Source organism: Macrotis lagotis, chromosome 8 (genome assembly GCF_037893015.1).
Source record: "Macrotis lagotis isolate mMagLag1 chromosome 8, bilby.v1.9.chrom.fasta, whole genome shotgun sequence".
NCBI lineage: Eukaryota > Metazoa > Chordata > Mammalia > Peramelemorphia > Peramelidae > Macrotis > Macrotis lagotis.
In genome coordinates, this window is record NC_133665.1 from 49,756,834 (window position 1) to 49,828,922 (window position 72,089).

The following is a 72,089-nucleotide window of genomic DNA, read 5'->3' on the forward strand; positions in this document are numbered from 1 at the left end:
AACCTCCACTGAAGGTGGTACTGGAAGTTGGCTCTTTGATCTGTTTCTACTTTATCTTTAATCATGGTCTAATTATTAATTTTTTTTTTAGGTTTTTGCAAGGCAATGTGGTTAAGTGACTTGCCTAAGGCCACACGGCTAGGTAATTATTAAGTGTCTGAGGCCAGATTTGAACTCAGCTACTCTTGACTCCAAGGCCAGTGCTCTATCCACTGCAACACCTAACCACCCTACTATGTCATATAGCCGCTCCTCTAATTATTAATTGACACACTCTTACCCCTTTAAAGACTATGAATGAATTAGAGGGACTAAAATTATGAAGATACCCTTTGATTTCTCCTCTATAATCACTATCTATAGTTCCACCCCAAATTTGTACATTTACAGTAGCAATATTTGATCTGGTGATTAACTGGCCATAATATCCATTAGGAGGTCAATTTCTTTTCCTTTAAAATGTGACCCATTATCACTCTGTATTTGCATAGGAGAACTATAACACAAAGTCATAATATCTAATGTTTTACAGGTGTTCTTTTGAGTAGCTCTTTTGTAGGGGCAGGCTATGTGTACTCCAGAATAGGTGTCCATGCAGGTGCAGGTATACTGACACCCATGACTAAAAGGCAAAGGTCCAATACAATTTGCCAAATTTGGGAAGGCAGAGTGCCCCTTCCTATTTCTCCAATAATAGTGTTGGGAATTGGTCTTTCTTTAAATAATTGACATTGGACATGGATCAGTAACTTGTCTGAATGTGAAAAGAGAATTGATATGTCCCGAGCAAGGGCCCACCTGTGAGAGGCTTGGGGTCCTAGATGTCCTGCAGTTACATGGAGCCATCTGGTCAAAATCAATAAATCTTTAGGTTCTTCAGTTTCTTTAGGAGCAACTTGTGTGATTCCAATCTTTGCCAAGCCATCAACATATGCATTGTACTCACATTCTGGATTGTCCACACTGGCATGGGCATCTACATGAAAGATTGAGACATTAGTATACTGGACTCAATCCTATAAATCTTTCCACATTTCATGACCCAAAACTTGTTTCCCATGAAGATCCCAATTTTTTTGCATGCTACATGGGCATCCAAGTGGTTAGGCCATTTGCTACTGCCCAGGAGTCTGTAAAAATATGACATTGTCTCCCCTTCTCCTGTTTCAATGCTTGATATACAGCCATCAGTTCTGCCTACTGACTGTTTGCCTGTACTTCTTAAAGTAACCTTAGTCACTGGATTATATGCTACAGCCTTCCAATGCCTAATTTGTCCTAAATATTTAGCAGAGTCATCTGTGAACCAAGTGTGTTTCTTTTGTTCAAGACTCAAGGCATCAAAACCTTGATTCCATTTGACTGCTAACATGGCTTTCTGAGGGGGAATGGTCAGTGGAGACTGCACTGACACTTAATTCAGGTACTTTTGTATGCATGGAAGAGATGCCAGATTTTCTGGTTTAGCTCTGTATGTACCATTTCCATTTAATTATACTGAACTCCTGTGTATGTCCTATCTTATGAGAGGCTGGAGTCCCCTTTTATCCAGCTCATAATAGGTATTTGGTGCCTTAACAGGAATTCATGGTTTAAAGGGAGCTGTTCAGTTCCTACTAATGCCCAATATGCAGCCATTGTTGTTCAAAAGGAGTATAGTTCTTTCCTGCAGGTAGCAGTCTAATGTTAAATTTTTTAAATTGCCCCAATCACTTTTAAGAACACATTTCACTTTAGTACAAATCTGAGTTGCAGAATCCCAGAAGAAATTCCATAACTTATTAGTTGATTCATAGCTCTCTATATTCTTTTCTACTTTATATCGATTTTTAAATCAATTTTCAAAACTTCCCAAACCAATTTTTTTATTTATACAAAGTCATACCTTCTCATACCTTCATTCTATATGCTTTAGCTTCCATAAATTTCATATACTTCAAAAAACCCAACCTTCTCTATGCCTCTTCATTTTTCCTAGCAATTCTTTCATTATTTTCTTCACAGGTCTTAAAATCCAGTATTTAGACTGCACAACTTGCATTTTTTCCTTAATATACTATTAAAGCATATTTCAGACTTTATTCACCCCCCCCTTTATTCTTCTTCTTTTATTATAACACAAACTGTTGTTGACCAGATCCAATAACTTATTTAAAACCTTACTTTTACAGCTAAATAGCATAGTTCTATTTACAAGTCCTTGGGCAAGATTATTCTATGTCCCTGATTCCATTGTATACTTAAAATTTTACAGATTGTGATGGTCCTTGTACTTTAGCAAGAATAATTTCTCATCAGGCAAATTTAGAGTCATCTCCCTTAAAATGTCAATTCCTAATATGTTTTCTGGAGGAAAGGGAACAATCATCACTGAATACTCCTTTTTGGGTAACTGGCCTATCTTCATCATTATTCTAACCTGTTTTACCTCAATTTCTTTTCCTATCAAGCCTGTAATTGTAACAGAAATTCATTTCTAAATATGCTAGGATTGCCATCATATATTAAAGAGGTCTCACTCCAGTATCAAAGAACAATAACAGTTGTACATCCATTTTTCCAATTTATAATTAATTAACCTCATGAGAGGCCAATAATCCCTCTGTCTGATCTCCATTACCGGGGTTTGCTCCTTATCTGCTATTCTCCCTTAAGACGGGTCAAATATGGGTATCGCGGGGTGCCAATGGAGCAGCCCTAATTTTCCCATTTCTACTTTCTTGTCCTTTCTTCTCCTTATTCAACCTGAACAAGTCAGGAATAGGAAGTCCATCAATCTTGTTCCTATCCACTCCTGCTCATAGCCTGGCAATAAACAAATCTTTTCAGGACATTCTATTTTTTTACTTATCTTGAGACTGACCAGTAGCATGTTCACCACTCCTATATCAAGATTTATTGCCATCAGTATACCTGCAGTTGTCTAGATTCTCTAATTGGGATATTTTGTCCAAAACTTCTGCCACAAGCTTGCCTGCTTCACTAAGGAACAATGTCATTATCAAAATTTTGTATCTACGGGGGACCCTCTGGACTAAGGTATCACAGCAGGCTGTTCCAACCAAAGCCAAATCATATATGTCTGTACCACCACCATAGTATGAATTTTCTTTTTATCACTCTCCCCTTTTTTCTTCCTATATTTTCCTTTCCCAAATTCACCTTTTCTTCCACAACCTTATCTCTCTGATCCACCCAACCCCTCCAACAGACACCTACTATTTCCTTGTCTTTTCCCACAGTTATTTGCTTCAAACATTCAGTTACTTGTGTGGGAGACCCTTGTCTCATACGACTTCCTCTATCTTCACATGGGCTGGTGCCATATGCCCAATTGTCTAGCAAGGGATGAATATGGTAAATCTTCCCAACTCGACATATACATATCTCTTTCTTTTTCTACAATTTTCTTTAAAAAACATCATTTTGTAGAGCAAATCCTGTTCATGATGCCAATTTTGTTTGATGAAGGAGTTTTGGTTTCTATTCACTCCTACAAAATGACATGTTCAAACAAACAAAACTAAAAAGTATATTTAATAAAGTGGTTATAAAACAGGTAGAAATAAATCAATTTTACAGCAAAAATAATCAAAATGTACTAATTATAATAACAAGAAAAGCACAGCCCACATAAATGTAAATATTAAGAGAAAACATCACCAAATCAGGGGAGCTTCAACATCTGAATCAACAATGGCTGGGGAGTCCCAGGGTACAGTCTCCAGAATCCTGATCAGGAAGGTCCCAGGTCGAGCATCCTTTCCACGGGTGAGACTCCTATCAGGCTAAGGTCTAATTAGATCTTGTATAGCTTGAGAACAAAGAAGGCTTCTTGCAAATTATTTTGTGGAATAAAATCAAATTTTTCAGGTTGTCAAAGAAGGGAGCCACCCCACCCCGAACTCCAAGAATTATGGTGTTTACATTTAGGAATGGCTAGCTCCTGAAGAGATAGGCAATATTAGTCAAGTACAGCCTTGAGAGTCTGGCCAGGACCGATCAAGGATCTTCAGCAGTTCTTTAAAATACTCAAGGTGTTTTAAATATATGCATAAGATCAGTCCTGCTCATCTCCCCTTCCTGTTCATCAGGGGTGAATTGGGGGTCAGTAATTCTCTGTACACAGGAGGTAAATAGAGGGTCAATAATTCTCTGTAGTTATACTATAAGTCCTTACCATGGAAAATCTTACATCTTATGCATTAACCATACAACAGCATAGAACTTTAATATAATTAAAACTCATTTCCTTTTGATCAGTTATATTATATCTAATTTCTCAAGTTTCTTTTTTGAACCTTTCTCATTGCTTTATATGCCCTCTTGGTCTTCAGCCCTCTTTTCACACCCCCCCCCCAGTTTCTGATTAATTGAATTCTCTTCTATCAAGATGGGATATATGAAAGTCACAGAGAGATGGAAATACTGATCAGTCCATGAATAGTGATTAGATTTTAAAGTAAAGAACCAATTCAGACAGAAAGTAACAAAAGCCAGTGTTGTAACCTGATCAAAATTGTAATTGAACGTTAAGGTTCTAAACAAATTAAATTAATGGAACTGATGGAAATCAATGGAATAATCTGGGATGAAATCACAGGAGGACACATATCACCCTTTTTTCACTGGAGAAATGGGTATAAAATGTTGGACTTATTGTCACTTGTGGTTACCAGACATTCTGTTTGTGCTTAATTATTTTTCTGTTACATGGGAAGATTCATAGGGAGAGGAGAAAGGGAGGGATTGTGAGAAAAAGGGTTATATCTAAGATTAATAAAGCAATTTTTAAGAGGTGAGAGACAAACTAGACTTGTAAAGCAGATTTGCAATTGGAATAACAACTATTATGAGTTATGATGTGATTAAAAGAGTTGGTTGAGAAAACAGGGAATGGGAACAGTGTGGAAATACAGAAAGGGAGAATTTAGGAGAGAGAAATATGTTATTATCCCTCAAACATAATTTGAAGAACAGGATACCTCTGATTAGCTAAATGAAAATGGATCCTTGGAAAATATAAATCTTATAGTAATGATGAGGGAACTTATAAGGCTCAATAACAATATGGAAAAAATTATCCCTAAAATCCCATTGAAAATTCCTTTTTGCTGATTCTGTAGCCACTAAGAAAACTTAATTCTGACTTGAGCTGCCGTTCTGAGGAGAGAGTACATTGGCTAAATTTTCTTTTGCAATTCCAGTTAGATTTGCAAATATGCATATTAGCACTGTGGTTCTCACACTATAGCATACTAAGTTACGTTGTGGCAAATACCGATTTAACAATGAGTTCCAGTAACTACTTAAGAGAAGCTCTAGATGTTGAAGAAGAGGAGAATGAACCCAAGACCTAAAAAAATCAAAACAAAACAACAAAAAAATTTGCTTGCCTGTTCTGTTGTTTGGTTTTTGGTTGTTTGGAAAAATCTCATATAGGTGTGTAGTGACTCATTAGCCAGATCGGGAGATGGAAGCCGATGACAAACTTGATAGCTATAACTTTCAGGTATGAGGACATCGAAAAATATGTGGCAAATTCATCTCTTTACTAAAGGACATTGGTTTCTTTGGAATGGAGGAGTAAACAATCCCTCCATATTTATCTATTGGGGGGGCAATCAGGATTATGTGACTTGTCCAGGGTCACACAGCTAGTAAGTATCCAGTATCTAAATTCACTCAAGCCCTCCTGACTCCAGGAATTATCCACTGTGCCACCTTGCTGCCTCTTCCCTTATTTATCATTTAAAATAACATGGGGGGGCCCTGGAGTCAGGAGTACCTGGGTTCAAATCTGGTCTCAGACACTTAATAATTACCTAGCTGTGTGGCCTTGGGCAAGCCATTAACCCCGTTTCCCTTGCAAAAACCTAAAAAAAAAATTGCATGAGGGGCAGCTAGGTGGCACACTGAATAGAGCATCAGCCTGGCCTCAGGAGGACCTGAGATCAAATCCACCCTCAGACACTTAATAATTAGCTGTATGACTTTGGTGAGTCACTTAATCCTACTGCCTTACAAGAACCAAAAAAGAAAAGTTACATGAGTTTGAAGGAAAGATTTAGTACAAAAGTGAAAGGGAAAAGAAAAAGGGAAGAGAGAGATATGAAGATGGAGCAATAAAGAGATAAGCTGACAAATGAAGAGGCACTGGATATAAGCATCATATAATTTCAGACATATAGGCAAATATTCTACATCTGACCAATAGGAATAATTATACTAATCCTTCATGAATTCCCTATTTTAAAGTCTCATGTGGCAGGGAAATAGGCCTGTGTTGTCAAAAGCTGTGTCAGCAGAACACAAACTATAGCAGGTAGACCCTATCAATCATGTTTGAAAGGCTTCAAGGGCAGGTTTGGTGACAGTCGTCCAGAAAGCAGTCTAGTTAATTGGAGAGAGCTTCATCACCTAAAGACTGGCCACCTGGTGAAAATTTCAGTTTTTAGATACAATACCTCAGGAAGACTGTCTAGCGAAAGACAGGGAAGGGTGATCTGTATATGGAAGGAGGTTTTGACATCTATGAAATCATCTTTTTCAGTACTGAGCCAAATCAAGCAAGATAATGAAAATGAAAGCACTTTGAAATGTAAACAGAAACAAAAAATTTCTGTGTAATATTAGCAAATAGCTAATAGGGCACCTAGGTGGTGCAGTGGCTACAGCACCAGCCCTGGAGTCAGGAGTAACCTGAGTTCAAATCTGACCTCAGATACTTAATTATTGCCTAGCTATATTACATTGGGCAAGTCACTTAATCCAATTCCCTTGCAAAAAAAAAAACCCAAAAAATAAAAAATAGCCAATATAGCACTATAATATTTTCAAAACATTTTATATACAATATCTCATTTCAGATATAAATAATAATAATAAACAATAATATGAGTTGGGATAGAGACAGTAATGGAAATTAGATCTATATCAGATCAATAACTTCTGAGACCTGAAAGTTTTTGTCCTTATAATCTGTACCCAAGTACATGTTTTTGATGATTAAGTGTAAAAATTATCAAATAATAATAATAATAATAATAATAATAATAATAATACCATATTCCCACTGCTTATGATTTTTGCAAAGGTTCTAGCTTGCATAAAGGTACTTTGTAGGCAAAGCAGGGTCAGTTATATTAATGTATAGCTGATGAGGGAGAGAGAGAAAGAGAGATAGAGAGAGAGAGAGAGAGAGAGAGAGAGAGAGAGAGAGAGAGAGAGAGAAAGGGGGAGGAGTAGTGGCTGATTCTCACCTTCCCTCATTGGTCTTCTCTCCCTTTTCCCAACAACCTCCTCAATGCCCCCTTTACCTCCTTGTTCCTCAGAGTGTAGATTAGAGGATTCACCATCGGTGTAACTACTGAGTAAAACAGAGATATGAATTTGCCCCGGTCTTGGGAACTACTCTTGGCTGGCAGCAGGTAGGCATAAATGGCTGAGCCATAGAAGAGGAATACTACTATCAAATGGGAGCCACAAGTGTTGAAGGCTTTACGCCGACCTTCAGCTGATTGAATCTTCAAGACGGCCTGGACAATGTAACCATAGGAGATGAGAATGATGCTAAGGGGGACAGCAGTGAAGAAGGCACAGACACCATTGAGTACAGCCTCATTGAGGCTTGTGTCACCACAGGCTAACTTGATCATTGCTGGCACTTCACAGAGAAAATTGTCAACTTTCTGGTGTCCACACAGTGGGAGCTGCACAGTGAATGTTGACTGAATTAGAGAGTTTCCTAGGCCTCCTAGCCAGGCAATGGCAGCTAGCTGCCAGCAAAGCCGAGGGTGCATGATGGTCATGTAGTGCAGGGGCCGGCAGACAGCTACATAACGATCAAATGCCATCATGACCAATAGGATGCATTCAGTGGCACCCAGCCAGAGGAAGACATATAGCTGGGTTATGCAGCCACTGTAGCTGATGGTTTTGTCTGGGCCCCACAGATTCAACAGCATCTGAGGGACCGAACTTGTAGTAAAAGCAAGGTCAAGGGAGGAGAGGTTACTGAGGAAAAAATACATGGGTGTGTGAAGCCGGGCATCCAGGCGTGATATTAGGATAATGGTCAAGTTGCCCACTAAGGTCATCAGGTAGGAGAACAGGATAACAACAAAAAAGATCTTCTCCAGCTGGGGATGGTCAGAGACACCCATCAGGATGAAACCTTTAAAGGAGTGGTTGTTGGCTCCTCTCATCACTGGCCACCTTCTGGCCCCTAAGGAAGAGAGAAAGGACACTGCACTGAGAAAAATGTCAGGGGAGTCATAAAATGAGAGTGTAAACTGTTGATCAAGATTCATTTCCTCAAAGTGAAATCTTCAAGAAAGAAAAGTTAAGAAAGAAAGAAAAGAAAGATAGGAAGGATCAAAGAAAACCATAGGTCTCCTGGCTCCAGGGCTATCTACTAGTTTGATTCTATCACTTCCAGGTCTATCTTTACAGTTACCAAAACTGTAATTTCCAAGAATTCCCAAATGAACAGGAAACTTTACAAGAAGAGCAATCATGAATTATCAGGTCAATTTGGAGAACAACGAAGATGATGAGGGGACTCAAAACTATGCTGAATGAGGATTGGGTGAAAAAATTGGGAATATATAACCTTAGTTGAGAAGACATGGGTAGAGATTGCTGTGAAAATTGTCTTAAAATTGTGATAGGAGTATCAGGTGGAAAAGGGTTTTGACTTGTTTTACTTGGATCCAAAAGGTTAAAACAAGGAAGCTACAGAGATTTAGATTCAAATTCAACTTACTGAAAAGCTTCCTAATTGGAGTTGTCAATTATCAGAATTGAGGGTCACATTTTAAATCTTGAAGTGAACCCTCACCATATTATTATTAATAACACAAGATGGAAAAGAAATTATAATATGTATGTACATATATCTAAATGTAGAGAGATATTATAGTTTTTCTTTATTCCTGATATTTTATAATTCATAAATACAAAAATTTTAATATTAGCTTGAGCAATATATGATTTGGAAAGGAAATAATATAAAACAAATACATATAGACAATTTATATTAGATTAATATATAGTTACTACACTCCGGATCATTGATGGAATTTTAGATTGTTTTCTCCTTTGGATTACCCTGCTCCTCTGTCTTGGTAGAGTTAATTTAACACTCTACTCCTTACAGTTCAGGTAATTTCTTTGCTCAACTTCTTTACATATATAATCAAATAAGAATTTTTATGTGCCCTAAACAATGGAAAATATGTTCATTAGTTTAGAATTGTATTATACTATTACACACTTACACATGGATTGAGATTGTAAGGGACTTTAGAATATAGACTTTTAGCACTGGAAGACAAGAAACTTATAACCTTCAATGTTAGAACTAGAAAGGACCATTGAGATCATTTGGTCCAACCAAGGTACGCTGGTAAATATTTAACAGCAAACTCTCCAAAAATAAAGGTCAGGTTTAAGTTTAAGCTGCATCACTAATATTTTCCATTACTTTTTAAGTCTAGATGATTATCAGAAAAATACATCAAGCCCTGATTTGTAGTATTATTTATTTCTCAGGTGTAAATATTGCCCTGAAAGTTTAATGATCAACTGTGAGAGCTGATTAGAGCTGACTCCAGCATATCCCCAAAATATTTTATTTTATAGATGATGAAATCTAGGGATCAAAGGTTATATAATTTTGGAATATAGAAACAAAATGAATCTTAGATTGTAAAGCTGAGAAGGAATAAATCTGTACCTTGTAAAAAGTCATAAAGATTTTTAATGCTATATAACAGGAACGTAAACTCTACACTCAGTCTTAGAGTATTTGAATTAAAGATCAGGTTTTGAAATACAAAAGAGGTAAATGGAAGGAAGTGCTATTTTTCTGAGTATTGAAAATTTACAAAAATTAAGAAGATTGGGTAAGAAATACAAATCAGCTCAATAGAAGTTTTTGGTTTCAACAATAATTTCAGAGTCATATTGAATTATTTAGAAAAACTAGACAATATGAAGGATTCATGCACCTTCAGTTATTCTACATCCTTTTGAAAGGCACAAGTAAATAATTATCAAAAAGATAGTGTATATGTACTTTGAGGAAAAGCTAAAGGATGGAAACTGTAGAATAGTAGAATAGAAAAATCACTAGATTTAGAGTGAAAGGCAAAATATCACAGTCTCTCTGACTCTTGATGTCTTCTTCTCTGTAAAATGAAGGAGATGAATTTCATCCCCAATGTCTTATTCCAGCTCCAAATACAAAATCTGGGGTTGCTTAAATTAAAGAAAAAGAATACTAAGATGTTACACATTTAATTCACTGTTGTCACTGAGAAGGACTTTTAAAAGAAGGATACTGAGCCTTTTAAATGGGTTTAAATTAATTGAGGTGTGGCGCCATGGAAAATAAACTGTCTTTAGTCACAGTCAGAGGGATTCAAATCCTGATTTTGCAATTTATTCTGTGTGACCTTGAGCAAGTCACAAATTCTCTTAGTCTCAGTTTCTTCACTTGCAAAATGAAGAGTACAACCAATCTTAAATCTATAAATCATATGATCTGAATATCTCCAGTATATCTGTTAGGTGGGATAGCCCACTCTATAGGAGAAGGAGGAGGGATCTCTTTGGAAATGAAAGTGATATAAAATGGAAGACATCAATATGAAAAGAAGCAGGAGAAACTGATCACTATAAAAGAGATAGAATGAGATTCAGGAAGGTGAGATTCAGGAAGAAAGGAGACATACAATTGTCATGGGTGATTGAGATCTTTGTCTGTCACGAGGCAAGGAGATGAACTAGGTAATGTCTCAAATACTCCTTCCTACTTGAGAAGGATTTCTTCAATTCTAGGACTTCTATGCCTCTCACATGCTAATATTTCCTCTCCTCTTAGAGTATAACCAGCTCAATAACATCTATCATTTTTGTTCTTCCTCTTTTCCCTTCTTGAGCTCCATCTGAAGGTGGAACAAGACATTGAAGATGAAATCTAAGTCCTTCATTTTGGAGAGATAAGGAAATCAAGAGCCAGAGAGACTATGATTTAAATATTTCATTGATTTGAAATCTAGTAAAATTTCTATTCTACTATTCTACATAATGCATTCTTTAGCTTTTCCTCAAGGTACATATGCAATTGAGTTTTCCTAGTTTAGTCTTTGCGATTAATCAGTTCTTAGCAATGCCTTTTTTTATCAATCTGCTTCATATCAAAGATTTTTATCCTTACGTTTTTTTCCTTTCTGGAGATGAGATGAATAATGGGCCTGTAAGATATTCTTTTTTTTTTTTTTTGCAAGGCAAATGGGGTTAAGTGGCTTGCCCAAGGCCATACAGCTAGGTAATTATTAAGTGTCTGAGACTGGATTTGAACCCAGGTACTCCTGACTGCAGGGCTGGTGCTTTATCCACTGTGCCACCTAGATACACCTCCTGTAAAATATTCTTAAAGGCATTTACAAAATCATGTCTTACCCACCTTTCCTCCTGGATCAGTAACCTCAGTCCTCAAAGATCATCATTCAATCTCCATCATTTCTTCCTCCATTCTTTACTTTCTCTGCCTCTCATTTCTTCTTTTCTATTTACCCCTTTCTTCTTTCCTCTTATTGGATTGTAGAATCTTAGATTTGGGAATAGATCAATAAATTTTTCTCACTCCATTTCCCTTCCCCTCTCCCTTAGCTTCTCCCAGGACAAAAATCTATTTATCATATGTGGAATCATATTGGCTTTGGGACTTTTATCGGATTTTTGATGCATCTCTGATTCTTCATTCTTTCTCCCTTAATCTCCAAATTTCCCAATCTTCAAACTCTCACAGTCATTGAATACCAAAATGTAATGGAGAAGTGGAGCTATCTGAATGAAGCCTGTGATAAATGGTTTCTTGCTTTCTATTACTCCTTCCCTCCTACATTCTGTCCATCCCTTGCTCTTCCTTCTAGGTTTCCTTCCTTCCCATCCCTTGCTCTTCCTTCTAGGTTTCCTTCCTTCCTTCATGATACTAAATTCTTTGATTGCTGAATTGTTCATTTTCTCTTATTTACAAACTGGAATGAATCCTGCCAATTTGGGACTGATGGGAGTGGCCTTCAAACAAAGAGGTTGGATTAGGAGACCATTTGTAGAGTCCCTTCTGGCTCAGCCATTCTGTGTTTTATGATTTCAAGATTCCTTCCAACTCTGACATCCTTGATTCTAATAAGGAGTCTTCCTGTAATAGTCTAAGACTTATAATTCTCCTTCAGCTGAGAGATGCATCCACATGAGAAGGAGCAGCATTTGCTTCATGAGGCATTGCTAATTAGCTTTTCACTTTTCTGCACCTTTAGACTAGTCACTTTACTTCTACATATTTTTTTCCTCAATTGAGAATTTTAATTCCTGACACCTCCTTCACAGAAGGTGAGAAGCCCCCTGTAGACTGAATCTTGGTCCTGTGAAGGAGAAGGCTGTTTGACTTCAGCTCCAGCCCTAAAACTTCCTTCCTCCCTTTGGGTACAGAAACTGAATATCCATACACAGCCCTCCTGGTTCACCAGAGCCCTCCATACTCTACACATTTCCCTTTCTCTTTCAAAACTTACCTAGCTTGTGTCCCAATGTATCCCAATGTGTCCCACATTGAGAATTGACTCATTGCTGAAGTATTTCTGGAAGACCAAAACCCAGACTTCCTGATTCCCAATCTATTGACTTTCCATTATAGCATTTTTTTCTGTGGAAAAGAAAAAAAGCGTTGAATTTGGAATCAAAGGATCTAGGTTCAATTACTGACTGTTCAGCCTTGGGCAATCAGTTAACTTCTTTGGGACTCAGTTTCTTCATTTGAAAAAAATAAGGAGTTTAGATGAGATGATCAGGCTTCCAGCTCTAAATCTTTGTGTTGGTGGGTTACTGTTACCTCCTTCCAAGGTAACAGTTGCATTTTAGAACACAATTTCATGTCCTTGATGTTTTAATTTAAAAGATTGACTATAGGTAGAATACAGAGAGATACTGAATGTTGGAAATGGAAAGGGTTATAGAAATTGCCTAGTCTGATCCCTTTAGCTACCAAATGAGGAGCAGGGAAGTGATTTGTCCAGCTCACAGAGCTGCTGGGAAAGTTTGGCTGAAGAAGCCAGATCTCCTGACTCCTGTTTTAATGTTATTTCTAGGATACTTCTTTGCCAGTGGAGGAGATATTTTTGGGAAGGGTGAATTTTTTGAGTCCCCTATCAGATGCTACCTGTAGACAACCAACTTTTCTACTTCCATTGAAGGCTAGTTGCTGCAATTCAGCTGGTTTTCTCACCATCATTCCTGACTCCAGTAATGGAGCCCTCCATCCATTGCACAACCTAGCTGCCTTGGAATCAAGAGAACCTGAGTTCAAAAATGACCTCAAACATGTACTATCTGTGAGACCCTCAGCAAGTCATTTAGCCTTTCTGCCTCAGTGTCCTCATGTGTAAAATGAATAGGTGAAGGAAATGGTAAGCTTCTCCAGTATCTTTGTCAAGAAAACTCCAAATGGGGTCACAGAGAGTTGGACGTGACTATAATGACTGACCACCACCAACAACAACATCAAAGGAAACCCACAGCTGATGAAAATAATTCATCTCCTTCATCCAAATTTTTGGAGCCTCTGAAATCTATCCAGAGATTTTTTGGTGGGGAGATGGGTTGTTTGTGAATGCCAGGTTAAGAGCCCCTGTTCTAGAGTAAGTCAGTCAACCAGTATTTACTGATTGCCTCTTAGGTGCTAGAAGCCCAGATGGTAAAATAGAAAGAAAGCAGCCTTAAAAAAACCACCAAGCAGACACTTTAGGAACCATATTAATTAACAATATTAATCGCAAGACCTGGGGACTGAATGGCTAGGTTCTACAACTAAGATACCATACCCCAATGCATCTGTTTCATAGAAGAAAGGTCTTAGTCATTACAGAACAGAGTGAGTGGGTATCCTTACAGTAGGAAATGAAAGAGACCCCAACACCCCTTGCACACTTGTACTCACCAGGTATTATCTGGAGGGCAAGGGGGTATAGATCTCTTGAAGAGCAAGAAATAGACTGCTTGTAGGGTCCTTCTAATCCTGGCTTGCAGTTTCTGGCTTTTCACAGTCGGGCAGTACCAGGTCCTCTAAGGATGTTGGTTGTTTCCAGATTTGGCTCAGTTGATGATTCTGCAATAGCTCAAGGGAGTATCAAGGCCTTCCCCAGCCAATTAGTAATAAACAATAAAGTAGCCAAAATTCAGGACAAAAAAAACTTGTCCCCAAAGAGCAGAGAGTCTGTCTCTTAAATTTCCTCCCCATTACTAATAATGCTTTTTTTCCCCCAATACCAATTTTGTTTATTATTATAATACTTTACAATAATAATACTTGCTTTATTCTTCATACTTTTGAATTTGTTTTCACATGCATTCACAGACATTGCTGTTATGTAAGTAGGGTAGGAATTATTTATTCCTGTGTGCCAGAAGAGGAAACTGAGGCACAAAAGAGGAATTTACTCATCCAGAGTCACACAACTCTTGATCTTATTATTACCCACAATTGTTCTACTCATATATGAATGTCTCTGAAACTATAACCTATATTTCTTTCTGCCTTATGACCCCAAACAAATGGTACCCTGGTAAATGTTTAATTGACTCTCTGGAATAAAATGCACATACATACAATGTATATTAAAATTTAATTTTCAAGGACTGCCAAGTGGTGCAGTTGATAGAGCACAGGCCCTGGACTCAAGAGAACCTGAGACAAATCTGGCCTCAAATCTGGCTTTAATTAACTGTATGCTCTTGGACAAGTCAAATAACATCATTACCTTGCAAAAAACAAAAAGAAAATAAATAAATAAGCATTTAATCTGCATTAACATATTCTTTATCATTTTCTTAAGACTAGAGCACAAAATCAAATAAGCAGCAAATCTATATCTGTACCCTAAATCCAAGGAATAGCATGACTTATCATCAGTTCTTTGGAATCATGAATAATCATTGTATTGGTTGTAATTCCTACAGCTGTCAAAGATATTTTTTTTTGCCGTGTTACTTTTGTATTCTAAATTGTTCTCCTGATTTCACTATACATTATCAGTATAGTATTATCAATTAAGGACTTTTAAGGATTCAAGAATGTCTATTTTATAGGATAATCATTCTTTTGATTCTATTCATTTCACTCTGTATCACTTGATATGTCTTTCTTGAAAACATCTATGTTTTCATTTCTTACAGCACAAAAGTACTCCATCACATTCATATACTACAGCTTTTTCAACGATTCCTTAATTAGTAAGCAACCTTTTAGTTTTTAGGTTTAAGTCACCAATGTAGCTATTATAAATACTTTTGTTCATAAACAAATTGTTTTGCTTTCTTTGATTTCTTTTCGGGAAAGCTTAGAAGTAGTATACCTGGGTCAGAGGGCACACGCCACTTAACTTTAGTTTGAAAAAATATGTGCTCCTACCTTTCCAGGGCTGGATCCAGAAACCTGGACTCTTGCTATTTTATTATTGTTACTGGCTGCTACTGTTTCTGAACTAATGGTAGAGTGACAGTCAATCTGATAAAAATTGGAACAAAATCTGCTCTCAAGTCTCTGATTGGTCTGGATATTTCTGAAAAGTGAAAGAAAAAGAGCAATAAGGACTGACTCCCTTTCTTACTAGGTCCAGCTGCACATTCTGCAATTGATAAATGGTCAAAGGATATGGAATCTCAGATGAAGAAATTAAAGTTATCTATAGTCATAAGAAAAATTGTTCTAGAACACTATTGAGAAGGGAAATGCAAATTAAAACAATTCTTAGGTACCACCTTACACCTATCAGTATGGCTAATATGACTAAAAAGGAAAATGATCACTACTGGAGGGGATGTGGGTAACCCAAGAAACTAATGCATTATTAGTGGATTGTAAACTGATCCAGCCTTTCTGGAGAGCAATTTGAAATTCTGTTCAAAGGGCAATAAAACTGTGCATGCCCTTTGATCCAACAATACCACTACTGAGTCTGTATTCCAAAGAAATCAATTCCAAAGAAGGGTAAAAAATCCATGAATATATATATGTATATATATATACATATATATATTCATAGCACCTTGCTGGCAGAGAATTGGAAACTGAGGGGGTCCCCATCAATTGGAGAATGGCTGAACAAATTGTGTAATATGTATGTGATAGATCACTATTGTTCTATAAGAAATCATGAGGGACAGGACTTCAGAATAACCTGGAAGGAATTACATGAACTAAAGCTGAGTGAAATGAACAGAACCAGAAGAACATCGAACATTCTGATAGTAACACTGGGTGATGATCAACTATGATGAACATGTTCATTGTGGGAGTACAATAATTAGAGATAATTCTAAAAGATTTGTGATGGAAAATATCACCCATATCCAAAGTGAACTTTGAATGCAGACTAAAGCTTACCGAAGTTTTCTTGTTTATTGGTTTTTTCTTTAATGTTTTTCGCTCTGTTTAGATTTGATTTTTCTTACACATAAAGATTAATATGAAACTGTGTTTAGTATAATTACATATTAAGAGTCTGTATTAGATTGCTTTCTGTCAGGGGGAGGAAGGAGGGAAGGGAAGGAAGGAGAAAAATGTAAAGTTCAAAACCTTGCAACAAATGATTGATGAAAACTATTGTTGCATGTTGCAGGAAAAACAAATAATTAAAAAGATTAATGAAAAAATAATGGAAAAAAATTAGGTCCCCCTGCAAAGGAGTGACTTTGATCCACAAAAAACTGAGAGTCAACCAATTCATTTCCAGTTGATGAGATCTGATAAAATCTCAATCAAAGCCTTATCACCCTCTAACTTTTCAAACCGATTGACCAATCCTCCAACACCAGTTTTCTTAGGTTTACTGGGATAGGTCATAGAAGGCAAGAGAAGTGAAACTATCCCTCAAAAGTGAACCCCCGTCCTCAGTACCACAGGAGTCTCTAGTAAAATGATTATATCGGGAGGGGAGTGCTGATCTTGAACAACTACATATTTCTTAGAAGTAATATTGAATACTGAGCTACTTCCCCCTTGCAAATAATAAGGCTGACTGTGTGCCTAATGTTATGGATATGTTAGAAGACTGGTTCTATGGAATGAATGAATGTAGAACTTGATAAAGTCCAATTGGTTTAGAGGATAAAAGCATTTGAGGAAAAGCCTGTTGAGGAAAACTGCAGATAACTGGCATTTTCAATTGTTGTAGACAACTGGTTAAGATGCTTAAGAAAGAGGACAATGCAGATACTATCCTTTGGGAGCCTTCCTAGACACTGATTCTTTTTTTTCTTTTTAGGTTTTTGCAAAGCAAATGGGGTTATTAAGTGGCCTTCCCAAGGCCACACAACTAGGTAATTATTAAGTGTCTGAGACCGGATTTGAACCCAGGTACCCCTGACTCCAAGGATGGTGCTTTACCCACTGTACCACCCAATCTCCCTGTAGATAGACAAGGATTCTTAAAGAGAATCTCCTTCCTTTCTAGGGAAGGGAGAACTGTGTAACTATAGAGAAATTATTAAATTGAGACAGATGGCTTTGCTTCCTACAAAATACTACAGATATTTTCACAGAAAAGGAAACTGAGACCCAGAGAAGTGAAGTGACATGGAATAACACAGATCATGTGCACTGACATATCAGTCATTAAAGGAGCTCAGTGTGTCTTTCCATAGTTCTTTACTTTGTTGAAATTAGTGGACCTTCCCTATTGTTTTCCTTACTATGTAAAACCAAGTAAAACATCTTCCATAGACCCCACTCTTTCTTCCTTTTGCCTTAGATGACCAAGTGCTCCACCTCAGTTCAGATGCACACTCTCTATCCTGATATCTGGCAATATTTAGACAGATACTATAGAACTTTGAAGTAATTAAAACTTTTTCCTTACCTTTTGATCAGTTATATCTAATTTCTCAAGCTTTCTTTTTGAACTTTTGTTATTGCTTTGTATGCCCTAATGGTCTTCAGCCCTGCTTTTCCAACTTTTTTCCCCTAGTTTCTGATTAATTGAATTCTCTATCAAGATGGGATATATTGAGGCCACAGAGAAGTGGAAATGATGATCAGTCTATGAATAGTGATCAGGTTTTAAAGTAAAGAACTGATTTAGATAGGAAATAACAAAAGCCAGTGTTGTAACCTGATCAAAATTATAATTGAACTTTAAGGTTCTAGCCAAATTAAATTGATGGAATTGATGGAAATCAATGGAATAATCTGGGGAAAAAAATAGCAGGAAGACTCACATAACCCTCTTTGGGTAGGTAAGAAGTGTTGGACATACCATCACATGTGATTACTAGAAATGTTATTTCTGCTTAATTCTTTTTCTTTATTACATAGGAAGATTCACAGGGAAAGGAGAAAGGGAGGGATTTTGAGGGAAAGGGTTATATCTAAGATTAATAGAGCAATTTTTAAGAGGTGGAAGGACAAACTAGGTTTGCAAAGTAGATTTGCAATTGAAATAACTATTATTAGTTAGGATGATGTGATCAAAGGAGTTGGTTTAGAAAACAGGTAATGGGAACAGTGTGGAAACACAGAAAGGGAGAATTTAGGAGAGAGAAATATGTTATTATCCCTCAAAAATTATTTGAAGGACAAGATGTCTTTGATTAGCTAAATGAAAATGGTTACTTGGCAAACATAGTTCTTAGAGTAACGAAGAGGGAACTCATAATACTCAATAACAATATAGACAAAATTATTCCTAAAAGCCCACTGAAAATTCTTTTCTCTGATTCTGTAGTCACTAAGAAAATTTAATTCTGAATTGAATTGCCTGACTGAGGAGAGAGTACATTAGCTAAGTTTTCTTTTGCATTTCCAGTTAGATTTGCAAATATACATATTGGTATTATGGTTCTCAAACTAGCATACTACTAAGTTAGGTTGGTACATGCCAATTTAACATTGAGTTCTATTATCTGCAGAAGAGAAGCTCTAATTGTTGAAGGAGAGGAGAATGAACTCAATTGTTGTGCAGAAAATCTCATATAGATTTGTGACTCATTAAGCCAGATCAGGAGATGGAGGCTGGTGGCAAACTTGGTGGTAATAGCATCCAGATAATGATCCCTCTCCATTTATCTTTTATTTGGGGTGGGGGGCAGGCAGGGAAATCAGGATTTTGTGACTTGCCCAGAGTCACAAAGTTACTTAAGTATCAACTGTATGAGTTGGGATTAGAACTCAGGTCCTCCTGATTCCAGGGATTGTCCACTGTGCCACCTAGCTGCCTCTTCCCTTATTTTTAATTTAAAATTACATGAAGTGCAGATAGGTGGCACACTGGATAGAGCACAAGCTCTGGACTCAGAAGGACATGAGTTCAAATCCAGCCTCAGACACTTAATGATTAGTGGTGTGACTTTGGTGAGTCAGTTAATGCTAAAGCCTTACAAAACAATTACATGTGTTTCAAGGAAAGATTGAGTGTAAAAGTGAAAGGGAGAAGAGAAAGAGAAATATGAAGAAGAAGCACTAAATAGATGTTGACAAATGAAGAGGAGCTGGATGTAAACATCATATGATTTCAGACATATAGACAAATATTCTAGATCTGACCAAAAGGAATAATTATACACATCCTTCATGAAATCCCTACTTTAAAGTCTCATGTGGCAGGGAAATAGGCCTGTGTTCTCAAAGGCTGGGGCAAAAGAAGACAAACTGCAGTAGGTAGATCCTACCAAGCATGTTTGAAAGCTTCAAGGGCAGGTTTGGTGACAGTCATTCAGAAACCAGTATAATTAATTGCAGAGAGCTTCAATACCTAGACTTCCCTCGGGGTGAAAATTTCATTTTTTAGATACAGTACCTCATGAAGACTGTCCAGTAAAAGACTAGGAAGGGGGGTGGCTAGGTGGTGTAGTGGATAGAGCTCCGGCCCTGAAGTCAGGAGTACCTGAGTTCAAATCTGACCTCAGAAACTCAATAATTACCTAGCTGTATGGCCTTGGGAAAGCCACTTAACCCCATTGCCTTGCAAAACCCTAAAAAAAATAAAGGCCAAGGAATACGGAAGGAGGTTTTGTGATCTATAAAGTCATCTTTTTTTCAGGATTGAACCAAATCAAGAAAGAAAATGAAAATGAAAGCACTTTTAATATTTAATATTTCTATGAAATATTAATAACGAGCTAATACTTTTATAGCACTATAAGGTTTGTAAATAATTTTATGTAAATTATCTCATTTGAGAGAATAATAATGATAAAAAATAATATGAGTTGGGATAGAGAAAATAATGAAAATTAGATCTATATTAGCTCTACATATAGATATAGATCAATAATTTCTGAGACCTGGAAGCATCTGCCGTTATAATCTGGACCCGAGAACATGGTTTTCTTCACTAAATGGAAAAATCAGCAAAAAATAGTAACCATATTCTAACTCCTTAGGGTTGTTGGGAAGGATTTTAACCCAAAGGTACCTTATGTGGAAATCTGCATCAGTTATATTAATGTATAACCGATGTGTGTATTTGTGTGTGTGTGTGTGTGTGTGTGTGTGAGAGAGAGAGAGAGAGAGAGAGAGAGACAGACAGACAGACAGACAGACAGACAGACAGACAGACAGAGGAGAGTGGCCCATTCTCACCTTCCCTCATTGTTCCTCCCTCCTTTTTCCCAAGAACCTCCTTAACGCCCCCTTTACCTCCTTGTTCCTCAGAGTGTAGATTAGGGGATTCACCATCGGTGTAACTACTGAATAAAACAGAGAAATGAATTTGCCCCGGTCTTGGGAACTACTCTTGGCTGGCAGCAGGTAGGCATAAATGGCTGAGATATAGAAGAGGAATACTACTATCAAATGGGAGCCACAAGTTTTGAAGGCTTTTTGCCAACCATCAGTTGAGCGATTCTTTAGGACAGCCTGAGCAATGAAACCATAGGAAATGAGGATGATACTCAGGGGTACTGCAGTGAAAAAGGCACAGACACCATTGAGTACAGCCTCATTGAGGGTTGTGTCACCACAGGCTATCTTGATTAGAGCTGGCACTTCACAGAGAAAATTGTCAACTTTCTGGTGTCCACACAGTGGGAGCTGCACAGTGAATGTTGACTGAATTAGGGAGTTTCCTAGGCCTCCTAGCCAGGCAATGGCAGCTAGCTGCCAGCAAAGCCGAGGGTGCATGATGGTCATGTAGTGCAGGGGCCGGCAGACAGCTACATAACGATCAAATGCCATCACAACCAATAGGATGCCTTCAGTGGCACCCAGCCAGAGGAAGACATATAGCTGGGTTATGCAGCCACTGTAGCTGATGGTTTTGTCTGGGCCCCACAGATTCAACAGCATCTGAGGGACTGAACTTGTAGTAAAGGCAAGGTCAAGGGAGGAGAGGTTACTGAGGAAAAAATACATGGGTGTGTGAAGCCGGGCATCCAGGCGTGATATTAGGATAATTGTCAAGTTGCCCACCAAGGTCAACAGGTAGAAGAACAGGATAACAAAAAAAAAGATCATCTCCAGCTTGGGATGGTCAGAGACACCCATCAGGATGAAACCTTTAAAGGAGTTGTTGTCGGCTTCACTCATCACTAGCCACCTTCTGTCTCCTAAGAAAGAGAGAAAAGTCACTATTTTGAGAAAACTCTCAGCAAAGTCATAAAATGAGAGTGTAAACTGTTGGAAAAGATTCATTTCGTCAACATCAAATCTTAAGGAAACATAATGCAAGATGGGGAAAAAAAGAAAGATATGAAGGATAAAAGTTTATTTCATGACTCTCCTAGCTCCAGGGTTATCTAGTAGTTTGGGTCTATCATTTCCAGGTCTATCTTTACAGTTACTAAAACCTCAACCTCCAAGAATTCCCAAATGAGCAGGAAACTTTACAAGAAAAGCAATCATGAATTATCAGGTGAATTTGGACAACCACAATGATGGTGAGGAGACTCAAAACCAAGCTGAATGAGGTTTGGGTGAAAGAATTGAGGATATGTAATCTTAGTGGAGAAGACATGAGTTGAGATTGCTATGATAGTCACCTTAAAATTGTGTTAGGAGTATCAGATGGAAAAGGCATTCGACTTGTTTGGACTCAAAAGGCAAAACTAGGAAGTTATACTGATCTAGATTTAAATTCAACTTACTGAAAAGCTTCCTAATAATTGGAGTTCTCCAGTATCAGAATTGAGAGTCACATTTTAATTCTTTAATTGAAACCACACTTTTATATTAGTCTAAGTGACACAAGATAGAAAAGGATTTAAAATTTATACGTACATATTTATCTATACATAGAGAGATGTTATAGTTTCTCTTTATTCCTGATATTGTATGATTCATACATACAAACAAGTTTTAATATTAACTCAATAAATATATGATTAGGAAAGGAAATAATATAAAATAAATATTATATATATATATATTTAGATAATTTAGATTAATATAGAGATGCTACACTCTACATCCTCAATGGGGTTTTGGATTATTTTCTGGTTTGGTTTCTCTGTACTGCCTGCTCCTCTGTCTTGGTACAGATAATTTAATGTATTCCTTACAATTCAGATAATTTACTTCTCTTTCTTACATGTATAATGAAATGAGTATTTTTATGTGACATAAACAATGGAAAATATGTTCATTAGTTTAGGATTGTATTCTATTGTTAAAGACTCATACACAGATTGAGATGTGCAAGGGACTTCAGAATACTGAATAGCATAGAACCTTGAATGTTAGAATTAGAAAGGACCTTTGAGATCATATGGTCCAAACAGGATATGATGGTAAATATTTAACAGCAAACTCTCCAACAATGAAGGATATATTTAGGCTTAATCTGCATCGTTAATATTTTCCATTTCTTTCTTAATTCTAGGTGATTAACAAAACAATACATCGAGCCTGATTTCTAACATTACTTATTTCTCAGGTGTAAATATTACCCCGAAAGTTTAATGCCCAACTCTGAGAACTGATTAGAGCTAACTCCAGCATATCCCTGAAATGTTTTACTTTATAGATGAGGAAGCCTAGGGTACCAAAGGTTATATAATTTTGGAATAGAGAAATAAAATGAATCTCAGAATGTAAAGCTGAAAAGAAAGAAATCTGTACCTTCTTAAAGTCATAGAGATTTTTTAATGTTATGTAACATTAACATCAACTCCCACTCAATTTCAGAGTATCTGAATTGAGGATCAGGTTTTGAAATTTGAAAGAGGTAATTTTAAAGTAAATAGATGATATTTTCTGAGGATCAGTTAATTATAAATCAGTTTTTCGATATATTAATAATTTCAGAGTCATATTGACTCATTTAGGAAAACTGGACTATATGAAGAATGTATGCACCTTCAACACTTTTTCTACATCATTTTGAAAGGGTTAAGTAACAAGTAATCAAAAAGATAGTGTACATGTACTTTGGATGAAGGATGTAGAATAGTAGAATAGAAAAATCAATAAATTTAGAGTGAAAGGAAATATTCAAATCACAGTCTCTCTAGCTCTTTATTTCTTCATCTCTCTAAAATGAAGGAGTTGGATTTCATCCAAGTACAAAATCTGGGGTTGCTTAGATTGAAGAAAAAATACTTAGATGCACATTTAATCCAATATTGTCACTGTGAAGGGCTTCTAATAGAAAGATATTGAGCCTTTTCTCTATGTCAAGAAGACCAAACTTGGTTCAAATTAAATGAGGTGCGGTACCATGGAAAATGAATTATCTCTAATTACAGTCAGAGGAATTCAAATCCTGACTTTACAATTTACACCTGTGTGACCTTGAGCAAGTCACAACTCCTCTTGGTCTCAGTTTCCTCACTTGTAAAATGAAGAGTATAACTAACTTTAAATCTATAAATCTTATGAACTGAATATCTCCAGCATATCTGTTAGAAGGGATAGCCGATTCTATAGGAGGAGGAGGGATCACTTTGGAAATGAAAGTGATATAAAAACAGAAGACATAGATATAGAAAGAAGTAGGAGAAACTGATTCCTATAAAGGTGATAGAAGCAATTGGTGAGATTCAGGAAGAAAGGAGATATACAATTGTCATGGGTGATTGAGACCTTTCTCTGTCAGGACACAAGGAGATGAACTAGATGATGTCTCAATCCTCCTTCCTACCAGAGAAGGATTTCTGAAATTCTATGACTTCTGTGCCACTCCACATGCTAATGTTTCCTCTCCTATTGGAATGTACCCAGCTCAGGAACATCTATCATTTTTGTTGTTCCTCTTTTCCCTTTTGAGCTGGAACAAAGAATTGGAGATAAAATCTAACTCCTTCATTTTGCAGAAGTGGAGAAAGCAAGAGAGACAGTGAAATCGTGATTTAAATATTTCCTTTGACTCTAAATCTAGTGACTTTTCTCTACTCTAAATGAATATCTCCCGTCATTTAGCTTTTCCTCAAAGTACAAATACTTGAGTTTAACTAGTTTAGTCTTTGCTATTAGGCAGCATTTAGGAATGACTTTTTATTAACCTGCTTCATATCAAAGATTTTAACGTTGTTTTTTTCCTTTGTGGAGATAAGATAAATAATAGTAGGTGAGTGAAATATGCTTAATGGTATTTACCAAATCATTTCTTACCCATTTTTCCTCCTGGATCACTAACCGCAATCCTCAAAGGTCATCATTTAGTCTCCATTTCTTCCTCCATTATTTTCTTTCTCTGCCTCTCCTTTCTTCTTTTCTATTTGCCCATTTCTTCCTTCCTATACTGGAATTGTAGAATCTTTGATTTCAGAATGGACCTGACCTGGAGATCAATAATATGTTTTTCTCAGTCCATTTCTTTTACTCTCTACCTCAGCTTCTCCAAGGACAAAAAAATCCATCAGTCATACTCAGAAGCATAGCATGGCTTTGGGACTTTTCCTGAATTTTTGATGCATCTCATTCTTCCCCCTTTCATCTTCAAATTATCCAATCTTCAAACACTCCCAGTCATTGAATGCCTAGAATGAAATGGGGAAGCTGAGCTATCTGAATCACCCTGTGATAAATGGTTTCTTGCTTTCCCTTACCCCTTCCTCAGGTTTCCTATCCATCCTCTGCCCTTCCTTCTAGGCTTCTCTCCTTCATGACATTGCTTTTTCTTATTTACAAACTGGAATGAATCCTGCCAAATTGGGACTAATGGGAGTGGCGTTCAAACAAAGAGGTTGGAATAGAAGACCATTTGAAGAGTCGCTTCCAGCTCAACCACTCTGTGTTCTATGACCTCAAGATTCCTTCCAGCTCTGACATAGCTGGTTCTAATATGGAGCCTTCCTTTAATAGTCTGAGTTATGATTCTCCCTAAGTTGAGAGATGCATCCACATAAGAAGGAGCAGGACTTTGCCTCAAGAGGCATCACTAGCTAGCTCTTCACTTTTCTGCACCTTCGGGCAGGTCACTTCACCTCTCTATATATTTGTTTACTTAATTGAGAATTTTAATTCCTGACACCTACTTCATAGGAGGTGAGAAACCCCTTTGGAAGACCAAAACCCACATTTCCTGATTCCCAACATTTTGGCTTTTGATTATACCATATTTCTGTGGGAAAGAAAAAAGAATTGAATTTGGACTGAAAGGGTCAAAATCTCACTCTGCAACCTTGGGCAATCACTTAACTTCTCTGGGACTCAATTTATTCATGTGAAAAAAATAAGGAGTTTAGATGAAATGATCACCCTTTCAGTTCTAAATGTATGTGTTGTTGGGTTACTGTTACCTTCCTCCAAGGTAACAGTTGCATTTTAAGACACAATTTCATGTCCTTGATATATTAATTTAAAAGATTGACTATAGATACTGAATGTTGGAAATGGAAAGGGTTTTAGAAATTGCCTAGTCTGATCCCTTTAGCTACCAAATGAGGAAAAGGGAAGTGATTTGCCCAGCTCACAGAGCTGCTGGGAAAGTTTGATTGCAGAAGCCAGATCTCCTGACTCCTGTTTTAATGCTCTTTCTGGGATACTTCTTTGCTAGTAGAGGATATATTTTTGGGAAGTGTGAACCTTTTGAGTCCCCTATTAGATGCTACCTGGAAGAAAGCAATTTTTTTCCTGCTTCCACTAAGGGCTAATTGTTGCAATTCAGCATAAGGTTTTCTCACCAACATTCCTGACTTCAGGAATGGAGCCCTCCATCCACTGCACAAACTAACTGCCTTGGAATCAAGAGAACCTGAGGTCAAATACGACCTCAAACATGTATTATTTGTGAGACCCTGAGCAAGTGATTTAAGCTCTCTTTCTCAGTTTCCTCGTCTATAAAATGAATTGGAAAAGGAAATGTAAGCTTCTCCAATATCATTGTCAAAAAAACTCCAAATGGGGTCACAGAGAGTTGAACATGACTAAAATGACTGACCACCACCACCAACAACAAAGGAAACCAAAGGCTATGAAAATATGTTTTTCTTCTATCCAAATTTATGGAACATCTGAAATCAATCAACAGATATCCACAGATTTTTGGTGGGGAGATGGGGGAGTCTATGTATCCTAGATTAAGAAGCCCTGTTCTAGAGTCAGTCAGTCAACCATTATTTGCTGATTGCCTACTAGGTACTAGGCATATTAGTTGGTGGATGCTTGGAATACAAGGAAAGCAACCATCTCAAAAAAAAAAAAACCCAAACAAACCAGGCCCTATAAACAATCATATTAATTAACAATATTAATCTCCAGACCTGCGGATTGGATGGATAGGTTCTATAACCAAGCATCTGTTTCATAGAAGAAAGGTCTTAGTCATTACAGAATAGAATGAGTGAGAATTCTTACAGGAGGAAATGAAAGAGTCCCCCAAGCACCCCTTTTGCACACCTGTACTCACCAGGTAATATCTGGAGGGCAAGGGGCAAGGGATATAGATCTGTTGGAGAGCAAGATATAGACTACTTGTAGAGTCCTTCTTCCAAGTCCTGGCTTGGGGCTGCCAGTTTTTAAAAATGGGGCAATACCTGGTCCTCTAAGGATGTTGGTTGTTTCCAGATTTGGCTCAGTTGCTGATTCTGCAATAGCCCATGGGAGAATCAAGGTCCTCCCCAGCCAATTAGTAATAAGTACTAAAGTAGCCAGAATTCAGGAAAAAAAAACGTGTTCCCAAAGAGCAGGAACAGTCCATCTCCTAAATTTCCTCCCCACTACTAATAATACTTTTTCTTCCCAATCTCAATTTTGTCTATTATTATAATACCTTAAAATAATTACATTTGTTTAATTCTTCATACTTGAAAAATTTGCTTTCATATGCACTATTTTATTTGGTCCTAAAAATATTGTTGTCAGGTAAGTGGGGTAGGAATTATTTATTTTGTGTGCCAGATGAGGAAACTGAGGCACAAATCAGAAATAATTTACTTGTCCAGAGTCACACAACTCTTGACCTTACGATCACTTACATTGTTCTACTTATATAACAATGATCTCTGAAACAACATCCTCTATTTCTGCCTTATGTCCCCTAAGTAGTGGTATGCTGGTAAATGTTTAACTGACTCTCTGGAATAAAATGCACATGCCATATACTTTAAAATTTAATCTACAGGGACTGCTAGGTAGCACAGTGGATAGAGCACTGGCTCAGGAGTCAGGAGGTCCTGAGTTCAAATTTGACTTCAGTCACTTAATACTTACTTAGCTGTGTGATCTTGGGCAGGTTCCTTAACCCCATTGCCTAGCAAAAAAAACCAAACAAACCACATTTAATCTGCATTAATAGCTTCTCTATCAGTTTCTTAAGACTAGACAATCAAAAAAGCAGGAAATCTATATCTGTAACCTAAATCTCTCTAATGAACAGCATGAGTTATCATCAATTTTCTGGAATCATGAATGATCATTGTATTGATCATAATTCCTACAGCTGTCAAAGGTTTTTTTTTTACAATTTTATTTTCATAATATAAATTGTTCTCCTGATTTTGCTATACATTATCAGTTTAGTATATGTTAAGGATTTTTATGTCTTCAAAAATGTCTTTTTTTATAGTACAATTTTTTTATTCTGCATCAGTTGATATGGTTTTTCTTGAAAACATCTTTTTTTTTCATTTCTACAGCACAAGAGTACTCCATCACATTCATATACTACAGCTTTTCAACTATTCCTCAATTAGTAAGCGACCTTTTGATTTCTAGCTTTAAGATACCAAAGTATCTACTGTAAATATTATTGTCCATAACAAACCTATTAGCTTTTTGTGATTTCTTTTGGGTAAAATTTAGGAGTCAAAGGGCACATTTAATTGAGTCAAAGGCCACATGACACTTAATAACTTTTTGTCTGTGATTCCAAATTGCTTTACACAATGGTTGTATCCATTCACAGATCCGCCTGTGAACTGTGACTGTCATTTCTACTTTCACAACATTTCTAGTATACATCTTCTCTCCACTCACAAAGCCATCACCTTTGTTTACGCCTTCTTCTGCATTACTACATGTTTTCTTGTTATGACATTTATAAAAATATGGAACACTTATATTAGAAAAAGTAATCCAAAGAATATATTCCAGTAATGTTGCGTCACTAGCATCATCTATGTTTATTCAAGGAGGGCATGCTTCTTTTGAATAGTATAGTAGGAGAGAGAGCAATGGAAGAGCCAAGGACCACTCTTGACTTCAGTAGAAACAACAAGCAATTATTATGGAACTATTATTTTCCAAGCATTTTGCTAAGCAAAAAAAAATGATGCAGAGAAGGCTAAGACCTGAAGCAATGAGACTGATTATTGACTGTTCCAACAGTTCAGTCAAGTCATGTCATTCTAACTTCAAATTCAACACATCCAAAACTGAATCATTAATTTCCCCCAAAATCCTGCCCCCACTGCTAAAATCTCACTTTCTAATTTGGCACCATTGTCACCCACACTTTGGTGTTTTGCTTTCCCTGACCAGAACATCCAATTATTTACATATGCCTTGGAATCAGGAGGACCTGAATTGAAGTCCAGCCTGAGTCACTTGATAATTACTAGCTGTGTGACCTTGGACAAGTCACTTCACCTCATTCCCTGCCCCATTCCCCCCAATAAAGCAGCAAATAAAACCAAGTCATCCAATCATTTGACAAAATCTCTCAATTTAAACCTTCCAATATTTCAGCCTTTCAACTCAAAATACCATTTTCATAACTCAAAAGCCCATTATGTCTCAACTGTACTTTTTAAACAGCTTCTTACCTAGTCTCCTAGACTCTAGTCTACAGCATCTCTAATCTATTTTCATAGTTGTCTAAAAATGTTTCTAATGTCTTACTTCTATCATTCTTCTACACAAAAAACCTTCAATAGCCATTCTTTGCCCATTGGATAAAGTAAAAACACCTTATTCTAGCACTCAAGGTCCTTCACGGTCTAGTTCTATCTGTCTTCCCATTTCTAGCTCACTACTCACCCTTATTAACTCTGTTTCCATAAAACTACACTACTATCTATTCCAAACTCTCATTCAGTTCTCTGCTATCTCCATACCTTGGCTAACAATCCATGCGAGTTCTCATAATGGACTTCTCTATGCATACCCATTTGAAATCCCTTCCCTTTCCAAGATCCAAATCTATGGCTACCTTGATGAAGTCTTCCTTTCCTGATTCCCCAAACACAAGTAACTTGCCTCTTACTCCAATACTTCAAGGCCTGTTATCTGGTGTCCCACTTTGCACTTTCTGTGATGTCTCACATTATACTTATTTCTACATGGCTCAGCACCCATTGTTCTAAAGTGACATAGACTAGGTTCAATCATTGGGACTTCACAAAAATTATTTTTTTGGCTTATTTTTCACTCATTCCCTCAAAAATTATCTGAAAATAACTCATGTCTAAGCAGTAAAAATGCATATTAGATACAGGATCACTTTAATTTCACTCCATAGAAAGAAGATATAAAGAATTAGGAGTAGTACACAATAAATATGATTCTCCTATTCACCCCACATGGACTTTTACATTCTTCTGGATTTATAATGACATTGTGTGGTTTGAATTCCCCTTAGAAAGAAACAAACTGGAGATGCTAGAGGGGAAACCTGTCAACATTCTGGTGAGTCCTGTCTCTAGCCAATGAACACAACTAGTACTCTAGCTTTATGGTCCTAGCCTTGGGAAGGAAAAACACTTGAGATTTCTAGAGAGGCCACTGTTTTCATTTCTATGGGCAACAAAACACACGCACTCTTTTGTATTATGTTAGTATTATGTTGTTTCCCAGTTGTGGCCAACTCTTTGGGATCCCATTTGGGGTTTTCTTAGCAAAGACACTGGAGTAGTTTGGCATTTCATTCTGTAGTTCATTTTACAGATAAGAAAATTGAGTCAAAGACTTAAAGTAACTTATACAGAGTCTTTCAGCCACTATTGTCAGAAACCAGATTTGAACTGAATAAAGAGAAATCTTCTGGCACTCTATCCAGTGAACCAACTAGCTGCCTTCTTTGTATTACAGATCAGCTTTTTTTTTAGGTTTTTGCAAGGCAAATGGGGTTAAGTGGCTTGCCCAAGGCCACACAGCTAGGTAATTATTAAGTGTCTGAGACCGGATTTGAACCCAGGTACTCCTGACTTCAGGGCTTTTACTTTATCCACTACACCACCTAGCCACCCCTAGATCAGCTTTTTATTGCTCCTTAGACTCTGGGACCACGTGCTAGATACTCAGACAAGGATGCTGTATTTCTTCAGAAGTTGAGATTAGAGATGATAAAAGTCCTACATTTGGAATATATAGAACACACTTCAGAAACTCCTACAAGTTGCCCATAAGGTTTCCTGGGGCCATATGATTGATAGCTTAGGTAACTACACTATTTCTCTGTCACTTCCTCTCCATGGCTGAGTCTAGGAGCTCTTATAAATTTACCACTGCCCAGTTCAGCTGGGTGGCACAGTAGATAGAGTGCTGGGTCTGGAGTCAGGAAGACTCATCTTCCTGAATTCAAATCTGGCCTCAGACACTAATTGGGCAAGCCCTTTGACCTGCCTGCCTCACTTGCTTTATCTGAAAAATAAGTTGAAGAAGCATATGGCAAACCACTCCAGTATCTTTCCCAAGAAAACCTCAAAATAGAGTCACAAAGGATCAGACATGACTGAACAAAAGGAACAAATAGGTGCATGAGGTAATCTAAACTCAGAATAGTTTGAGTTGAGAGTGTTAGGGAGGAGATCTTGTGTAGTTATACTAGAGGATGAAGGGAACGATTTTCTTTTCTATCCTATGGGTCTGATGAGATCAATATAAGTTTTGAAGACTCTACCATAGGTTTGCCACAGATAGTTCACATGAACATTTGGAAAGGACATAACTCTAAATTTGTGTATCTCATGTTTCTTTTGAGCTACTACAGTTCAACTTTGCTCCTAGTTGCTCACATTTCAGATAGATGGAGAAGAGGATAGAGCACTGGCCTTGGAGTCAGGAGGACAAGAGTTCAAATACAGTTTCAGACACTAGATAATTATTAGCTGTTTGACCTTGGGCAAGTCACTTAACTCTCTTTGCTTGAAATCCAGGACCATCTCCAATATTCCTGATCTTAGCTGGCCATTGGATCTAGATGGCTCTGGAGAATAAAATAAGAATGGTGATTTAGTATAGTCCTCCTTCACTCAAATTCAATACATGTGCTTGTCATGGCATTAACTTCCTGATGTCATGTTCTTCTTCAAGAAAAAAGGACAAACATCTTTGTCTTCATCTTCCAGTTTACTCGTAGAGCACAATGCCTTCTTTGATGAAGATATACTGCTAGGGTAGTCATATTGATGCAGATACACTGCTAGGGTAGACATACTGACAAATGTGCATAAACCTCTGTTCTATCATTGGTATTTCTCCTGGAGTTTTCAGATAGTAATTGTTATATTGACCAATTCTTTGCCTATTCTGAAGCCACACTGCCTCTTGAGTAGATGACCATCTTCCAGGTACAGGATTGGCCTATTAAGAAGTATCCTGGCAAGCATTTTGCAGTCAATGACTGATTGATTGCCCTTCTCTCCTCCACCATGTGGTCCCAAGACCACCTATTTTCTTTTTCTTTTCCATAGAAATGGACAATGGATGTATGCTTCAATTCCTGAGGAAGCAAACTCTTTTTGTCATATAACCCGGAAAATTTCAGTCAGTGTTTAGATGAGCAGTAGACCCCGTATCTTCTAAATCTTTAATGGAATAGCATCAACACTAAGTGCTTTACCACATGAGAAGAGTCCACTCCTTGAAGAAGAGTGAACCAGATTCCAGAGGTAGAAGGCAATCCCTTCTATGAGCTGCATTTAGACAATCCAGGTGACTAGACATAACATACATGGTGAGTACACACCCTTCAGTATGTTGGAACTAGCAGGCACCTTAGGAAATACTTGGTACAGCGGAAGCAGCATTGACTTCAGAAGAAGTTACAACAGAATAATAGAACTATACCTCTTGGGAGCAATGGAAATTCCAATAGGAAAAGTTGGCAAAGAGTTAAGAGTGGCAGCTTACTTTACATACTCAACTATATAACCTGTGACCCTAGTTTCCTTTGCTTTGGAATAACAAATTTTTTTCAGTCTTGAGGTCTTTTTGAAAACTATAATATTTCTTGGATTTGTTTTCCTCCTACCCAGAGGGAGCTCTGGGTATGAAAAAAAGTGTAAAAAATCTCCAAATATAGCTCAAATATAATTCACACATAGGTTTCTATAGTTCCTATTTAATCATTCAAGGTAATGACATATTTTTGAGATCTAGAACAAACTTTATTTCACCTTACATAAAATACAAAAAGGATTTGCAATAAATAGCAAATGATTGATATTCTCCCACCTTTCCAGTGTTTCCTATTGTGTCCCAGTATCTTAGGTGGTTCTTTAGATTCATGTCACCAAATGAAGGTTTGGACTCCCCCTGGAAGGTAAAATGTACTTGGAGTTGCTAGAAGAGCAACACTTTCAGATAGGATTTGCATTCACCAAATAACTCATAGTAATGACAAAATCCAGATCTTTGGCACCTGTTTTGTGACTTTATTTCCTTTGCAGCTCTTTGGATATGGGCTTATATCCATCCATTCAAAGGAGTCAGTATTGCCCCAAAACTCCCCCTTCTCTTGATAGAAGTCTAGATCCTGAATGATCAAATTAAGGGTTGCTACTGAGGCAACCTGTAGACTGACACTTCTTAAGAATCCTTTTCTTTTTCCAGGAAGCTGGGAATCCTAAAATTCAGGAAATTCCATTATTTGGCCATGTGTTTTCTAGGGCTTTAGTTTGTGCTCCTACCTCTCCAGGGCTGGATTTAGAAACTTGGACTCTTGGTATTTTATTATTGTTACTGGTTGCTATTGTTTGTGAACAAATGGTACAGTGATAGTCATTCTGATAAAAATTGTGATAAAATCTGCTCTCAGGTCTCTGATCAGGTCTGGATATTTCTGAAAAGTGAAAGAAAAAGAGCAATAAGGACTGACTCCCTTTCTTAATAGGTCCAGCTACACATTCCCCAATTGATAAAAAGGTCAAAGGATATGGAAAGGCAATTCTTAGATGAAAAAATTAAAGCTATCTATAGTCATATGAAAAATTGTTCTAAATTATTAGTGAGAAGGGAAATGAAAATTAAAATAATTCTGAGGTACCACCTCATACTTAACAGACTGGCTAATAGGACCCAAAAAGAAGATGATCGCTGTTGGAGGGGATGTGGGAAAACCAGGATACTAAAGTGTTAGGGACAGTTGTGTGTGGCATTACTGTAAATTATCATCACCTGATAACTTTGAGCATCAGAACTTTATTTTACTAAGTGCCATGGGAGTGGGAGTGGATTAGAGATTGGAAAGGTAGTTAAGCATTGGTGTTTTGATAAATAAATGGGGCACTTGTAGAACTTGGAGATCTTGATGGAGTACTTGTCTCCTTTGTAATACTTGTATCCCACCCCTCCAATACTTGCCTGGGGAAGATTGAGGGAGTCCAGAACTGGGACTCAACACTAATGCATTGGTGGGTTGTATATTGATCCAGCCTTTCTGGAGAGCAAGTTGGAATTCTGTTCAAATAAAACTGTGTAAAACTTTTGATCCAACAATACCACTACTGGGTCTGTATTCCAAAGAGATCCCCAAAAGTGTAAAAAATCCATATCTATAAAAATATTCATAGCGGCTTGGTGGCAGAGAATTGGAAACTGAGGGGGTGCAAATCAATTCGAGAATGACTGAACAAATTGAGTAATATATATGTGAAGGATCACTATTGTTCTATAAGAAATGATGAGGGACAGGACTTCAGAAAAGCGTGGAAGGACTTTTATGAACTAAAGGTGAGTGAAATGAGCCAAACCAGGACATTATACATGCTAATAGCAATATTGGGTGATACTCAACTATGATGAACTTGTTCATTTTATTAGTACAGTAATCAAAAACAATACTAAAAGATTTGTGATGGAATATATCATCCATATCCAGAGTGAACTTTGAATGCAGACCAAAGCTTACTAAAGATTATTATGTATTTTTTTTCTCTCTAATGTTTTTTCCCTTCTGTTTGGATTCGATCATTCTTACACATAAATATTAATATGAAACTATGTTTTGCATAATTACACATTTAGGGTCTGTATTAGGTTGCTTTCTGTCAGGGGGAAGGAAGGAGGGAAGGGAAGAAGGGAGAAAAATGTAAAATTCAAAAACCTGAAAAAAAAAGTAATTGATGAAAACTATTGTTGCATGTTGTTGGAAAAACAGATAAATAAAAAGATTAATGAAAAATAATGGAAAATAATTAAGTCCTCCTGCAAAGGAGTGGCTTTGACCCACAAAAGACTGAGTCAATCAATTCATCTCCAGCTGATGGGATCTGATGAAAATCCCAATCAAAATTTTATCACCCTGTAACTTTACAAGCTGACCAGAGAGCTTTCTTGAACAATATTCTAACACAAGTTTTCTTACGTTTACAGGACAGGGCATAGAAGGCAAGAGAAATAAAAATATCCCTCAAAAGTGAACCACTGTCCTCAGTTTCATGGGATCTTGTATAACTACATATTTCTTAGTAGGAATATTGAATATTGAATATTGAGCTACTTCCCCTAGCAAGTAATGTGTGACTGTGTGCCTAATGTTATGGATATGTTAGAAGACTGGTTCTATGGAATGAAGAACTTAATAAAACCCAATTCATGTAGAGGATAAAAGGATTTGAGGAAAAGCATATTTGAGGAAAAATTCTGCAGATAATGGGCATTATTCAATAGGTGCAGACTATTAGTCAAGATTCTCAAGAAAGAGGACAATGCAAATTCTATCCTTTGTGAACTTTCCTAGACACATATTCTTAAAGAGAATCTCCTTCATTAAAAAGAGGAATCTCTACAAAAATATTCATAGCAGCCCTGTTTGTGGTGGCAAAGAATTGGAAATCAAGTAAATGTCCTTCAATTGAGGAATGGCTTTGCAAACTGTTGTATATGTACATCATGAAACACTGTTGTTCTATTAGAAACCAGGAGGGATGGAAATTCAGGGAAGCCTGGAGGGATTTGCATGAACTGCTGCAGAGTGAGATGAGTAGAACCAGGGAAACACTATATACCCTAACAGTAACATGGGGGCGATGATCAACCTTGATGGACTTCCTTCTTCCATCAGTGCAACAATCAGGGGCAATTTGGGGCTGTCTGCCATGGAGAATACCATCTGTATCCAGAGAAAGAGCCATGGAGTTTGGACAAAGTTCAAGGATTATTCCCTTTAGGAATAAAAAAAACAGATACCTTATTGTCTGATCTTGTTATCTCTTATACCTTTTGTTTCTTCCTTAGGGAATATGATTTCTCTCTCATCACACTCAATTTGGATCAGTGTACAATATGAAAACAAAGTAAAGATTGACAAATTGCTTTCTGTGGGGGTGGGGTGGGGGAGGGAAGTGAAATTGAGGGTAAAATTGTAAAACTCAAAATCTTTAATAAAAGGGAAAAAAAGAGGAATCTCTTTTCTAGGGAAGGGAGAACTGTGTCAGATACAGTGAAATGACCAAATTGAGACAGTACTAGCTTTGCCACCTACAAAATTTTAGTATAAACTGCCAGCCATGGGAGAGAATTTAGAACATAAAATGTTATGGATGACTTTACAGAAAAGGAAAATGAGACCCAGAGAGGTGAAGTGCCATGTAAGAACACAGCGCTTGTGCATTGACATGTCAGTCATTAAAGGAGTTCGGTGCAACATTCTGTAATTTCCTACTTTGCTGAAATGAGAGGATCTTCCCTGTTGTTTTCCTTCCTACATATAACCAAGTAAAATATCTTCCATAGTCAACACTCTTTCTTCCTTTTGACTTAGATGACCAAGTGCTCCACCTCAGTTCAGATGCACACCCTCTATGTTAATATCTGGCAATATTTAGACAGACAGGTGTTTGATTAATGCGTCTTAGTTTCAATTCGCTCCTACAAAATGACACATTTACAAACTAAAAAGAATGCATATTTAATAAAGTCATTATAAGACAGGTAGAAGTAAATCAATTTTACAGCAAAAAGAATAAGTCCTAATTTTAAAAAAAGGAAAGCAAAACCTACATAAACATAAATATGAAGAGAAAACATCACTGAATTGGGGGAGCTTCAACATCTGAATCAGCAGTGACTGGGGAGTCCTGGGGTATAGCCTCCAGAGTCCTGATTGGGAAAGTCCCAGGCAGAGCATCCTCTCCATGGGTGAGACTCCTATCAGGCTAAGGTCTAATTAGGTCTTAACAAGGCTTCTTGCCAATTTTTTTGTGGAATAAAACCAAATTTTCCTAGTTGTCCAAGGAGGGAGCCACCCCTCCCCAAACCCCAAGAAATATGCTGTTTACATTCAGGAAAGGCTAGTTCCTGAAGAGTTAGGCAATGTCAGTTAAGAAGGACCTTGAGAGTCTCCCCAGGGCCAGTCAAGGACGTTCAGCTGTCCTTTTAAATACTCAAGGTGTTTTACATATATGCATAGGATCAATCCTGCTCATCCCCGCTTCCGGTTCATCAGTGTTGAATTGGGGGTCAGTAATTCTATGTAGCTAAACTATAAGTCCTTACCATGGAAAATCTTTTATCTTGTGTATTAACCATTAAACAGTCTAGAACTTTAAGATAATTAAAATCATTTCATTCCCCTTTAGTCACTTATATCTAAGTTCTCAATTTTCCATTTTGAACCTTTATCATTGCTTTGTATGCCCTCTTGGTCTTCAGCCTTCCTTTTCCACTTTTTACCCTAATTTCTGATTAACTGAATTCTCTTCTATCAAGATGGGATATATGAAGGTCACAGAGAGGTGGAAATAATGATCAGTCCATGAATAGTGATTAGATTTTAAAGTGAAGAACTGATTTAGATAGAAAGTAACAAAAGCCAAGGTTGTAATGTGATCAAACTTATAATTGAACTTTAAGGTTCTATACAAATTAAATTAATGGAATTGATGAAAATCAGTGGAAGAATCTGGGAAAAAAACAGCAGGAAGACACCATCACCCTTTTTTTCTCTGGAAATAGGTATGAAATGTTGGACTTAGTCTCACTTGTGGTGACTAGATAATGCTGTTTATGCTGGATTGTTGTTTCTTACATGGGAAGATTCATAGGGAGAGGAGAAAGGGAGAAATTCTGAGGAAAAGGGTTATGTCTAAGACTAATAAATCAATTTTGTTAAGAAGTAGGAGGACAAACTGGACTTGTAAAGCATATTTGCAATTGAATGACAACTATAATTAGTTAGAATAATGTGATCAAAAGAGTTGGATGAGAATACAGAATGGGAATAGTGTGGAAATACAGAAAGGGAGAATTTAGGAGGGAGAAATATGTTATTATCCCTCAAACATACTTTGAAGGACAGGATGCCTCTTATTAGCTAAATGAAAATGGGCCCTTGGAAAATATAGATGTTATAGGAATGATGAGGGAATTCATAAAACTCAATAACAATATTGAAAAAATTATCCCTAAAATCCCATTGAAAATGCTTTTCTCTGATTCTGTAGCCAGTAAGAAAATTTAATTCTGACTTGAGTTGCTTATCTGAGGAGAGAGTACATTGGCTAAGTTTTCTTTTGCAATTCCAGTTAGATTTGCAAATATACATATTAGCACTGTGGTTCTCAGACTATAGCATACTACTAAGTTATGTTGTGGCAAATATCAGTTTAACAATGAGTTCCAGTAACTACTTATGAGAAGCTCTAGATGTTAAAGAAGAGGAGAATGCACCCAAGACCTAAAAAAAAAAAAAAATCAAAACAACAAAATAAACTTTGTTTGCCTTTTCTGTTGTTTGGAAAAATCTTATACAGGTGAGTGACTCATTAACCAGATCAGGAGATGGAGGCCGATGGCAACTGATAGCTATAACTTTCAGGTATGAGGACATCGAAAAATATGTAGCAAGTTCATCTCTTTATTAAAGGACATTGGTTTCTTTGGAATAGAGGAGTAAACAATCCCTCCCTGTTTATCTATTGGGGGTGTTCAATCAGGATTATCTGACTTGTCTGGCTAGTAAGTATGGAGTATCTATATTCAGATTAGAACCCAAGCCCTCCTGACTCCAGAAATTGTCCACTGTGCCACCCAGCTGCCTCTTCCCTTATTTATCATTTAAAATTACATGAGGGGCAGCTGGGTGGCACAGTGGATGGAGCACCAGCCCTGGACTCAGGAGGATCTAAGTTCAAATCCAGCCTCAGACACTTACTAATTAGCTGTGTGATTTTGCTGAGTCACTTAACCCTACTGCCTTAGAAGATTAAAAAAAAAGTTACATGCATTTCAAGGAAAGATTTAGTACAAAAGTGAAAGGGAGAAGAGAGAGGAAAGAGAGAGATATGAAGATAATGCACTAAATAGATTAGTTGACAAATGAAGTGGAGCTGTATATAAGCATCATGTGATTTCAAACATATAGGCAAATGTTCTACATATGACCAATGGGAATAATTATACTCATCCTTCATGAAATCTCTAATTTAAAGCCTCATATGGCTGGGGAAATAGGCCTGTGTTCCCAAAGGCTGTGACAACAGAACAAAAACTGCAGGAGGTAGATCCTACTAAGCATGTGTGAAAAGACATCAAGAGCAGGTTTGGTGAAAGTCATCCAGAAACCAGTCTAATTAATTGCAGAGAGCTTCATCACCTAAAGACTGCCCACCAGGTGAAAAATTTCATTTTTTTTTAGATACAATACCTGAGGAAGATTGTCTAGCAAAAGACAATGAAGGGTTATCTATATATGGAAGGAGGTTTTGACATCTATGAAATAATCTTTTTCAGTATTGAACCAAATCAAGCAAGATAATGAGAATGAAAGCACTTTGAAAAGTAAACAGAAACAAAAAATTTCTGTGTAATATTAGCAAATAGCTAATAGGGCAGCTAGGTGGTATAGAGGATAGATCACCAGCCCTGGAGTCAGGAGCACCTGAGTTCAAATCCAAAGTCAGACACTTAATAATTACCTAGCTGTGTTACTTTGGGCAAGTCATTAGCTCCATTCCCTTCTAAAAAATAAAAACATGAATAGCCAATATTTATATAGCAATATAAGATTTACAAAGCATTTTATATACAATATCTCATTTCAGATATGAATAATAATAAACATTAATATGAGTTGGGATAGAGACAGTAATGGAAATTCGATCTATATTAGATCAATAACCTCTGAGAACTGGATGCATCTGCCCTTATAATCTATTCCCTAGCACATATTTTTCTTGATTAAGTGGAAAACTTATCAAATAATAGTACCATATTCCAACTGCTCTTGATTGTTGGAAAGGTTTTAGCTTACTGCAAATCAGGATCAGTTATATTAATGTACATCTGATGAGGGAGAGAGAAAGAGAGAGAGAGAGAGAGAGAGAGAGAGAGAGAGAGAGAGAGAGAGAGAGAGAGAGAGAGACTGAGTGAGACAGAGAGACAGAGAAACAGAGTAGCAGCCCATTCTCACAACAACTTCCTTAATGCCCCCTTTACCTCCTTGTTCCTCAGAGTGTAGATTAGGGGATTCACCATCGGTGTAACTACTGAGTAAAACAGAGAAATGAATTTGCCCCGGTCTTGGGAACTACTCTTGGCTGGCAGCAGGTAGGCATAAATGGGTGACCCATAGAAGAGGAATACTACTATCAAATGGGAGCCACAAGTGTTGAAGGCTTTACGCCGACCTTCGCCTGATTGAATCTTCAACACAGCCCGGACAATGTAACCATAGGAGATGAGGATGATGCTCAGGGGCACTACAGTGAAGAAAGTACAGATACCTTTGAGTACAGCCTCATTGAGGCTTGTGTCAACACAGGCTATCTTGATTAGAGCTGGCACTTCACAGAGAAAATTGTCAACTTTCTGGTGTCCACACAGTGGGAGCTGCACAGTGAATGTTGACTGAATTAGAGAGTTTCCTAGGCCTCCTACCCAGGCAATAGCAGTTAGCTGCCAGCAAAGCCGAGGGTGCATGATGGTCATGTAGTGCAGGGGCTGGCAGACAGCTACATAACGATCAAATGCCATCACAACCAATAGGATGTCTTCAGTGCCACCCAGCCAGAGGAAGATGTATAGCTGGGTTATGCAGCCACTGTAGCTGATGGTTTTGTCTGGGCCCCACAGATTCAACAGCATCTGAGGGACCGAACTTGTAGTAAAGGCAAGGTCAAGGGAGGAGAGGTTACTGAGGAAAAAATACATGGGTGTGTGAAGCCGGGCATCCAGGCGTGATATTAGGATAATGGTCAAGTTGCCCACCAAGGTCATCAGGTAGGAGAACAGGATAACAACGAAAAAGATCTTCTCCAGCTGAGGATGGTCAGAGACACCCATCAGGATGAAACCTTTAAAGGAGTGATTGTTGGCTCCTTTCATCACTGGCCACCTTCTAGCCCCTGAAGAAGAGAGAAAACTGTCAGGAGAGTCTTAAAATGAGAGTGTAAACTGTTGATCAAGATTCGTTTCCTCAAAGTGAAATCTTCAAGAAAGACGAGTTAAGAAATAAAAGAAAGATAGAAAATATTAAAGAGTATTTCATGAGTCTCCTGGCTAAAGGGCTATCTACTAATTTGGTTTAATCATTTCCAGATCTATCTTTACAGTTACCAAAATGGTAACTTCCAAGAATTCCCAAATGCACAGGAAACTTTACAAGAAGAGCAATCATGAATTATCAGGTCAATCTGGAGAACAACCAAGATGATGAGGGGACTCAAAACTATGCTGAATGAGGATTGGGTGAAAAAATTGGGAATATGTAACCTTAGTTGAGCAGACATGGGTAGAGATTGCTATGAAAGTTTTCTTAAAATTGTGATAGGAATATCAGATGGAAAATGGTTTTGACTTGTTTTACTTGGACCCAAAAGGAAAAGCAAGGAAGTTACAGAGATTTAGTTTGAAGATCAACTTACTGAAAAGCTTCCTAATAATTGCAGTTGTCCAGTATCAGAGTTAAGGGTCACATTTTAAATCTTTAAGTGAAACCTCACTATAATATTAGTTTCAATAACACAAGATAGAAAAGGAATCATTTAAAATATATATATATATATATATATATATATATCCAAATGTAGAGAGATATAGTTTTTCTTTCTTCCTGATATTTTATAATTCATAAATACAAACAAGTTTTAATATTAACTCAACCAATATATGATTTGGAAATGAAATAATGTAAAATAAATATTATATATCTTTAGACAATTTATATTAGATTAATATATAGTTACTACACTCTAGATCCCTGATGGAGTTTTGGATTGTTTTCTCCTTTGCATTACCCTGCTCCTCTGTCTTGGTAGAGATAATTTAATACTCCACTCCTTACAGATCAGGTAATTTACTTGTCACCTTCCTTACATGTATAATCAAATAAATATTTTTTATGTGACCTAAACAACGGAAAATATGTTCATTAGTTTAAAATTGTATTATACTATTACACACTTGCTGATGGATTGAGATTGGAAAGGACTTCAGAATATAGACTTTTACTACTAGAAGACAAGAAGGTAACTTAGAACCTTGAATGTTAGAACTAGAAAGGACCATTGAGATCATTTGGTTCAACCAGGGTACACTGGTAAATATTTAACAGCAAACTCTCCAAAAATGAAGGTCAGGTATAAGTTGAAGCTGCATCACTAATATTTTCCATTACTTTTTAAATATAGATGAGTATCAGAAAAATACATCAAGCCCTGATTTGTAGTATTACTTATTTCTCAAGTGTAAATATTGCCCTGAAAGTTTAATGATCAACTGTGAGAGCTGATTAGAGCTGACTCCAACATATCCCTAAAATGTTTTATTTTATAGATGAGAAAATCTAGGGATCAAATGTTATATAATTTTGGAATATAGAAACTAAATGAATCACAAATTGTAATGGTGAGAAGGAATAAATCTGTACCTTGTAAAAAGTCATAAAGATTTTTGATGTAATGTAACAAGAATATAAACTCTCCACTCATTCTTAGAGGATTTGAATTGAGGATCAGGTTTTGAAATTTGAAAGAGGTAAGTTTAGGGGTGGAGCCAAGATGGCGACAAGAAGGGATGCAGTCTTAGGAGCTCTCTGATAAAATTCATCAGCTAAGGATTCTAACTAAACTTTCGAGAGACAGAACCCACAAAGGGTCCCAGTGAGGCAGTTCTCCTACTCAAGGTAACCTGGAAAAGAGCAGAAAGGCTCTGCTCCCGGGGATTGGAGAGGCTGCCCACCAGAGGGGTGGCCCGCCAGAGCCAAAGAACCTCAGCCTCCCGGAGGCAGCCCCAGGGCGCTGGGAGTCTCAGCTCACAGCAGCAGGGGAGTCTCCTGCGCTGCACCCCGAGGAGCACCCGGCACAAAGTGGGGGAACAGCGGGGGACCTCTGCCAGAGCGAGCACGTGGAGCCCAGCCCTCGGGGCACACAGAGAGCAGCATCATCTTTCCTCAGCCCTGATCCAGGAAACAGAAGCAGGCTGAGCTGGTAAGCAGGAGCCCCCAGGGCATGAGCCCATTGAGCTGAGGGAGGGGAGTGAAGAGAGACTGCAGAGCTCTGTCCTCTGCCCCTGGAACAGGACTCTGGGGCTCTGACCACACTCAGATCCTGATAGCAGTCTAGGCTCCCCCATAGAACAGCAGGGCCCCCTCCACCTCAGCCCCGTGGCAGAGGGAGGTGCTTATGGTCATTCACAGACCAAGAGGGAGGACAGAGCCTCACACACTGAGACCCTTGTGGGAGGGTCCCAAAAGTTCAAGAAACACCCCAAACCAGGCCCAGGCTGGGAAAATGAGCAAGCAGAGAAACAAAAAGAAGACTATTGAGAAATATTTTGCAAATGAGCCCAAGAAGGACCAAAATAGTCTGAAGATGAGGAAGCACAAGCTCCTGCATCTAAAGACTCCAAGAAAAACAGAAATTGGGCTCAGGCTATGACAGAGCTCAAAAAAGACTTTGAAAATCAATTGAGGGAGTTGGAAGAAAAACTGGGAAAAGAAAGGAGAGAGATGCAGGAAAAACATGAAAATGAAGTCAGCAGCTTAGTCAAGGAAATCCAAAAAAATGCTGAAGAAAATAGCATGCTAAAAACCAGCTTAGGTCAAATGGATAAGACAGTTCAAAAAGTTATTGAGGGGAATATGCTTTAAAAAGCAAAATGGGCCAGATGGAAAAAGAGATAAGAAAACTCTCTGAGGAGAACAAATCCTTCAGACAAAGAATAGAATTCAGGGAGATTGATGAATTTAACAGAAATCAGGAATCAATACTTCAAAACCAATAAAATGAAAAATTAGAAGAAAATGGGAAATATCTCATTGAAAAAACAACTGATATGGAAAACAGACTTAGGAAAGATAATTTAAAAATTATTGGAATACCTGAAAGTCATGATCAGGAAAAGAGCCTTGACATCATTTTCAAAGAATTACTACAGGAAAATTGCCCTGATATTTGAGAAGCAGAGGGCAAAATAGAAATGGAGAGAATCCACCGATCCCCCAGAGAAAGAGATCCCAAAAAAACCAACCCCTAGGAATATTATAGCCAAGTTCCAGAACTCCCAAGTCAAAGAGAAAATATTACAAGCAGGCAGAAGGACACAGTTCAAATGTCGTGGAGCTGCAGTCAGGATCACACAGGACTTAGCAGCATCTACATTGGAAGCTTGTAGGGCTTGGAATACAATATACCGGAAGGCAAGAGAGCTTAGAATGCAGCCAAGAATGAACTACCCAGCAAGGCTGAATGTCCTCTTCCAGGGAAAAAGATGGACTTTCAATGAACCAGGGGAATTTCAAATGTTCCTTTTGGAATGGCCAGAGCTGAACAGAAGGTTTGATCTTCAGATATAGGACTCAGGTGAAGCATGGAGATTGGAGGAGAGGGGGGAAATATGAGGGACTTAATGAGGATGAACTGCATATATTCCTGCATAGAAAAATGACACTGATGATACTCACATGAACCTTCTCAGTTAATAGAGCAGGTAGAGGGAGCTTTTATAGTTGAAGCACAGGAGAAAGCTGAATTCGAAGATAAAATATGGTGTAAAAATGGAGTCAATAAAAAAAAGGGAAATGGAATGGGAGAAAGAAAAAGGAGAGGGGGAATAGTCCAAGATATTTCACATAAGATTTTTTTTTATTACAATGAGCTATTGCAATGATATGGAAGCGGGGAGGCAAGGGGGAATGAGGGAATCTTTGCTCTCATCAGAGATGGCTAGGAGAGTAAACAGCAAATATACTCAATGGGATATAGGCATCTGGAGTAAGAAGGAGAGAGGGGGGAACAGGGGGAAGCAGTGGGGATGTGAATGAAGGAGGATAGGATGGACCATGGGGGCAGAGTGGTCAGATATAACACATTTTCTTTCTTATTTCTTGCAAGGGGCTGGGAATGGAAGGCCTGCCCAGGACCACAGGGCCAGGTGGATTCTGGGCCTAAGGGGTGGTATGGGGGCTCAGGGCTTCTTGGCCCCAGGACCAGGGATCTGTCTGCTGCACCACTCAGTGACCCTACAGCAGAGTCATAGTGAAAGGAGAGAGAAAATAGAGTACACGGTAGTGGAGAAATAAGAAAGGAGGGAGTTGCGATCAGCAATGGCAAAGGTGGAAAAATATGGAAATAACTTTTGTGATGGACTTATCATAAAGAATGAGATCTACCCATGACAGAGTTGTTGGTGTTGGAACAAAGACTGAAGCACATTTTTTGTTGTTATTATTTGGGGGAGGGTGCAGGGCAAGTGGGGCTGGATGGCCTGCCTGGGGCCACATAGCAGGGTGATCTTTGGGTGTCTGGGGCCGGATTTGGACCCAGGTGCTCCTGGCTCAAGGGCCAATGCTCTGTCTGCCACCCAGCCACCCCTACTATTATTACTATTTTATTTTATTTTGGGTCTTTTTTTTTTTCTTTCTTTTTTTTGGTTTTTGCAGAGCAGTGGGGATCGGGTGGCTTGCATGTCACACGGCTGGGTGATTCTTGGGGTTACGAGGCTGGATGTGGACTCGGGTGCTTGTGGCTCCAGGGCTGGTGCTTCGTCCATTGCGCCACCTGGCCATACCTACAATTATTACTATTATTATTTTTTATTTTAATTTTTTCTCTCCCCTTTACTTTTTTCACCCAAATAAGTCTATCTATATTCATGGGGGAGGAGGGGTATTTTGTTTACTTGTAAACAAGAATATTTTATTAATGTAAAAAAACATTTGTACAAAATGAGAACAAGAAATAAATTTTAAAAAAATTGACATTTTGGCAAGTAAAAAAAAAAGGAAAGAAATAGAGAGGTGGACCAGTGGAATAGACTAAGGGGGAAGGAAGTAAGATTGGGGGAAAAATTGTAAAACTGAAAATAAATAAAATCTTTAATTAATTTCAACAACAACAAAAAAATAAAAAATGAAAAAAATGAAGGACAAACAATTGCATCAATAATAATCTCAGTTGGTTTTACAGATGAAAGTAAAAGACTTAAGATGCAGTTAAAACTACTCCAGTAGATATGATTGTCAGTTAATACAGACATAAATGGTTCTGTTCATGAAGTTCTGCTCTCCAGTGGCTTGACCACTGCCAGAAATATTGCTGGTCTTAGGTTGTTCTCTCAAGTAAAGATCAAAGACTATCCAAAAGACGTGCCAGTAACTTTTTCTTTCTTGAGACTTCACATAAGAATGCTAATTCATGGGGCCATGGGAGTAAACTTCTAATGTACAAAGATATTAACATGGGAGGAAAGTCTCAAATTATTAATCTATTTTATATAAAATTGTATATATTCTCTAATAAACATGCATATATTTATATGTCAAAAAAAGAGGTAAGTTTAATATAAATAAAAGGAAGTGTTATTTTCTGAGGATTGAAAATTTATGAAAATTAAGAGGATTGGGTAAGAAATATAAATCAGCTCAATAGAAGTTTTTGGTTTCAACAATAATTTCAGAGTCATATTGAATTATTTAGGAAAACTGGATTATATGAAGGATTTATGCACCTTCAGTTTTTCTACATCCTTTTGAAAGGGACAAGTAAACCATTCTCAAAAAGACAGTGTATATGTACTTTGAGGAAAAGCTAAAGGATGGAACATGTAGAATAGAATAGAAAAATCACTTGATTTAGAGTGAAAGGCAAAATATTATAATCTTTTTGACTCTTAATTTCTTCTTGTCTGTAAAATGAAGGAGATGGATTTCATCCCCAATGTATTATTCAAAATCTGGGGTTGATTAGATTGAAGGAAAAAATGCTAAGATGTTATACATTTACTTCATTGTTGTCACTGTGAATGGCTTTTAAAAGAAGGATATTGAGCCTTTTAAATGGGTTTGAATTAAATGAGTTGTGGTGCCATGGAAAATGAACTGTGGCTCCAGGGCTGGTGCTTCGTCCATTGCGCCACCTGGCCATACCTACATACCTACTGAGGAATTCAAATACTGATTTTACAATTTTCTCCCTGTGTGAACTTGAGCAAATCACAATTTCTCTTAGTCTCAGTTTCCTCACTTGAAAAATGAAGAGTACAACCAACCTTAAATCTATAAATCATATGATCTGAATATCTCCAGGACATCAATTAGATGGGATAGCCCACTCTATAGGAGAAGGAGGAGGGATCTCTTTGGAAATGAAAGTGATATAAAACAGAAAACATCAATATAAAAAGAAGCAGAAGAAACTGATTCCTACAAAGGTGATAGAATCATTGGTGAGATTCAGGAGGAAAGGAGACAGACAATTGTCATGGTAGACTGAGACCTTTGTCTGTCAGGAGTCAAGGAGATGAACTAGGTGATGTCTCAGTACTCCTTTCAAAGGAGGATTTCTGTAATTCTAGGACTTCTATTCCCCTGCACATGCTATTATTTTCTCTCCTATTGGAGTGTAACCAGCTCAAGAACATCTATCATTTTTGTTCTTCCTCTTTTCCTTTTTCTTGAGTTCCATCTGGAGCTGGAAAAAGACATTGGGGATGAAATCTAAGTCCTTCATTTTGGAAAGAGGAGCAAATCAAGAGCCAGAGAGACTGATTTATTTTCTTTGACTTGAAATCTAGTGAATTTTTGATTCTACTATTCTGCATAATGCATTCTTTAGCTTTTCCTCAAAGTACATAAGCACTTGAGTTTACCTAGTTTAGTCTTTGCTATTAGGCAGTTCTTAGCAATGACTTTTTATTAACTTCCATCATATCAAAATCTTTTATCCTTGTTTTTTCCTTTGTGGAAATGACATGAATAATGGGCCTGAAAAATATGCTTAAAGGCATTTACCAAATTATGTCTTACCCACCTTTCCTCCTGGATCAGTAACCTCAATCCTCAAAGACCATCATTCAATCTCCATCATTTCTTCTTCCATTCTTTACTTTCTCTGCCTCTGATTTCTTATTTTCTATTTCCCCCCTTTCTTCATCTTTTGGGACTGCAGAATCTTCGATTTGGGAATAGACCTCAGGAGGAGATTGATAAATTTTTCTCACTCCATTTCCCTTCCCCTCTACCTCAGCTTTTCCCAAGTCAAAAATGTGGAAGCATAGCTTTGACCTTGGAACTTTTCTTGACTTTTTGATGCATCTCTAATTCTTCATTCTTCCCCCCCCCCCCCTTCATCTCCAAATTTCCCAATCTTCAAACTCTCCCAGTCATTGAATGCCAAAACATAATGGGGAAGTGGAGCTATTTGAATGAAGCCTGTGATAAATGGTTTGTTGCTTTCCCTTACTCCTTCTCTCCTACTTCCTGTCCATCCCTTGCTCTTCCTTCTAGGTTTCCCTCCTTCATGACACTAAATTCTTTTATTGCTGAATTGCTCTTTTTCTCTTATTTACAAACTGGAATGAATCCTGCCAATTTGGGACTAATGGGAATGGTCTTCAAACAAAGAGGTTGGATTAGAACACCCTTTGCAGAGTCCCTTCTGGCTCATCCATTCTGTGTTTTATGATTTCAAGATTCTTTCCAAATCTGACATCCCTGGTTCTAATAAGGAGTCTTCTTTTAATAGTCTATGACTTATGATTCCCTTTCAGCTGAGAGATACGTCCATACAAGAAGGAGCCGGACTTTGCTTAGTGAAGCACTGCTAGCTAGCTTTTCACTTTTCTGCACCTTTAGACAGGTCACTTCACCTCTACATATTTCTTTCCTCAACTGAGAATTTTAATTCCTGACACCTACTTCACAAGAGGTGAGAAGCCCCTGTAGCTTGAATCTTGGTCCTGTGAAGGAGAAGGCTGTTTGACTTCAGCTCCAGCCCTAAAACCTACTTCTTCCCTTTGGGTACAGGAACTGAATATCCATACACAGGCCCCCAGTTCACCAGGGCCCTCCATACTCTACACATTTCCCTTTCTCTTTCAAAACTTACCTAGCCTGTGTCCCAAAGTCACATTGAGAATTGACTCATTGCTGAAGTATTTCTGGAAGACCAAAACCCAAGTTTCCTGATTCCCAATCTATTGGCTTTCCATTAGATCATTTTTCTGTGGGAAAAAAAGAGTTGAATTTGGAATCAAAGGATCTAGGTTCAAATTGTGACTGTGCAGCCTTGGGAAATCACTTAATTTCTCTGGGACTCAGTGTGTTCATTTGAAAAAATAAAGAGTTTAGATGAGATAATCAGACTTCCAGCTCAAAATCTATGTCCCAGTGGGTTACTATTACCTCCCTCCAAGGTAACAGTTGCATTTTAGAACACAATTTCATGTCCTTGATGTTTTAATTTAAAAGATTGGATATAAGTAGAATACAGAGATACTGAATGTTGGAACTAGAAAGAGTTTTTGAAATTACCTAGTCTGATCCCTTTAGCTACCAAATGAGGAGCAGGGAAGTGATTTGTCCAGCTCACAGAGCTGCTGGGAAAGTTTGGCTGCAGAAGCCAGATCTCCTGACTCCTGTTTAATGCACTTTCTGAGATACTTCTTTGCCAGTGGAGGAGATATTTTGGTGAAGGGTGAATCTTTTGAGTCCCCTATCATATGCTACCTGTGAACAACCAACTTTTCTACTTCCATTGGGGTCTAGTTGCTGCAATTCAACTGCAATTCAGTTGGTTTTCTCACCATCATTCCTGACTCCAGTAATGGAGCCCTCCATCCACTGCACAACCTAACTGCCTTGTAATCAAGAGAACCTGAGTTCAAATATGACCTCAAAAAAGTACTATCTATGAGACCCTGAGCATGTCATTTAACTTATCTGCCTCAGTGTCCTCATGTGTAAAATGTATTGGAGAAGGAAATGGTAAGCTTCTCCAGTATCTTTGTCAAGAAAACTCCAAATGGGGTCACAGAGAGTTGGACACGACTAAAGCAGCAGACCACCACCCCCAACAACAACAGCTAATGAAAATATTTTTTTCCTTCATCCAAATATATGGAACCTCTGAAATCTATCCAGAGACCTTTTGGTGGGGAGATGGGTTGTCTGTAGATGCTAGGTTAAGAGCCCCTGTTCTAGAGTAAGTCAGTCAACCAGTATTTACTGATTGCCTACTAGGTGCTAGAAAAGTACATGGTCAAAATACAAAGAAATAGCCCCGCCAAAAAACCACCAACCAGACTCTATAGGAACCTAATTAACTATATTAATCTCCAGACCTGGGCAATGAATGGCTAGGTTCCACTACTTAAAATACCATACCCCAACCCATCTGTTTCATAGGAGAAAGGTCTTAGTCATTACAGAACAGAGTGAGTGGGTATCCTTACAGTAGGAAATGAAAGAGACCCCAACACCCCTTGCACACTTGTACTCACCAGGTATTATCTGGAAGGCAAGGGGGTATAGATCTCTTGAAGAGCAAGAAATAGACTGCTTGTAGGGTCCTTCTTCTAATCCTGGTTTAGGGTTTCCAGCTTTTAACAATTGGGTAGTACCAGGTCCTCTAAGGATATTGGTTGTTTCCAGATTTAGCTCAGTTGCTGATTCTGCAATAGCCCATGGGAGAATCAAGGCCTTCCCCAGCCAATTAGTAATAAGCACCAAAGTAGCCAAAATTCAGGACAAAAAAAACTTGTCCCCAAAGATCAGAGATAGTTTGTCTCCTTAATTTCTTTCCCACTACTAGAAATGCTTTTTTTCCCATAACAATTTTTTATTTTTTTAATACTTTAAAATAATACTTGTTTTATTCTTTTGAATATGTTTTCACATGCATTATTTTATTTGGTCCTAAAGACATTGCTGTTTTGTAAGTAGGATAGGAATTATTTATATTTATGTGCCAGATGAGGAAACTGAGGCACAAAAGAGTAATTTACTCATCCAGAGTCACACAACTCTTGATCTTATTATCATTCACAATTATTCTACTTATATATGAATGTCTTCAAAATAATAACCCATATTTCTTTCTGCCTTATGACCCCAAGGTGGTATGCTGGTAAATGTTTGACTCTCTGGAATAAAATGCATGTACAATATATTTTAAAATTTAATTTGCAGGGACTGTCAAGTGGTGCAGTTGATAGAGCATGTGTCACAGACTCAGGAGAACCTAAGTCAAATCTGGCCTCAAATCTGGCCTTACAAAGCTGTATGCTCTTGGGCAAGTCACTTAACACCATTACCTTGCAAAAAAACAAGAAAAAAATATATAAATAAACATTTAATCTGCATTAACAGATTTCTACATCATTTTCTTAAGACTAGAGTACAAAATGAAAAAAGAAGCAAATCTGTATCTGTACCCTAAATCTCTCCAAGGAATAGCATGACTTATCATCAGTTCTTTGGAATCATGAATAATCATTGTACTGATCATAATTCCTACAGCTGTCAAAGGTGTTTTTATTTGTAGTGTTACTTTTATAGTCTAAATTGTTCTCCAGATTTCACTATACATTGTCAGTTTAGTATTTATTATCAGTTAAGGACTTCTGAGTCTTCAAGAATGTCTATTTTATAGGATAATCATTCTTTTGATTCTATTCATTTCACTGTACATCAGTTGATATGTCTTTCTTGAAAACATCTAATTGTTATTTCTTACAGCACAAAAGTATTCTATCACATTCATATATTACACCTTTTTCAACTATTCTTCTATTAGTAAGCAACCTTTTAGTTTATAGCTTTAAGTCACCAATGTAGCTATTATAAATACTTTTGTCCATAAACAAACTTTTGCTTTCTTTGATTTCTTTATTGGGAAAGCTTAGAAGTGGTATACCTGGGTCAAAGGGCACATGCCATTTAATAACTTTAGTTTGAAAAAGTATGTGCTCCTACCTTTCCAGGGCTGGCTCCAGAAACCTGCACTCTTGCTATTTTATTATTGTTACTGGCTGCTACTGTTTCTGAACTAATGGTAGAGTAACAGTCAATCTGATAAAAATTGTGACAAAATCTGCTCTCAAGTCTCTGATTGGTCTGGATATTTCTGAAAAGTGAAAGAAAAAGAGCAATAAGGACTGACTCCCTTTCTTACTAGGTCCAGCTGCACATTCTGCAATTGATAAATGGTCAAAGGATATGGATTCTCAGATGAAGAAATTAGAGTTATCTATAGTCATAAGAAAAATTGTTCTAGAACACTATTGAGAAGGGAAATGCAAATTAAAACAATTCTTAGGTACCACCTTACACCTATCAGTATGGCTAATATGACTAAAAAGGAAAATGATCACTACTGGAGGGGATGTGGCTAACCCAAGAAATTAATGCATTATTAGTGGATTGTGAACTGATCTAGCCTTTCTGGAGAGCAATTTGAAATTCTGTTCAAAGGGCAATAAAACTGTGTATGCCCTTTGATCCAACAATACCACAACTGAGTCTGTATTCCAAAGAAATCAATTCCAAAGAAGGGTAAAAAAATTCATATACATAAAAATATTCATAGCAACTTGGTGGCAGAGAATTGGAAACTGAGGGGGTCCCCATCAATTGGACAATGGTTGAACAAATTGTGTAATATGTATGTGATAGATCACTATTGTTCCATAAGAAATCATGAGGGACAGGACTTCAGAATAACCTGGAAGGACTTACATGAACTAAAGCTGAGTGAAATGAACAGAACCAGAAGAACATTGAACATTCTAATAGTAACACTGGGTGATGATCAACTATGATAAATGTGCTTATTTTGGGAGTACAATAATCAGAGAAAATTCTAAAAGATTTGTGATGGAAAATATCACCCATATCCAAAGTGAACTTTGAATGCAGACTAAAGCTTACTGAAGTTTTATTGTTTATTGGTTTTTTCTTTAATGTTTTTCCCTCTGTTTAGATTTGATTTTTCTTACACATAAAGATTAATATGAAACTATGTTTAGTATAATTACACATTAAGAGTCTGTATTAGATTGCTTTCTGTCAGGGGGAGGAAGGAGGGAAGGGAAGGAAGGAGAAAAATGTAAAGCTCAAAACCTTGCAAAAAAAATGATTGATGAAAACTATTGTTGCATGTTGTTGGAAAAACAAATGATTAAAAAGATTAATGAAAAAATAATGCAAAAAAATTAGATCCCCCTGCAAAGGAGTGGCTTTGATCCACAAAAGACTGAGAGTCAATCAATTCATTTCCAGTTGATGAGATCTGATAAAATCTCAATCAAAGCCTTATCACCCTCTAACTTTTCAAACCGATTGACCAATCCTCCAACACCAGTTTTCTTAGGTTTACTGGGATAGGTCATAGAAGGCAAGAGAAGTGAAACTATCCCTCAAAAGTGAACCCCCGGGGGCAGCTAGGTGGCGTAGTGGAGGGGGCAGCTAGGTGGCATAGTGGATAAAGCACCAGCCTTGGAGTCAGGAGTACCTGGGTTCAAATCTGGTCTCAGACACTTAATAATTACCTAGCTGTGTGGCCTTGGGCAAGCCAGTTAACCCCATTTGCCTTGCAAAAAAAAAAAAGTGAACCCCCGTCCTCAGTACCACAGGAGTCTCTAGTAAAATGATTATATCGGGAGGGGAGCGCTGATCTTGAACAACTACATATTTCTTAGAAGTAATATTGAATACTGAGCTACTTCCCCCTTGCAAATAATAAGGCTGACTGTGTGCCTAATGTTATGGATATGTTAGAAGACTGGTTCTATGGAATGAATGAATGTAGAACTTGATAAAGTCCAATTGGTTTAGAGGATAAAAGCATTTGAGGAAAAGCCTATTGAGGAAAACTGCAGATAACTGGCATTTTCAATTGTTGTAGACAATTGGTTAAGATGCTTAAGAAAGAGGACAATGCAGATACTATCCTTTGGGAGCCTTCCTAGACGATGATTTTTTTCTTTTTAGGTTTTTGCAAAGCAAATGGGGTTATTAAGTGGCCTTCCCAAGGCCACACAACTAGGTAATTATTAAGTGTCTGAGACCGGATTTGAACCCAGGTACCCCTGACTCCAAGGATGGTGCTTTATCCACTGTACCACCCAATCTCCCTGTAGATAGACAAGGATTCTTAAAGAGAATCTCCTTCCTTTCTAGGGAAGGGAGAACTGTGTAACTATAGAGAAATTATTAAATTGAGACAGATGGCTTTGCTTCCTACAAAATATTACAGATATTTTCACAGAAAAGGAAACTGAGACCCAGAGAAGTGAAGTGACATGGAATAACACAGATCATGTGCACTGACATATCAGTCACTAAAGGAGCTCAGTGTGACTTTCTATAGTTCTTTATTTTGTTGAAATTAGAGGACCTTCCCTGTTGTTTTCCTTACTATGTAAAACCAAGTAAAACATCTTCCATAGACCACACTCTTTCTGCCTTTTGCCTTAGATGACCAAGTGCTCCACCTCAGTTCAGATGCACACTCTCTATCCTGATATCTGGCAATATTTAGACAGATACTATAGAACTTTGAAGTAATTAAAACTTTTTCCTTACCTTTTGATCAGTTATATCTAATTTCTCAAGCTTTCTTTTCGAATTTTTGTTATTGCTTTGTATGACCTAATGGTCTTCAGCCCTGCTTTTCCAACTTTTTTCCCCTAGTTTCTGATTAATTGAATTCTCTATCAAGATGGGATATATTGAGGCCACAGAGAAGTGGAAATGATGATCAGTCTATGAATAGTGATCAGGTTTTAAAGTAAAGAACTGATTTAGATAGGAAATAAGAAAAGCCAGTGTTGTAACCTGATCAAAATTATAATTGAACTTTAAAGTTCTAGCCAAATTAAATTGATGGAATTAATGGAAATCAATGGAATAATCTGGGGGAAAATAGCAGGAAGACTCACATAACCCTCTTTGAGTGGGTAAGAAGTGTTGGACATACCATCACATGTGATTACTAGAAATGTTATTTCTGCTTAATTCTTTTTCTTTATTACATAGGAAGATTCACAAGGAAAGGAGAAAGGGAGGGATTTTGAGGAAAAGGGTTATATCTAAGATTAATAAAGCAATTTTTTAAGAGGTGGAAGGACAAACTAGGTTTGCAAAGTAGATTTGCAATTGAAATAACTATTATTAGTTAGGATGATGGGATCAAAGGAGTTGGTTTAGAAAACAGGCAATGGGAACAGTGTGGAAACACAGAAAGGGAGAATTTAGGAGAGAGAAATATGTTATTATCCCTCAAAAATTATTTGAAGGACAAGATGTCTTTGATTAGCTAAATGAAAATGGTTACTTGGCAAACATAGTTCTTAGAGTAACGAAGAGGGAACTCATAATATTCAATAACAATATAGACAAAATTATTCCTAAAAGCCCATTGAAAATTCTTTTCTCTGATTCTGTAGTCACTAAGAAAATTTAATTCTGACTTGAGTTGCCTGTCTGAGAAGAGAGTACATTAGCTAAGTTTTCTTTTGCAATTCCAGTTAGATTTGCAAATATATATATTGGTATTGTGGTTCTCACACTAGCATACTACTAAGTTATGTTGGTACATGCCAATTTAACATTGAGTTCTATTATCTGCAGAAGAGAAGCTCTAATTGTTGAAGGAGAGGAGAATGAACTCAAGACCTAAAAAACCCAAATCAAAAAAACAAAAATACCTTTGCTTGCCTTTTCTGTTGTTTGGCCTTTTGTTGTGCAGAAAATCTCATATAGATTTGTGACTCATTAAGCCAGATCAGGAGATGGAGGCTGGTGGCAAACTTGGTGGTAATAGCATCCAGATAATGATCCCTCCCCATTTATCTTTTATTGGGGGGGGGGGGCAGGTAGGGCAATCAGGATTTTGTGACTTGCCCAGAGTCACAAAGTTAGTCAGTATCAACTGTATGAGTTGGGATTAGAACTCAGGTCCTCCTGATTCCAGGGATTGTCCACTGTGCCACCTAGCTGCCTCTTCCCTTATTTTTAATTTAAAATTACATGAAGTGCAGATAGGTGTCACATTGGATAGAGCACCAGCTCTGGACTCAGAAGGACATGAGTTCAAATCCAGCCTCAGACACTTAATGATTAGTGGTGTGAGTTTGGTGAGTCAGTTAATGCTTAAAGCCTTACAAAAAAAAATTACAGGTGTATGAAGGAAAGATTGAGTACAAAAGTGAAAGGGAGAAGAGAGAGGAAAGAGAAATATGAAGATGAAGCACTAAATAGATGTTGACAAATGAAGAGGAGGTGGAAGTCAATGTCATATGATTCCAGACATATAGACAAATATTCTACATCTGACCAAAAGGAATAATTATACTTATCCTTCATGAAATCCTGACTTTAAAGTCTCATGTGGCAGGGAAATAGGCCTGTGTTCTCAAAGGCCATGACAGGAAAACACAAACTGCAGCAGGTAGATCCTACCAAGCATGTTTGGAAGCTCTAAGGGCAGGTTTTGTGACAGTCATCCAGAAACCAGTCTAATTAATTGCAGAGAGTTTCATCACCTAAAGACTTCCCACAGGGTGAAAATTTCAGTTTTTAGATACAGTACCTCATGAAAACTGGCCAGCAAAAGACTAGGAAGGGGGGCGGCTAGGTGGTGTAGTGGATAGAGCTCCGGCCCTGAAGTCAGGAGAACCTGAGTTCAAATCTGACCTCAGACACTTAATAATTACCTAGCTGTGTGCTCTTGGGAAAGCCACTTAACCCCATTGCCTTGCAAAATCCTAAAAAAAACACAAGGCCAAGGAATATGGAAGGAGGTTTTGTGATCTATAAAATCATCTTTTTTTCAGGATTGAACCAAATCAAGAAAGACAATGAAAATGAAATCACCTTGAAAAGTAAACAAAACCATAAAATTTCTATGAAATATTAATAACTAGCTAATACTTTTATAGCACTTTAAGATTTGTAAATAATTTTATATACATTATCTCATTTGAGAGAATAATTATGATAAACAATAATGTGAGTTGGGATAGAGAAAATAATGAAAATTAGATCTATATTAGCTCTACATATAGATATAGATCAATAATTTCTGAGACCTAGAAGCTTCTGCCCTTATAATCTGTACCAGAGAACATGTTTTTCATCACTAAATAGAAAAATCAGCAAAAAATAGGAACCATATTCCAACTCCTTAGGGTTGTTGGGAAGGATTTTAACCCAAAGGTACCTTATGTGGAAATCTGTATCAGTTATATTAATGTATAATGGAAGGAGGAGTAGTGGCTCATTCTCACTTTCCCTCATTGTTCCTCCCTCCTTTTTCCCAACAACCTCCTTAACGCCCCCTTTACCTCCTTGTTCCTCAGAGTATAGATTAGGGGATTCACCATTGGTGCAACTACTGAATAAAACAGAGAACTGAATTTGCCCCGGTCTTGGGAACTACTCTTGGCTGGCAGTAGGTAGGCATAAATGGCTGAGATATAGAAGATGAATACTACTATCAAATGGGAGCCACAAGTTTTGAAGGCTTTATGCCAACCATCGGTTGAGCGATTCTTTAGGACAGCCTGGGCAATGAAACCATAGGAAATGAGGATGATACTCAGGGGCACTGCAGTGAAAAAGGCACAGACACCATTGAGTACAGCCTCATTGAGGCTCGTGTCACCACAGGCTATCTTGATTAGAGCTGGCACTTCACAGAAAAAATTGTCAACTTTCTGGTGTCCACACAGTGGGAGCTGCAGAGTGAATGTTGACTGAATTAGGGAGTTTCCTAGGCCTCCTAGCCAGGCAATGGCAGCTAGCTGCCAGCAAAGCCGAGGGTGCATGATGGTCATGTAGTGCAGGGGCCGGCAGACAGCTACATAACGATCAAATGCCATCACAACCAATAGGATGCCTTCAGTGGCACCCAGCCAGAGGAAGACATATAGCTGGGTTATGCAGCCACTGTAGCTGATGGTTTTGTCTGGACCCCAAAAATTCAACAGCATCTGAGGGACTGAACTTGTAGTAAAGGCAAGGTCAAGGGAGGAGAGGTTACTGAGGAAAAAATACATGGGTGTGTGAAGCCGGGCATCCAGGCGTGATATTAGGATAATGGTCAAGTTGCCCACCAAGGTAAACAGGTAGAAGAACAGGATAACAAAAAAAAAGATCATCTCCAGCTTGGGATAGTCAGAGACACCCATCAGGATGAAACCTTTAAAGGAGTTGTTGTCAGCTTCGCTCATCCCTAGCCACCTTCTGTCTCCTAAGAAAGAGAGAAAAGTCACTGTTTTGAGAAAACTGTCAGCAAAGTCATAAATTGAGAGTGTAAACTGTTGGAAAAGATTCATTTCCTCAACATCAAATCTTAAGGAAACATAATGTAAGATGGGGAAAAAAAGATAGATATGAAGGATAAAAGTTTATTTCATGACTCTCCTGGCTCCAGGGCTATCTAGTAGTTTGGGTCTATCATTTCCAGGTCTATCTTTACAGTTACTAAAACCTCAACCTCCAAGAATTCCCAAATGAGCAGGAAACTTTACAAGAAGAGCAATCATGAATTATCACGTCAATTTGGACAACCACCATGATGGTGAGGAGACACAAAACCAAGCTGAATGAGGTTTGGGTGAAAGAACTGAGGATATGTAATCTTAGTGGAGAAGACATGAGTTGAGATTGCTATGATAGTCACCTTAAAATTGTGTTAGGAGTATCAGATGGAAAAGGCATTCGACTTGTTTGGACTCAAAAGGCAAAACTAGGAAGTTATACTGATCTAGATTTAAATTCAACTTACTGAAAAGCTTCCTAATAATTGGAGTTCTCCAGTATCAGAATTGAGAGTCACATTTTAATTCTTTAATTGAAACCACACTTTTATATTAGTCTAAGTGACACAAGATAGAAAAGGATTTAAAATTTATACGTACATATTTATCTATACATAGAGAGATGTTATAGTTTCTCTTTATTCCTGATATTGTAAGATTCATGCATACAAACAAGTTTTAATATTAACTCAATCAATATATGATTAGAAAAGGAAATAATATAAAATAAATATTATACACACACACACACACACACACACACACACACACACACACATATATATATATATATATATATATATATTTAGATAAATTAGGTTAATATAGAGATACTACACTCTAGATCCTCGATGGGGTTTTCAATTATTTTCTGGTTTGGATTCTCTGTACCTCCTGCTCCTCTGTCTTGGTACAGATAATTTAATGTATTCCTTACAACTCAGATAATTTACTTCTCTTTCTTACATGTATAATGAAATCAGTATTTTTTTATGTGACTTAAATGATGGAAATTATGTTCATTAGTTTAGGATTGTATTCTATTGTTAAAGACTCATACACAGATTGAGATGTGCAAGGGACTTCAGAATATTGAGTAGTATAGAACCTTGAATGTTAGAATTAGAAAGGACCTTTGAGATCATATGGTCCAAATAGGATATGATGGTAAATATTTAACAGCAAACTCTCCAACAATGAAGGATATATTTAGGTTGAATCTGCATCTTCAATATTTTCCATTTCTTTCTTAATTCTAGGTGATTAACAAAACAATGCATCGAGCCTGATTTCTAACATTATTTATTTCTCAGGTGTAAATATTACCCTGAAAGTTTAATGCCCAACTCTGAGAGCTGATTAGAGCTGACTCCAGCATATCCCTAAAATGTTTTATTTTATAGATGAGGAAGCCTAGGGTACTAAAGGTTATATAATTTTGGAATAGAGAAATAAAATGAATCTCAGAATGTAAAGCTGAAAAGAAATATATCTGTACCTTGTTAAAGTCATAGAGATTTTTTTAATGTTATGTAACATTAACATCAACTCCCACTCAATTTCAGAGTATCTGAATTGAGGATCAGGTTTTGAAATTTGAAAGAGGTAATTTTAAAGTAAATAGATGATATTTTCTGAGGATCAGGTAATTATAAATAAGCTCAATAGAAGTTTTTGGATACATTAATAATTTCAGAGTCATATTGACTCATTTAGGAAAACTGGACTATATGAAGAATGTATGCACCTTCAACACTTTTTCTACATCATTTTGAAAGGGTTAAGTAACAAGTAATCAAAAAGATAGTGTACATGTACTTTGGATGAAGGATGTAGAATAGTAGAATAGAAAAATCACTAACTTTAGAGTGAAAGGAAATATTCAAATCACAGTCTCTCTAGCTCTTTATTTCTTCATCTCTCTAAAATGAAGAAGTTGGATTTCATCCAAGTACAAAATCTGGGGTTGCTTAGATTGAAGAAAAAATACTTAGATGCACATTTAATTCAATATTGTCACTGTGAAGGGCTTCTAATAGAAAGATATTGAGCCTTTTCTCTATGTCAAGAAGACCAAACTTGGTTCAAATTAAATGAGGTGCGGTACCATGGAAAATGAATTATCTCTAATTACAGTCAGAGGAATTCAAATCCTGACTTTACAATTTACACCTGTGTGACCTTGAGCAAGTCACAACTCCTCTTGGTCTCAGTTTCCTCACTTGTAAAATGAAGAGTATAACCAACTTTAAATCTATAAATCTTATGAACTGAATATCTCCAGCATATCTGTTAGAAGGGATAGCTGATTCTATAGGAGGAGGAGGGATCACTTTGGAAATGAAAGTGATATAAAAACAGAAGACATAGATATAGAAACAAGTAGGAGAAACTGATTCTTATAAAGGTGATAGAAGCAACTGGTGAGATTCAGGAAGAAAGGAGATATACAATTGTCATGGGTGATCAAGACCTTTCTCTGTCAGGACACAAGGAGATGAACTAGATGATGTCTCAATCCTCCTTCCTACCAGAGAAGGATTTCTGAAATTCTATGACTTCTGTGCCACTCCACAAACTAATGTTTCCTCTCCTATTGGAATGTACCCAGCTCAGGACCATCTATAATTTTTGTTGTTCCTCTTTTCCCTTTTGAGCTTCAACAAAGAATTGGAGATAAAATCTAACTCCTTCATTTTGCAGAAATGGAGAAAGCAAGAGAGACAGTGAAATCGTGATTTAAATATTTCCTTTGACTCTAAATCTAGTGACTTTTCTCTACTCTAATTGTACATCTCCTGTCATTTAGCTTTTCCTCAAAGTACAAATACTTGAGTTTAACTAGTTTAGTCTTTGCTATTAGGCAGCTCTTAGAAATGGCTTTTTATTAACCTGCTTCATATCAAAGATTTTAACCTTGTTTTTTTTCCTTTGTGGAGATGAGATAAATAATAGTAGGTGAGTGAAATATGCTTAATATGGTATTTACCAAATCATTTCTTACCCATTTTTCCTCCTGGATCACTAACCGCAATCCTCAAAGATCATCATTCAGTCTCCATTTCTTCCTCCATTCTTTTCTTTCTCTGCCTCTCCTTTCTTCTTTTCTATTTGCTCATTTCTTCCTTCCTATACTGGAATTGTAGAATCTTTGATTTCAGAATGGACCTCAGCAGATCAATAATATGTTTTTCTCAGTCCATTTCTTTTACTCTCTACCTCAGCTTCTCCAAGGACAAAAAAATCCATCAGTCATACTCAGAAGCATAGCATGGCTTTGGGACTTTTCCTGAATTTTTGATGCATCTCATTCTTCCCCCTTTCATCTTCAAATTATCCAATCTTCAAACACTCCCCAGTCATTGAATGCCTAGAATGAAATGGGGAAGCTGAGCTATCTGAATCACCCTGTGATAAATGGTTTCTTGCTTTCCCTTACCCCTTCCTCAGGTTTCGTATCCATCCTCTGCCCTTCCTTCTAGGCTTCTCTCCTTCATGACATTGCTTTTTCTTATTTACAAACTGGAATGAATCCTGCCAAATTGGGACTAATGGGAGTGGCGTTCAAACAAAGAGGTTGGAATAGAAGACCATTTGAAGAGTCGCTTCCAGCTCAACCACTCTGTGTTCTATGACCTCAAGATTCCTTCCAGCTCTGACATAGCTGGTTCTAATATGGAGCCTTCCTTTAATAGTCTGAGTTATGATTCTCCCTAAGTTGAGAGATGCATCCACATAAGAAGGAGCAGGACTTTGCCTCAAGAGGCATCACTAGCTAGCTCTTCACTTTTCTGCACCTTCGGGCAGGTCACTTCACCTCTCTATATATTTGTTTACTTAATTGAGAATTTTAATTCCTGACACCTACTTCATAGGAGGTGAGAAACCCCTTTGGAAGACCAAAACCCACATTTCCTGATTCCCAACATTTTGGCTTTTGATTATACCATATTTCTGTGGGAAAGAAAAAAGAATTGAATTTGGACTGAAAGGGTCAAAATCTCACTCTGCAACCTTGGGCAATCACTTAACTTCTCTGGGACTCAATTTATTCATGTGAAAAAAATAAGGAGTTTAGATGAAATGATCACCCTTTCAGTTCTAAATGTATGTGTTGTTGGGTTACTGTTACCTTCCTCCAAGGTAACAGTTGCATTTTAAGACACAATTTCATGTCCTTGATATATTAATTTAAAAGATTGACTATAGATACTGAATGTTGGAAATGGAAAGGGTTTTAGAAATTGCCCAGTCTGATCCCTTTAGCTACCAAATGAGGAAAAGGAAAGTGATTTGCCCAGATCACAGAGCTGCTGGGAAAGTTTAATTGCAGAAGCCAGATCTCCTGACTCCTGTTTTAATGCTCTTTCTGGGATACTTCTTTGCTAGTAGAGGATATATTTTTGGGAAGTGTGAACCTTTTGAGTCCCCTATTAGATGCTACTTGGAAGAAAGCAATTTTTTTTCCTGCTTCCACTAAGGGCTAATTGTTGCAATTCAGCATAAGGTTTTCTCACCAACATTCCTGACTTCAGGAATGGAGCCCTCCATCCACTGCACAACCTAACTGCCTTGGAATCAAGAGAACCTGAGGTCAAATACGACCTCAAACATGTATTATTTGTGAGACTCTGAGCAAGTCATTTAAGCTCTCTATCTCAGTTTCCTCATCTATAAAATGAATTGGAAAAGGAAATGTAAGCTTCTCCAATATCATTGTCAAAAAAACTTCCAAATGGGGTCACAGAGAGTTGAACATGACTAAAATGACTGACCACCACCAACAACAACAAAGGAAACCAAAGGCTAGTGAAAATATTTATTTCTTCTAGCCAAATTTATGGAACATCTGAAATCAATCAACAGATATCCACAGATTTTTGGTGAGGAGATGGGTAGTCTATGTATCCTAGATTAAGAAGCCCTGTTCTACAGTCAGTCAGTCAACCATTATTTGCTGATTGCCTACTAGGTACTAGGCATATTAGTTGGTGGATGCTTGGAATACAAGGAAAGCAACCATCTCAAAAAAAAAACCCAAACAAACCAACCATGCCCTATAAACAATCATATTAATTAACAATATTAATCTCCAGACCTGGGGATTGGAGGGATAGGTTCTATAACCAAGCATCTGTTTCATAGAAGAAAGGTCTTAGTCATTACAGAATAGAATGAGTGAGAATTCTTACAGGAGGAAATGAAAGAGTCCCCCAAGCACCCCTTTTGCACACCTGTACTCACCAGGTAATATCTGGAGGGCAAGGGGCAAGGGATATAGATCTGTTGGAGAGCAAGATATAGACTACTTGTAGAGTCCTTCTTCCAAGTCCTGGCTTGGGGCTGCCAGTTTTTAAAAATGGGGCAATACCTGGTCCTCTAAGGATGTTGGTTGTTTCCAGATTTGGCTCAGTTGCTGATTCTGCAATAGCCCATGGGAGAATCAAGGTCCTCCCCAGCCAATTAGTAATAAGTACTAAAGTAGCCAGAATTCAGGAAAAAAAAACGTGTTCCCAAAGAGCAGGAACAGTCCATCTCCTAAATTTCCTCCCCACTACTAATAATACTTTTTCTTCCCAATCTCAATTTTGTCTATTATTATAATACCTTAAAATAATTACATTTGTTTAATTCTTCATACTCGAAAAATTTGCTTTCATATGCACTATTTTATTTGGTCCTAAAAATATTGTTGTCAAGTAAGTGGGGTAGGAATTATTTATTTTGTGTGCCAGATGAGGAAACTGAGGCACAAATCAGAAATAATTTACTTGTCCAGAGTCACACAACTCTTGACCTTACTATCACTTACAATGTTCTACTTATATAACAATGATCTCTGAAACAACATCCTCTATTTCTGCCTTATGTCCCCTAAGTAGTGGTATGCTGGTAAATGTTTAACTGACTCTCTGGAATAAAATGCACATGCCATATACTTTAAAATTTAATCTACAGGGACTGCTAGGTAGCACAGTGGTTAGAGCACTGGCTCTGGAGTCAGGAGGTCCTGAGTTCAAATTTGACTTCAGTCACTTAATACTTACTTAGCTGTGTGATCTTGGGCAGGTTCCTTAACCCCATTGCCTAGCAAAACAAAAAACAACACATTTAATCTGCATTAACAGCTTCTCTATCAGTTTCTTAAGACTAGACAATCAAAAAAGCAGGAAATCTATATCTGTACCCTAAATCTCTCTAATGAACAGCATGAGTTATCATCAATTTTCTGGAATCATGAATGATCATTGTATTGATCATAATTCCTACAGCTGTCAAAGGGTTTTTTTTTTACAATTTTATTTTCATAATATAAATTGTTCTCCTGATTTTGCTACACATTATCAGTTTAGTATATGTGAAGGACTTTTATGTCTTCAAAAATGTCTTTTTTTATAGTACAATTTTTTTCATTCTGCATCAGTTGATATGGTTTTTCTTGAAAACATCTTTTTTTTTCATTTCTACAGCACAAGAGTACTCCATCATATTCATATACTACAGCTTTTCAACTATTCCTCAATTAGTAAGCGACCTTTTGATTTCTAGCTTTAAGATACCAAAGTATCTACTGTAAATATTATTGTCCATAACAAACCCATTAGCTTTTTGTGATTTCTTTTGGGTAAAATTTAGGAGTCAAAGGGCACATTTAATTGAGTCAAAGGCCACATGACACTTAATAACTTTTTGTCTGTGATTCCAAATTGCTTTACACAATGGTTGTATCCATTCACAGATCCGCCTGTGAACTGTGACTGTCATTTCTACTTTCACAACATTTCTAGTATACATCTTCTCTCCACTCACAAAGCCATCACCTTTGTTTATGCCTTCTTCTGCATTACTACATGTTATCTTGTTATGACATTTATAAAAATATGGAACACTTATATTAGAAAAAGTAATCCAAAGAATATATTCCAGTAATGTTGCGTCACTAGCATCATCTATGTTTATTCAAGGAGGGCATGCTTCTTTTGAATAGTATAGTAGGAGAGAGAGCACTGGAAGAGCCAAGGACCACTCTTGACTTCAGTAGAAACAACAAGCAATTATTATGGAACTATTATTTTCCAAGCATTTTGCTAAGCAAAAAAAATGATGCAGAGAAGGCTAAGACCTGAAGCAATGAGACTGATTATTGACTGTTCCAACAGTTCAGTCAAGTCATGTCATTCTAACTTCAAATTCAACACATCCAAAACTGAATCATTAATTTCCCCCAAAATCCTGCCCCCCCTGCTAAAATCTCACTTTCTAATTTGGCACCAATGTCACCCACACTTTGGTGTTTTGCTTTCCCTGACTAGCACATCCAATTATTTACATATGCCTTGGAATCCGGAGGACCTGAATTGAAGTCCAGCCTGAGTCACTTGATAATTACTAGCTGTGTGACCTTGGGCAAGTCACTTCACCTCATTCCCTGCCCCATTCCCCCCAATAAAGCAGCAAATAAAACCAAGTCATCCAATCATTTGACAAAATCTCTCAATTTAAACCTTCCAATATTTCAGCCTTTCAACTCAAAATACCATTTTCATAACTCAAAATCCCATTATGTCTCAACTGAACTTTTTAAACAGCTTCTTACCTAGTCTCCTAGATTCTAGTCTATAACATCTCTAATCTATTTTCATAGTTGTCTAAAAATGTTTCTAATGTCTTACTTCAATCATTCCTCTACACAAAAAACCTTCAATAGCCATTCTTTGCCCACTGGATAAAGTAAAAACACCTTATTCTAGCACTCAAGGTCCTTCATGGTCTAGTTCTATCTGTCTTCCCATTTCTAGCTCACTACTCACCCTTATTAACTCTGTTTCCATAAAACTACACTACTATCTATTCCAAACTCTCATTCAGTTCTCTGCTATCTCCATACCTTGGCTAACAATCCATGCAAGTTCTCATAATGGACTTCTCTATGCATACCCATTTGAAATCCCTTCCCTTTCCAAGATCCAAATCTATGGCTACCTTGATGAAGTCTTCCTTCCCTGATTCCCCAAACACAAGTAACTTGCCTCTTACTCCAATACTTCAAGGCCTGTTATCTGGTGTCCCACTTTGCACTTTCTGTGATGTCTCACATTATACTTATTTCTACATGGCTCAGCACCCATTGTTCTAAAGTGACAGACTAGGTTCAATCATTGGGACTTCACAAAAATTATTTTTTTGGCTTATTTTTCACTCATTCCCTCAAAGATTCTCTGAAAATAACTCATGTCTAAGCAGTAAAAATGCATATTAGATACAGGATCACTTTAATTTCACTCCATAGAAAGAAGATATAAAGAATTAGGAGTAGTACACAATAAATATGATTCTCCTATTCACCCCACATGAATTTTTACATTCTTCTGGATTTATAATGACATTGTGTGGCTTGAATTCCCCTTAGAAAGAAACAAACTGGAGATGCTAGAGGGGAAACCTGTCAACATTCTGGTGAGTCCTGTCTCTAGCCAATGAACACAACTAGTACTCTAGCTTTATGGTCCTAGCCTTGGGAAGGAAAAACACTTGAGATTTCTAGAGAGGCCACTGTTTTCATTTCTATGGGCAACAAAACACACGCACTCTTTTGTATTATGTTAGTATTATGTTGTTTCCCAGTTGTGGCCAACTCTTTGGGATCCCATTTGGGGTTTTCTTAGCAAAGACACTGGAATGGTTTGCCATTTCATTCTATGGTTCATTTTACAGATAAGAAAATTGAGTCAAGCAGGTAAAGTAACTTGTACAGTCTTTCAGCCACTATTAATTGTCAGAAACCAGATTTGAACTGAATAAAGAGAAATCTTCTGGCACTCTATCCAGTGAACCAACTAGCTGCCTTCTTTGTATTACAGATCAGCTTTTTTTTTAGGTTTTTGCAAGGCAAATGGGGTTAAGTGGCTTGCCCAAGGCCACACAGCTAGGTAATTATTAAGTGTCTGAGACCGGATTTGAACCCAGGTACTCCTGACTCCAGGGCTTTTACTTTATCCACTACGCCACCTAGCCACCCCTAGATCAGCTTTTTATTGCTCCTTTGACTCTGGGACCACGTGCTAGATACTCAGACAAGGATGCTGTATTTCTTCAGAAGTTGAGATTAGAGATGATAAAAGTCCTACATTTGGAATATATAGAACACACTTCAGAAACTCCTACAAGTTGCCCATAAGGTTTCCTGGGGGCCATATGATTGATAGCTTAGGTAACTACACTATTTCTCTGTCACTTCCTCTCCATGGCTGTGTCTAGGAGCTCTTATAAATTTACCACTGCCCAGTTCAGCTGGGTGGCACAGTAGATAGAGTGCTGGGTCTGGAGTCAGGAAGACTCATCTTCCTGAATTCAAATCTGGCCTCAGACACTAATTGGGCAAGTCCTTTGACCTACCTGCCTCACTTTCTTTATCTGAAAAATAAGTTGAAGAAGCATATGGCAAACCACTCCAGTATCTTTTCCAAGAAAACCTCAAAATAGAGTCACAAAGGATCAGACATGACTGAACAAAAGGAACAAATAGGTGCATGAGGTAATCTAAACTCAGAATAGTTTGAGTTGAGAGTGTTAGGGAGGAGATCTTGTGTAGTTATACTAGAGGATGAAGGGAACAATTTTCTTTTCTATCCTATGGGTCTGATGAGATCAATATAAGTTTTGAAGACTCTACCATAGGTTTGCCACAGATAGTTCACATGAACATTTGGAAAGGACATAACTCTAAATTTGTGTATCTCATGTTTCTTTTGAGCTACTACAGTTCAACTTTGCTCCTAGTTGCTCACATTTCAGATAGTTGGAGAAGAGGATAGAGCACTGGCCTTGGAGTCAGGAGGACAAGAGTTCAAATACAGTTTCAGACACTAGATAATTATTAGCTGTGTGACCTTGGGCAAGTCACTTAACTCTCTTTGCTTGAAATCCAGGACCATCTCCAATAATCCTGATCTTAGCTGGCCACTGGGTCTAGATGGCTTTGGAGAATAAAATAAGAATGGTGATTTAGTATAGTCCTCCTTCACTGAAATTCAATACATGTGCTTGTCATGGCATTAACTTCCTGATGTCATGTTCTTCTTCAAGAAAAAAGGACAAACATCTTTGTCTTCTTCCATTTTACTCATAGAGCACAATGCCTTCTTTGATGAAGATGTACTGCTAGGGTAGTCATACTGTTGCAGATACACTGCTAGGGTAGACATACTGACAAATGTGCACAAACCTCTGTTCTATCATTGGTATTTCTCCTGGAGTTTTCAAATAGTAATTGTTATATTGACCAATTCTTTGCCTATTCTGAAGCCACACTAGCTCTTGAGTAGATGACCATCTTCCAGGTGTAGGATTGGCCTATTAAGAAGTATCCTGGCAAGCATTTTGCAGTCAATGACTGATTGATTCCCCTTCCCTCCTCCACCATGTGGTCCCAAGACCACCTATTTTCTTTTTCTTTTCCATAGAAATGGACAATGGATGTATCCTTCAATTCCTGAGGAAGCAAACTCTTCTTGTCATATAACCTGGAAAATTTCAGTCAGTGTTTAGATGAGCAGTAGACCCCCTAGGATCAACACCAAGTTCTTTACCACATAAGAAGAGTCCACTCCTTGGAGAGGAGTGGACCAGATTCCAGAGGTAGAAGGCATTCCCTTCCATGAGCCATGCATTTAGACAATCCAGGTGACTAGACATAACATACATGGTGGGTACACACCCTTCAGTATGTTGGAACTAGCAGGTACCTTAGGAAATATTTGGTACAGTGGAAGCAGCACTGGCTCTGGTGTCCTTCCTGAGACAAGCAGGAACTTCAGAAGAAGTTACAACAGAATAATAGAACTATACCTCTTGGGAGCAATGGAAATTCCAATAGGAAAAGTTGTCAAAGAGCTAAGAGTGGCAGCTTACCTTACATACTCAACTATATAACCTGTGGCCCTAGTTTCCTGTGCTTTTTCAGCCTTGGGGTCTTTCTCAAAAATATAATATTTCTTTGATGTGTTTTGCTCCTCCCCAGAGGAAGTTCTGGGTATGAAAAATCTGGAAAAATCTCCAAATATAGCTCAAATATAATTCACACATAGGTTTCTATAGATGTGGCTAAAAGGGTCCCTAGTTCCTATTTAATCATTTAAGGTAATGATGCATTTTTTAGATCTAAAACAACTTTTATTTCACCTTACATAAAATACAAATAAATAGCAATATAAAATACAAAAAAAAGTGATTAATATTCTCCTACCTTTCTAGTGTGTCCTACTGTGTCCCATTATCTTAGGTGGTCCTTTAGTTCATGTCACCACATTAATGTTTGGATTCCCTCTGGAAGGGAAAATGTACTTAGAGCTACTAGAGGAGCAACCCTTTCATATAGGATTTGCATTCACCAAATAGCTCATAGTAATGGCAAAGACCAGATCTTTGGCACCTGTTTTGTGAATTTATCTCCTTTGCTGCTCTTTGGATTTGGGCTCCAAAGGAGTCAGTGCTGCCCAGAAACTCCCCCTTCCCTTAATAGAAGTCTAGATCTTCAAATTTAGGGTTGCTAAGCGTTTTCTTTTTCCAGGAAACTGGGAGTCCTAAAATTCAGTAAATTCCATTATTTAACCATGTGTTTTCTAGGTTTTTAGACTGAACAAGTATGTGCTCCTACCTCTCCAGGGCTGGGTCCAGAAACTTGGACTCTTGCTTTTCTATCACTGTTACTGGTTGCCACTGTTTTTGAACAAGTGGTAGAGTGGCACTAATTCTGATAAAATTTGTGACAAAATCTGCTCTCAGGTCTCTATTGGTCTAGATATTTCTTTTTTTTTCATTTCTTTTTATTTTGTACAAATAATTTTTTATACATTAATTAAATATTCTTGTTTAAGAGTAAACATAATACCCCTCCCCCCAAGAAAATATAGACCTGCATAAACAATAAAGGGGAGAGAAAAAAATTAAAATTAAAATAATAAAATAATAATTGTAGGTATGGCCAGGTGGTGCAGTGGACGGAGCACTGGCTCTGGAGCCAAGAGCACCCAAGCCCAAATCCGGCCCTAGACTCCCAACAATCACCCAGTTGGGTGACCCTGGGGAAGCCACCCCAACCTCATTGCCCCACAAAAAACAAAAAAAAGACTAAAAATAAAATAAAATAGTAATAATAATAATAGTAGTAGTAGTAGTAGGGGCAGCTGGGTGGCAGACAGATCACTGGCCCTTGAGCCAGGAGCACTCAGGTCCAAATCTGGCCTCAGACACCCAACAATCACCCAGCTGTGCAGCCTCAGGAGGGCCACAGAGTCCCATTTGCCCTGCAACACCCCCCAGAAAATAATAATAAAAAATATGCTTCAGTCTGTGTTCCAACACCACCATCTCTGTCACAGGTGGATTACATTCTTTAGGATAAGTCCATCACAACAGTTACTTCCATATTTTTCTACTGTTGCCATTGCTGATCGGAATTCCCTCCATTCATACTTCTCTACTACCATGAACTATATTTTCTCTCTCCTTTCACTCTGTCTCTGCTGTAGGGTAGTTGAATGGTGCAGGAGACAGATCCCTGGCCCTGGGGCCAAGAGGCCCTGGAGCCAAGAGGCCTCGAGCCCACATACTACCCCTTACCCAGCATCCACCCAGCCCTGTGGTCCCAGATAGGCTATCCAATCCCAGACCCTTGCAAGAAGTAAAAAAAGAAAATGTATTATATCTGACTGCTCTCCCCCCCATGGTCCATCCTCTCCTCCATCACTCACATTCCCCCCCTTCCCCCTGTCCCCCTTCTCTCCTTCTTACTCCAGATGCCTATACCCCATTGAGTATATATGCTGTTTCCTCTCCTAGCCACCTCTGATGAGAGCAAAGATTCCCTCATTCCCCCTTGCCTTCCCCACCTTCCATTGCATTGCAATAGCTCATTGTAATAAAGAAAAATCTTATTATATGAGATATCTTGGCCTATTCCTCCTCTCCTTTTTCTTTCTCCCATTACATTTCCCTTTTATCTATTGACTCCATTTTTACACCACAATATATCTTCAAATTCAGTTTTTTCCTGTGATTCATCTATAAAAGATCCTCTACCTGCTCTATTAAATGAGAAGGTTCATATGAGTATTATCAGTATCATTTTTCTATATAGAAATACATGTACTTCATCATCATTAAGTCCCTCATATTTCCCCCTTCTCCTCCACTCTCTATGCTTCACCTGTGTCCTGTATTTGAAGATCAAACCTGTTCAGCTCTGGCCATTCCAACAGGAACATTTGAAATTCCCCTGGTTCATTGAAAGTCCATCTTTTTCCCTGGAAGAGGACATTCAGTTTTGCTGGGTAGTTGATTCTCAGTTGCATTCTAAGCTCTTTTGCCTTCCGGAATATTATATTCCAAGCCATACAAGATTTTAATGTAGTTGCTGCTAAGTCCTGTGTGATCCTGACTACAGCTCCATGATATTTGAATTGTGTCCTTCTGGCTGCTTGTAATATTTTCTCTTTGACTTGGGAGTTTTGGAACTTGGTTATAATATTCCTGGGGGCTGTTTTTTGGGGGGTCTCTTTCTCAGGGAGATCGGTGGATTCTCTCCATTTCTATTTTGCCCTCTGCTTCTAGGATATCAGGGCAATTTTCCTGTAATAATTCTTTGAAAATGATGTCAAGGCTCTTTTCCTGGTCATGACTTTCAGGTATTCCAATAATTTTTAAATTATCTTTCTTTAATCTGTTTTCCATATCTGTTGTTTTTTCAATGAAATATTTCACATTTTCTTCTAATTTTTCATTCTTTTGGTTTTGAAGTATTGAATCCTGATTTCTCGTAAAATCAGCAGTCTCCCTGAGTTCTATTCTTTGTCTGAAGGATTTGTTTTCCTCAGAGAACTTTCTTATCTCCTTTTCCATCTGGACAATTCTGCTTTTTAAAGCATTCTTCTCCTCAATAACTCTT

The 72,089-nt window shown here is 37.6% G+C and overlaps 4 protein-coding genes across 5 annotated transcripts; all 4 read right to left on the reverse strand.

The window, feature by feature from the left end:
- Positions 1 to 7,268: 7,268 nt before the first annotated feature.
- Positions 7,269 to 13,571, reverse strand: LOC141495499 (olfactory receptor 2C1). The gene is made up of 2 exons (XM_074196885.1): positions 13,553 to 13,571; positions 7,269 to 8,176 (listed from the first exon to the last, which is right to left on the reverse strand). The coding sequence occupies exon 2, from the start codon at positions 8,163 to 8,165 to the stop codon at positions 7,269 to 7,271; it is 897 nt and encodes a 298-aa protein (XP_074052986.1). The 5' UTR covers positions 8,166 to 8,176; positions 13,553 to 13,571.
- Positions 13,572 to 20,650: 7,079 nt separating this feature from the next.
- Positions 20,651 to 21,589, reverse strand: LOC141496444 (olfactory receptor 2C1-like). Its single transcript, XM_074198980.1, has one exon. The coding sequence runs from the start codon at positions 21,587 to 21,589 to the stop codon at positions 20,651 to 20,653; it is 939 nt and encodes a 312-aa protein (XP_074055081.1).
- Positions 21,590 to 40,009: 18,420 nt separating this feature from the next.
- On the reverse strand, positions 40,010 to 40,927 carry LOC141495501 (olfactory receptor 2C1-like). The gene has a single exon (XM_074196887.1). The coding sequence runs from the start codon at positions 40,925 to 40,927 to the stop codon at positions 40,010 to 40,012; it is 918 nt and encodes a 305-aa protein (XP_074052988.1).
- Positions 40,928 to 50,674: 9,747 nt separating this feature from the next.
- Positions 50,675 to 58,054, reverse strand: LOC141495502 (olfactory receptor 2C1-like). Of its 2 annotated transcripts, none has more exons than XM_074196889.1 (2): positions 57,144 to 58,054; positions 50,675 to 50,696 (listed from the first exon to the last, which is right to left on the reverse strand). In XM_074196889.1, exons 1-2 carry the CDS (start codon positions 58,052 to 58,054, stop codon positions 50,675 to 50,677), a joined length of 933 nt encoding a protein of 310 aa, XP_074052990.1. The 2 variants fall into 2 exon arrangements, with proteins under 2 accessions (XP_074052990.1, XP_074052989.1); XM_074196888.1 differs by lacking the exon at positions 50,675 to 50,696 and adding an exon at positions 51,466 to 51,490.
- Positions 58,055 to 72,089: the final 14,035 nt, after the last annotated feature.

Coding starts and splice junctions, on each gene's coding strand:
- LOC141495501 (XM_074196887.1), bottom strand. CDS start 40,927: ATGAAAGGAGCCAACAATCACTCCTTTAAAGGTTTCATCCTGATGGGT.
- LOC141496444 (XM_074198980.1), bottom strand. CDS start 21,589: ATGAGTGAAGCCGACAACAACTCCTTTAAAGGTTTCATCCTGATGGGT.
- LOC141495499 (XM_074196885.1), bottom strand. CDS start 8,165: ATGGGTGTCTCTGACCATCCCCAGCTGGAGAAGATCTTTTTTGTTGTT.
- LOC141495502 (XM_074196888.1), bottom strand. CDS start 58,054: ATGAGCGAAGCTGACAACAACTCCTTTAAAGGTTTCATCCTGATGGGT. Junction 51,491..57,143: donor AAGGGGGCGTTAAGGAGGTT/GTTGGGAAAAAG, acceptor TGAAATGAATAG/AATCAAAAGAATGATTATCC.